Genomic DNA, 72,089 nt, shown 5'->3' with positions numbered 1-72,089 from the left:
ACAAATACAGGTACTCATTATCGTGGGATTTGCGCATTCTTATATATGAACCCATGTATGTTTTTTCCATAATGTATAGGTATTCGGGTAATTTGTTGTAAGAGTCTGATGGTTCACCCATTAAATCCTTCATAGCCTTTTCTTTAGCCCACCAAGTGACCATATATGAGACATCCATGCCAAGATCATTTTTGGCATCCTCCGCTATATCATTAGAGGTGTATTTCCTCTTATGGTTGGCCATTTTTGGTTAAACAATTCCACCTATCAACCAACTTGTTGCACGGCGTTGCAAATACGCCTTATCCTTTAGTGGACATGTAGGCTTGTCACAAAACTTTCTAGCTCTGAACATTTCAGATTTACCAACACTTGATGCCCTGAATTTCCAATCACATTCTCCGAATACGCATACATATGTATAGCTACAGATACAAACATGAATACAAATGCATTAAGTTAAAATACATCTGTTGAATACATTAAGTTAAAAGACATCATTTCAAAACCTTTAAAATTACCTTATGACATTAGACCTCTCGGTACGAAAATTGAACCTATTTGAAATTGCATAATTTGCCATCACAGCCTTAATGTATCTTTGTCCTTGTAGACTTGATCAACATCAGCCTCTTATTGATTCTTGTCTAAGATAACCAGATTGTTGTCGTTTTCAAATACAACAACAACCTTGCCACAACTTGATGACACCAGATCTACAGACCCGACTGTTTCCATGGCATTCATTTGATTTGTGTATCCAAGTTGCAAAACCTCTCCTTAAATACAACTTTCACCAGATACACAGTTATCATTGCTTTTATCAGTTGTAGTTATGCACAATGGATGCATCATTAACTGTTTTTTCTCTTTCTTTAATTCCACATACACTCTCATACCCATATCATTGTGGATTTCCATCGGCATATCATTACCTTCAACTATGTATTTGATCTATATGTTTTTCATTTGCGTGTGTAGATTCAAATGAGTTGCAATTGACTGTAGCAAATCTATATACGTCGAATACTCTTTGAAAAGCACAACATCAATTTTGAAATTCACATAACAGTTCTCATCGTTCCAAATACCAGAGTGTCTAAGAAATGATGATACAGTGGACATTTTTTGTATTCAAAAAAATGAATTCGATACGATTGATTAAAATCTGAAATACATTATCAAATAATATACAAAATCATTAATGGAAAACAGTTAACAATGGAGAAAGTCAACAAATGAAATGATAAGCAAATACTGAGAATCAAATATACACATACATTCAAATACATTCATACATATGATAAAAAACATATGAATCAGTGGTTCAAATACATAAATACATACAAACATATGCGTCACTGGTTCAAATACACAAATACATACAAACATTCATACACGAATTTGAATGTATGTGTATTTGATTCGCAGTTCATCACTTATTCAAATACATACAAACATATACAACACTGTTTCAAATACATACAACATTTGTTGACATCAAAATTTTACCTCATGAGATGCGTATTTTAATTTTTAAATTTTCCCAGTCAAGACGGAGTAAGGACACTTCCTTTCAATTTTAAAATCCCGAGAAAATTGCAAAAATGACTTTTAATTATTATTTCCTAAAAAAAAACTGACAAATATAAGAAATACGAGTTATTCACTTTCATCCCGCTCCGTCTAGTCCAGAAAAATTGTTAATTTAAACAACGTATTAATTACGGCTCATTTTGACCGCATTTTTTCGCATTTTTAAATATCCCCGGAACTATGTCAATATTGAGCTTGTTTTAAGATAATATTTTAAATTTGCTAGTTTTGAATTTTAATTTGTCTAAATAATTATTTCACTTAGTAAAATGAGTATTTTTAATATATGGTTTGATATGATTTAAATTAGGGAGGGGTTTTTTATTTATTATTTTAAACCAAGGGGAGTTAATGTTTTAAAAAAGAAAGGAACAAACCTCACACCCTCACATTTTCATTTCATTTAACCCAACCCCTCCTCCCCTCTTTCTCAGGCGATTTATTTTTGCTCTAGGTTCCGCCGTCGATGGCCAATTTAGGCCAATCCACGGCTGTTCTTCACCAGATTTTTGAGGGGCTTTGTTCCCTGTCACGAGTTCTCACCACTTTCAGGTTTAATTTCATATAATTTTCAATAGTTGGTCTCAAATTTGGATTATTTTGGGGATGTTGCTCGAGTTTCTCATGTGCATAGTAGCCATGGGTGGGGCCTTGAGCCCTTAACCAATTTGTGCGCTATGTACATTAAATGAGGAACTTAGGGTAATTTCCCAAAGAATTCGTTTGATTTGAGTACCATTTTTGGAGGATTCTATCTTGTTTGGTACGATTTGAGTACTATTGCACCATTATAATCTAATAAATTTGTTTTATTGATGACAAGGCATACTATCCTAGTATGTTCTGATTTTATTTGAATTTTTTCGGGTATAATTAGTTAGATTCTTAGTTGTATTACGTCATTTGTGTGAAATTTTGTTGGATAAGGTACAATTGATACAAATTTGTTGAAAATTTTGTTGTGCTTTACTGAAATTCGAATTTGTTTGTGGAATTAGGGGGAAATCTGATTTCGCTTTTGGTCATTTTTGTCTCTAGGGTTGAGATTATCATGTTATAAATAGAATAGGATTGTAACATTGAGGGGGTTCTGATTTTTGATCCAAAATTCTCTCATGAACAGGTAGGGTTCGATTGTCACATTGATCTTCCCATCCTACTATTATATTACTGCTATACTGCTTAAAAATCTACTATTATTACACTATTGCACTGATATTATACCAAAATACTATTACTATGAAAAATTCAAGAACAAGGGGGCTGTTTAAGGTTTTTTTTGGGTGTTGGTGTTTGAAGTTTGTGATTCAACTCCTCCTTTTGATCTTTTGGTTGCCCTACAAAAAGGTAACATCAATATTCTCTTATTTTATTTTATTTTATCACTAATATGAGCTTGAATAACTATCTTATTGTTTAAATATGTGCTTTGAGACTTTGGTTAGTTGATTTGATCACATTTTTGCCTTAGTCTAGTTGGTAATATAGTTTTGATAATGTTTAAGTTGCTATAATGTCACTGAGTTAATCTAAATCATGTTTGAGGTTCTCTTTGTTTTTTTATGGATTTCTGGAAACTAAAGGATAAGACATGGTTGATTGTATAGTGAATTTGGTCTTGTATAGTAGGTTGTTTAAGATTCTAGCTTTGTTATGTTGATTTTTGTCAGAACTTGGTACTGTTTCATTAGAAATTTAGGTACTTAGCTTTGTTTTCAATAATTTCTGCTCATTATGCTATGAAGATGATCTTGCCTTGTTTATTTCAGACTGAATCAGTTTTTTTTAGTTGCTTGTTTGGCATTGTTCTTGATCTAAATGATTTTCAAAAATCTAATACATGGCTTCCAACTTGGATTCATTATAAAGAACCTGAATTTTTCAGAAATTTGCCAAGCTTAAGTCTATAGAAATTGAAACTGATCCTATGTCTCTTATTGTTCATGAATCACCTTAAGCAGTCTAATATTTTTGGAAAAGCTAGTTTGAGTTCCCTAAAACTTTCTTGCTGAGTAGAGTTTTGAAATCTTGAAGCTTATTCCTAAACCTATGTACGTTGATTAATTGGAACTGTCTAAAAAGGAAGAGAAAAGAGTTGTTTTTCCTAAACTATGGAGTATAAGCATTAGCTTGTAATGGCATGTCTTCTCTTCTGTACGGGTCCCTCACCTAGTTTATTATGAAAACTGTTCATGTCTCTGCTTGAAATTTGATTGTAGATTTCACATGTTCTTGTTGTTAAGATAAGTAGGAGTACAAAAGGGCTAAAACTGAATATAGAGAGTTAAAAAAAATAGACTTAGTAGCAGCTTAAGTTCTTTTTCTTTCATCTGTGTGTTTGACTTCTTTAAGACTTGACCATTAGCTAAATTTCTCTTTCTGAAACTGTGCTATGAGTTGATTAGGATTTGAACTTTGTTGACCTAGCATCATTCTAAAAACTGAGACCAGAAGTTGTTTTATAAACTAATAATGTACTTATTTGCCTATACTTGCTCTTGTTTATAAGTTTTAGACCTATGTGTGTATTGATTCTACCCTTCTTGTGTAGATTAGTCCAAGTGTAATATCTCTGTGACCTAGGATAGAATCATGACCTTTTTATGGCCACAGTTTAGTTTCCTTTGGACTCATAAGTGTTTCTATGTGAGTTTTCCTATTATCTATGATTTACTGTGACTCTATTGACACATGTTTTCACCTAAGACAGACTTATATTCTCCCTGATTATTGTGAACTTGTTTGATTTTGTCTTAAATCACTTTTTGCAACCTAATAAGACCCTTGTGTGACTCCTACTCTTTGTTTTGGATTTCAGTGTGCAAATTCTGAATAAATCTTGGTATAAATCTTCATTTAGGGATCCTGTTAATGCTTTATGAGACTGGATACGTACTAAGACGATTTTAAGTGATTATTTGTGACCTTTGCAACTTAAGAATGGACTAAAATAAGAACTTAGAAGCCTGGAAAATAGCAACAAACCTGTGATATGACCTAGACTTGCTTAAATTAACATTGATTTAGAAGAAACAACTTTGGACCTGCTACTTGATTCTGTGCCACGTTGTTATGACATGAATGAAACTAAAAATGATTCTCTCTCATTTAGTTAACTTAAGAATGATGTAAAAATGAATTTCTGAAAACCATTTGACATTATTTGCTTTGATTGAGACTAGACTAGTCACTTGTTTGTTTGCCTATTTGCCTTGTCTTGTTATTTATGAACTTTGCTAGGCATATGAAGATAAAAGTGATCTTTCCTAAACCTGGTTGATAGATTTGAGACTGTCTAGGTGGAGAGTTGGTAAAAATAGGAAAAATGAAAAATTTGTAGTCAAATTTTGATCTTAGAAGAGTCTAAATGTCCTGGATTTTGTATGTATTTGTTGGTTTCATTCCCGGGAACTGGAAAAAGAATAAGGGTAAGAATTTTATAAAGAATTTGGCTTTTTGTATAAACTTTGAAATAGAAAAACTGGAGATAGGTCTATAAGTTGACTGCTTGGATTTTACCTCTGAATTTCTGAGATTTCCTTGTGTCTTACTCACTTGTTGTCCATGAAACTTACTATTTGTAACTTATGCTTTTTATACCAATATAGGGCCATAGTGTGTTTGAAATCCCCTGCTTCACACAGGTCATAAAAATCAATAAAAAAAAGAATAAGAATAAGGTCAAACTGTCCTTGGAAGGATTGATTGTGATACTTATTCTGAGATGTCACTTCCTTTACTGTTTACTTGTTGATTTGAATACTATTTTATGTGTCATTTGTTACTTGGTACTTGCCTTACTACTAAAGACTCATTTGTGCACCGAACTCACTCAGACTAAGTAGGATACCCAGAAAAAGGGCTTAAAACCAACTTGAGGAGTTAAGTGTGATGCCTACATTCTTCCTTTTGGTACCCATTTGTGAAACCTGAAGATAGTCCTGTCATATACCCCTCCTTATGTGCTTATTTGAGTTGAAACTATGCCTAATATGCTGAATTGGACCTAGGATAGTATCATGTCCCTATCTATGCTGTTTGAAACCTCTACTTGCTACCTGTGTAGTTTCTGTGCAAATTCTGCAAAATGGACTAAGTGTGAGCTATTTTGAGGCCCTGCTAATGCTTTAATGAACATGTAACTTGCCTATCTTGGACTACTGGGATTAAAACTAAGCTAAAATGATCATATACCTTCTAAATTTGCTTCTGTGACATCTTTGATTGATAACAAACAGACGTGAAAAAAAAATGGTTTTTTGGCATTTGAATTGGTTCATCACTGGACAGGTGTGGTTTCTAAGTCACTTGACCCCTAGTTCTACCCCTCTTTTGATTACCGACTCCTTAAAAATTGGAATATGATGGTGTGTTTGGTACTTTGTTTATGTATCCCTCCATCCCATGGTACTTGATTACCTGTTCACAGCCCATCCCCCTTAGCTACTGCCTTTTTTTTTTCCTTTCTTCCCTAAAAATAAATAAATTAGAAACTAAGACTATGAGTGTGTTGATTGTGGCCTTTGCCTTGTTTCTTTTCTTCCATATGACCTGCTACAACATTCATACACGAATTTGAATGTATGCGTATTTGACTCGCAGTTCATCACTGGTTCAAATACACAAATTACATCGAGATCATTAATGAAAACAAAATTAACAGTGTAGAAAATCAATGAATCAAATAAAAAGCAAATACTGAGAATCAAATATACACATACATTCAAAGATAAGTTCAAAAATAAATGCATCCATTTATTTGAATGTACCTGAAATTGATTAGCATCTCATCACTGGTTCAAATACATAAAAAATATACGAAACACTAATGAAAAACAAACAACATTGGAGAAAATAAACGAATCAACTGAAAAGGAAATAAAAAGCAACCTTTAATCACAAAAGTTCGACAATTAAGAAAAAAAAAACAACTACTACAATTGATTATGATCCAACAAAAACTTTGCGATTAGAGATAAGAAAACCAGAGAGGATAAACGAAAAAATAAAGAACAAATTGTCTGACCAAACGGCATCTAACTTTTAGGAGTGATAACAAAACAAAAAAAAAAAAAAAAAAAGGAGAAGATTTTGCGGTGAATTACCAGGGGAAGCAATACTTGTCGCTGTTGTGTTAGCAACTTTGCACCGGTGGTGGCTTTTCGGGTCGCTGCATAGTTTGGTTGGTATTACTCTACTCGGGCTTCGGCCCGTCTCTTCTTTTTGGATCGGCCCAAATTTCATACGGCCCATTTACGTGTTTTGAAGGGGCAATTCGCAGAATTGTCCTTCTTTTGGAGTGGTCTTTAAATTTTGTCCCTCAAATTGCTGGTCTTTAAGTTTTGCCCTTCGCCTAAAACTCATAGACTCCGGGGTGGAACTCTCGCTCAGTCAAAAATTTTAAAAAAAATTCGCAAGATAGAGTTTGAATTTCGCTCTACCTCCTTCGGCAGACTTTTAGTTATGAGGGGGCAGACTTTGCCTTGAGGCATATATGTTTTTTTTTTACTTTTCAACGTAAACTTTTAAATACGCCTTAAGGAAAAGTTCTGCCTTATAAGACATACTTTTAGTTATACCTTAACTAAATGCCTTAAGGAAAAGTTCTGCCTTATGGGGTATATTTTTAGTTATGTCTTATGGGGCACACTTTTAGTTAAGGTATAACTAAAAGTATGTCTTATAAGGCAGAACTTTTCCTTAAGGCATAATTAAAAGTTTACGTTGAAAAGTAAAAAAAAAACATATATGCCTCAAGGCAAAGTCTCCCGAAGGAGGTAGAGCGAAATTCAAACTCTATCTTGCGAATTTTTTTTTAAATTTTTGACTGAGCGAGAGTTCCACCCCGGAGTCTATGAGTTTTAGGCGAAGGGCAAAACTTAAAGACCAGCAATTTGAGGGACAAAATTTAAAGACCACTCCAAAAGGACAATTCTGCGAATTGCCCCTTCAAAACACGTAAATGGGCCGTATGAAATTTGGGCTGATCCAAAAAGAAGAGACGGGCCGAAGCCCGAGTAGAGTAATACCAACCAAACTATGCAGCGACCCGAAAAGCCACCACCGGTGCAAAGTTGCTAACACAACGGCGACAAGTATTGCTTCCCCTGGTAATTCACCGCAAAATCTTCTCCTTTTTTTTTTTGTTTTGTTATCACTCCTAAAAGTTAGATGCCGTTTGGTCAGACAATTTGTTCTTTATTTTTTCGTTTATCCTCTCTGGTTTTCTTATCTCTAGTGACGCCTTCTTAGAATCCATTACCTGTAGGATTAGTATTATTTTCGTCTTTTTATTATTTTATTATTCTTATTACTACTTGTTTTTTCTCCTGCTTCAGTTTTCTTACTATCCTGCTTTTATTATTGCTTATGTTTTCATACTCGTTGTGCTTCTGCTTTACTTGAGCCGAGAGTCTAACGGAAACAACCTCTCTATCTCCACGAGGTAGGAGTAAGGTTTGCGTACACTCTACGCTCGCCAGACCCTATTTTGTGGGATTACATTTGGGTATGTTGTTCTTGTTTGTTGTTTGCCTCCTTAGAATTCATATACACATAGGTAAAGTATCACTAAACTGGTTTACATATGTAGATTTGAGTCGTTTCTAATACTGAAAGTTTACTGACAACCCAGTTTGAAAGAACCTCTCTTTCAGGTCTTAAATTTGGAAATGATCTTGAAATGTGCTTCTTGTTAGTCTATGATACAAATAATAATACTCCATCCGTTTCAATTTGTTTGTCTGGTTTTGACTTGACACAGAGTATAAGAAAGTAAGAAAGACTTTCTGATATTGGAATCTTAAATTAAAGATTCTTGAATGTACCAAAATGCTCTTTAATCTTGTGATATTTAACATGCCATGTGAAAAGTTGGAATAAAAGAGTTGCCAAAAAAGGGAAGAGGCAGTCTTTTCGAAATGGACCAAAAAAGAAAGTAAGAAAAACAAATTGAAACAGAGGGAGTAGAAAATCTATCTTTCTCTCTCTTTTTTTTTTTTCTTTTTTTTCTCTCATGTTATTTGTGGTCTGAAATTTGTTTCTTTTCTGTTAAATTGCTGATTTCTTTTAAAATGTGTAAATGCAGGGACGAGAAATACTTTGCCGTGTTATCGGCCAACACCAATTTGGGATTGAGTCATAGTTCTCGTTGTTGTATTGTGTGGTACTGATACTAGTCTCATGAACTTCTATCTTAGAAAACTAACCACTAGACACTTATCTGTTTCTCTCCCGTTTGGCGTTTGTAACATTTCCAATGTAGCCTGTAGAAGTTGCTTTAGCTACTTTTCCACCCTGTCTAGTGATTTTCGTTTCGAAAGTCCCCAGAACTGCGTGAACGTGGCAGGAGATTCTGATATTAATGTTGTACTTGCTAGAATAAATCCTGGAAGCAGTGAGGCTGAGGTTGTCCAATCATTGCTTTCTGACCCGGATTGTGATTCCATAAAGATCACTGATAACTTTGTTGGTAGGGTGCTTTATCGGTTTAAAGATGACTGGAAATCTGCACTTGGTGTTTTTAGATGGGCACAATCACGTCCCGACTACAAGCCCTCACCGGAATTGTACGATAAGTTGGTGGATATACTGGGGAAGATGAAGAAAATGGAAAAGATGCATTCTTTGATAGACGAAATGCATGCAGGCCATCTTATTTCTCTTAATACAATAGCCAAAGTTATGAGAAGGTTTGCGGGTGCAGGAGAGTGGAAAGAAGCAGTGAGGACATTTGATGAGCTGGGAAAATTCGGTTTGGAGAAGAATACGGAATCAATGAATTTGTTACTTGATACTCTGTGCAAAGAAAATAGAGTCCAACAGGCGCGTGAAATCTTCTACGAGCTCAAGTTGCATATCCCACCAAATGCAAACACGTTTAACATTTTTATTCATGGTTGGTGCAAAGCTAATCGGGTAGAAGAAGCGTACTGGACAATTCAGGAGATGAAAGGCAGTGGTTGTTGTCCATGCGTCATCAGCTACTCAACCATTATCAAGTCCTACTGCCAGCAATTTAACTTCCAGAAAGTCTACGAGCTTCTCGATGAAATGCAAGGACAAGGATGTCTACCAAATGTTGTCACTTTCACCACCATCATGTGCTTCTTGAAAAAGTCAGGGGCATTTGAGGAAGCCCTTAAGATTGCTGAGAGGATGAAATCAGTTGGCTGTAAACCTGATACACTTTTTTACAATGCTCTGATTCATACATTAGGCGTGGCACACCGATTACAAGAAGCTACTCGTGTTTTGAAGGTTGAAATGCCCAGAAATGGTGTTCAACCCAATACATCGACTTACAATACTATCATTGCCATGTTTTGCCATCATTTGCAAGAGGAAAGAGCACTAGAATTTTTAAGGGATCTGGAAAGTTCACCAGTTTGTAAACCTGATGTTCAGTCATACTTTCCGCTGCTGAAGTTGTGGTTTAAAGTTGGAAAGTCAGATGAATTCCTGAAAATATTGGTGAATGACATTGTTAATAAGCATCATCTAAGTCTTGACCTATCAAGTTATGCACTTCTTATCCACGGTTTGTGCAGAGCAAATAAATGTGAATGGGCCTATCTTATTTTTGAAGATATGATCCGCCAAGAGATTACTCCTCGATACAAGACATGCAGTGTATTGCTGCAGGAAGTTAAAAAAAAGAATATGTATGATGCTGCTGATCGGATTGAATTGTTCATGAAGAAAATGAAGACTGCCTGAACATTTCCTGGAAACTAATTTGATGATTCATTTATCAAGTAGCAAGTTTCTGTTCTTGTGTGCCTGCAGCTTTCCGCAGATTGTTGAATTTGAAATGTTGATTTCTTGATCTGGCATAACACTTAAATCTGGGAATAGTTGCTGTAGCTGTTGCTCCGGTTTGGTACATAGTTATACCTTGATGATGTTATCTTACTATTTCTTGCGTATGGCTGCTTAATTAAGACAGATTAGTATACTGTTGCTTGGGTGCTGAATACAGATTATCTTGTGAATGTCAATATTGTAAAGCACATAACTTTGTTCTAACACCTTGTATGCGAGTATTGAATGTTGCTCAAAACTTATATTCATGGTTAATGAATTCGAAACATTCGTTTGATTGTGAAACATGATATGTAGAAGTATGTATAACAAAAAAACATACCGCTGTTTATTATAGAATGATAAAAGCCTAGGTTGTAGCTAGTGAGTATGTGATAACATGTAATACAAGGAAGGTAGGGAGAGAAATGAGGGGAAGCGCTGGAGCTTAAGAAAAATCCTTTTTTTAATTCCTTCAACAGTTCCCAATAACGGGGGAAATGTTATTTTGAGAGAGTTGTGGTTGGTCTTCCTTTAGAAAATGGATATGCATTAACTTTTTTTTTTTTTTTTAAAACTTTCAGGACAGCACCGCTCAAGCTCTTGGTATCATTCTTCATCTTCTGAAAACAATAGATCATCTGATAGTGTGCGAAAGTGAGTTTAATGGGTGAAAGTTCAATGCATTCAGTTTCTATGTCTTGTTTCATTTGGGTGCTCATACTTGGCAATTTCTTTCAGTACTGGTGCTGCTACGTTTAGGCAAGCTGTAGCATTGATATTGGATCGTGTGATTTCTACTGAGTCACTTCCAGCCGGGAAATTTTGTGTAACTATAATGCGCTCATGCCTCATGGTGATTCAGCAACTTAATAGATGCCTATTGGGTGGTCTGGCCTGTCTTTGCTCTTGAACATACCTACTATGTTAACTGTGTGTTATGCTCCCTCTGTCTATGCCTGTATATTTAGTCATTATTAGTATTGCACCTACGCCAATCCATGAGTGATCGATTCACAAGGCCAGTGTTGGAGCAACTCTCAGGAGTCCACTGATGCTTTCAAAGGCTAATTGCTTAGGCTAATGTTACAAAGCTCCATGCCAGGTTCTAGTTCATTGCTCATGTTCCAAGTTTGTTTTTTTCTTTCTGTAACTTGTGAAGTTAAGTGATATTGAGAACGTCTAGATATATACTTAAGTCCAAGTTGATGCTTGGCGGATCAACCTTTTTCCAGATGATATGGCTTTTGGTGGATTGTTCATGGTCTCTACGCTTGAGTTGCACTCGCTCACACTAAAGTTACTTTGCCAGCCTTTTGTGATGACCCGCCACATCATCATGCCACCTAGGCGCCACGTGGAACTATTTTTGTTATGTAGGAAGCTTATGTGGATGCTTACATGGAAAGGAGGCTAGCTTATGTGAGAAGGTTCTAGAGAAATATGGAGATTTCTCATGGAAGACCTTAGAACCTTATGGAATTGCATGGAAAGTCCTTGGAATAATCTAATTGTGTAGAGATTTCTACAATAGAGGCTTATTTGTAAATATGTAGGGACTTGTACAATAATTATTATTTACATACTAGTCCCTAGGTGAGTAGTATAAATAGGAGGGTCATTCATTTGTAAATCATCAAGCAAAAAAATCAATCAAGTCTTCTTTAATAAAAAGCTTCCTTCTAGCAAATTTTTCTTGTCTTATTCATCTACTATTCCCTTAGCGATCTTGAGTGTAGTAATCTAGGTTGACTTGGCATAGCAAGATTGTGAGCAAGTTGTGCAAGAACGTGAGCGAGTTGTCAAGTGTCGCACGTGCGCTTAGTTGAAGACTAAGGACGTGACAACGTGGTATCAGAGCGGGGTTACGATTAAGGGAATGGCGAACGACGGAGAAATCAACGCTGCTAACACCCAAGCCAACGCCATCCAGGATGCCGCTGGCAAGAAGGGCCATAACAAAAAGAGGAATGCCGCCAACAAGAGCCAGGTGGTGCTGCCAGAAGTTGTGCCAAACGAAGGGCTTACATCCTAAGAACCATCTACCACTGAGGCGAGCGAGGATGACGTGGAGGTACCGTCCGAGGACGTCTCGCTCAGTAAACAGTGGGTTATGAAGGTTAATGTGGGGATGGACGCCATCGACACATTTGGCCAATGTTTGGGAAAGATGGAGGGCACTCTTAGCGTTCTTGAGGGGCATACTTTTGAAGAGATTGAAAGCATCCGAAACGACTTGGAGGGGCGTATGCAGGCTGAGATTGAGGTAAAGCAAACCATCACTGCCTTAGAGTGCAGACTCATGGAGGCGTTGAGTACTATCGATGCCATGAAGGCAAAAATAGTGGCACTCGAAGAGCAGGTCAATGTTGGCATGACCGAGGCAGCCAACAATGTTGTCGTGACGAGGGAGGCTAAGATCGAGGCTCCCAAGCTACCAGTGTTCAAAGGGGTTCGTGATGCACAAAAGGTGGAGAACTTCCTTTGGCACTTGGAGAACTATTTCAGGCATGGCAAAGTGAGGGACGATGAGGTCAAGATCAACACCGCTGTATTGTACCTATCAGAGACTGCCATGCTATAGTGGAGAAGAAAGGTCGCCGATGCTGAGAGGGGTCTATGCACAATTAGCACGTGGAATCAGTTTAAGAACGACTTCAAGCGACAGTTCTTGCCAAGTAATGTCTTGTACGAGGCAAGGCGTAAACTTAGGGAGTTGAAACAAACGGGGAGCATACGAGACTATGTCAAGGAGTTCACCACCCTTACACTTCAGATTCCCAACCTCACCAATGATGACTTATTGTTTCACTTTATAGACGGGATGCAAATTAGGCTAAGTAGGAGTTGCAACGCCGTCAAGTTGCAGACATAAACCAAGCCATAGTGGAGGCCGAGTCTTTGATGTACTTCAGGCATGACAAGCACGTCAAAGACCAAGGAAATGAGTCAAGGGGTAGCGATGCCAAAGGTGGGGGAGATGGCGGCGAGAGCAAGGAGTCGCATCAACAATACTCTAAGACTCAAAATGAGAACAGGTTCGACGGTAAGATGTCAAGTGGTCGTCAGGGCTATGCCGAAAAGAAGGCACAGAACGAGAAGAAGGGATGCTACTTATGCGGAAGGCCGCACAACTTCAAAAATTGCCCTGACCTGAAGAGCCTTTGTTACACCTCGGAAAAGTCCCCGTACATGTATAAGGAATAGAACGACAAGGGTATGAGTGTGGGGTGTTTTACTAAGCAAGGGGTGATGATTCGTGAATTTTTAGAAATGGAAAAGTTGTAAAATTTCATGCAGCCCAGTGGTCGTATAGTGATTTACGGCCCGTAAAGTGATTTACGGCCCGTAAAGTGATTTACGGACCGTAAACCACCATCGTCCTCCAGCCTTTCAAATTCCAACTTTCTGTTAAAGTGTGGGAATGCTTAAATACGACTTGGAATACGGCCCGTAAACCTCGATCGTAAACTGCAATATTCTTCAGCCAACTTCTCTGTTTTGGACATGCTTAAATACGACCAGGGAGGACGGCTTGTAAACCAGTTTACGGCTCGTAAACTGTGGTTTACGACCACTGTTCACCCCGACTGGAATTCATTAAAGATCAAACTTTGAGTTATTAAAAGGGACCAAAGCCTCATTTTATTTCATTTTTCATCCATACAACCTTCAAGAACACTCTAGAAGCTCTCCAAATATTCATCCACAAAATTCAAGAGATCAAAGGGAAACCAAGATCATCAACATCTAATCCATGAAAGCAAGTACATGAGACTCTATTGGAAGTCATCTTCTTCAAGAAATCTCAAAAGGGTTGAAATAGGGTTTTGGTATAAAAAGAGTATTGTTGCTCAAGGCTTGTTCCACCATCATCCAAGGTATGTTTCATGACTATACCATATGGTTCAAGGTATTGGAAGTCTTAGATACTCGAAATGTATAAGAACATAGAAAATGGGCCTTGCATGGGTGAATAGTGGCACAATTGAATAGTAGTTGAATGGAGTCATGAATGTTGATAAGCTACGGTTGTGAATATGTTATAAATAACGTCTAGACCATGAAATAAGTATTATATACGAGAAAATGTGATAACGAGCTATAACCATGGATGTGGAGAAATTGGAGGAAAATGGTAGATTTTTCTCAAAGTGTATAAGTGATGATTGTTGAAAGTAATATTGTGAGTGTCGTTACGAATGTATGAGAGTTGAAATGAAACATGGGAAAAGTATTAGAAATGAAGGAAGTGCTATCCAATTTTCCTTAGAAATAGTAGTCCGTTCTTATAATTAATTAGCTAACGACGACATGAATTCTCTTGAAGGTATATACGAGTGCATTAAGGGGGAGCGAGCAAGCAATAAGAATTGTAAACGTCGAAGGTATGTGAGGCTATTCCCTTTCTTTCAAAGGCATGATCCCTAGCTTACGATTTCATAAATGCTCCCATCTTTCCCTTGCTATCAAAGGTTAAAAAGTCTAAGATTCCGAAGCATGATTTCCTTATTGATATTCCATAAATGTTTTCCAAGTACTCCTGTTTTCCAAAACCAAAGGTTGTGATTATGTGAGTTCTTATGATAACGACGAAGGATATTTTTTTCAATGACAACGATGATGTCAAAAGTGAGAATATCATTATGATGACCATGATGAGAACGATCTTATGTTTAAAAGTTTCAAGTTTACGATTTCAATGACTATATGAGGATGTCAAGCTATTTACTGATTTCTTAATTTATTCATGGATGGTGACTGTATTTCTAAATCTTCCAAAGTATATGAATGGATGCCTTATGAAGTTCATGATTTTATTCTATGTTTTCTTTTAATGCTATTCTTCATTGATAGTCTCGCCTTATAAAAATTGTTCCTTCAAGGTGAGACAAAGCGACGATGATTACTCCATAACATAATCGGAGGCTTTCGACCTTACGTCACTCCGACGTACTTACAGCTTTTCCTTGGGCTCTCAAGCATGCTATGTATATTATGCATGTATATATATGATATGAAAATGTTTTCAGGGGAAATGGGGAAAGGTGAGGCGCTATAGACGCATAGCCACCTGGTCAGCTGGCATATCATGTTCTCATCCCGGATGCGGGATGCCCGGACGCGGGATATATGGGTTATGGATCGGGCCGTACGTTCCTCGACACTAACTTATTATATTTATGGATCGGGCCGTACGTTCCTCGGCACTAACATATGATGACATATAGATCGGGTTGCGCGTTCCGCAGCAATTTACTATATGATGCTTTATGAGTATGCATGCATGGATCCGCCTTAAGAGGCAAGCAGTTATCGATTATCTCCTTGTACTTACTTTACTTTCTTATTCTTACTTTATTTCTTGATGTATGCCTTACATACTCAGTACAATGCTCGTACTGACACCCTTTTCTTTGGATGCTGTGTTCATGCCCACAGGTAGACGGGAAAGCGGTCCAGACTGATAGGAGTCACTAGCCGAGCTGAAGAGCACTCCATCTTCCGGAGGTGCTAATTGGTTGTTCCTTTTGTGTATATATTTGTATGTCACTCAATAGAGGCTCGTAGATGCTCGATGTGGGTTGTGTGGTTCCACAATGTGGGTAGTACGCATGTGTATAAGTATATTGAAATATGTTTTTGTATCCACGCGTTATATTTTTGTAATGAAAAGCAAATCCTCTTTTTAAAGTTAACCGGAAATAGATGAATGATTGTTAAATGGGTTAGGTAAATGATAGCACGAGCGGTGCTCGGTGGTTAGCCCCGGGTACCCGTCGCGGCCCCTAGCCGGGTCGTGACAGCCTTAGCGCTATGGTGCATGAAAGAAATGAGCAGACGTAAACACAGAGTACGGGATTCGCATTGTTGGGGATAATTAGACTATGTGGCGCTATCACGAAGCAAGATAGTCAAACCAATGATAATAAAAACCAGTACGTGGATCTCACCATCAATAACAAGCTCGCTCGTGCACTGGTAGACACTGGGGTGACTCACAATTTTGTGACTGAGGCTGCAGCGAAGAAACTAGAGTTGAAGCTTGCTCCAATTAACGCCCTCGTCAAGACCGTGAAGGCTAAGCCAAAAAATGCTCGTGGTGTAGCTAATGGCGTTAGTGTCAAATTGGGCGATTGGAAAGGTATGCCAAATTTTACCGCCACTACTATGGATATTTTTGACATTGTTTTGGGCAAGAATTCTTTACACATTGCCACGCGATGATCGATCCCTACCTCCAACGTCTCTTGGTCATGGAGCGAGAAGGCACTTGTATGGTGCCTACAATGACTATGTCTTATGGACAGGGCCATGCACAACTTTCAGCTATGCAGCTTGTCAAGGGGCTCAAGAAAGAGGAGCCAACATTCATGGCAACCATTACAAGTTTGGAGGAAGATAATGGTACTCAAGAGACACCACCGCCTTGGATAGATAATTTGCTCGAAGAAAAAAAAGATGGTATTTCCGAAGAGCTAACTAAGCACTTGCCTCTTAGGCGTGAGCTGGATCATAAGATTGAGTTGGAGCATCAACCGGGAAAGGGTCAAGCCATACACCGATTACCATCACCGCCTCACACGATAGGGAGATTGAAGCTATCATTGACTACCAGGCCAGGCGGAAACAAGGGCAAGAAGCCACTGCCATTTTCCTCGTGCATTGGAAAGGGCAATCACCGGAAGAGGTCACATGTGAATGATACGAAGACTTGTGGCAGTTTAAAAACAAGAGTCGAGAGTTTAAGTAGCAGCAGTGCGCCGCGGTCATCGCAACATCAGGTAGGGGAGAGTGTGATGACCCGCCACATCATCATGCCACCTAGGCGCCACGTGAAACTATTTTTGCTATGTAGGGAGCTTGTGTGGATGCTTACATGGAAAGGAGGCTAGCTTATGTGAGAAGGTTCTAGAGAAATATGGAGATTTCTCATGGAAGACCTTAGAACCTTATGGAATTGCATGGAAAGTCCTTGGAATAATCTAATTGTGTAGAGATTTCTACAATAGAGGCTTATTTGTAAATATGTAGGGACTTGTACAATAATTATTATTTACATACTAGTCCCTAGGTGAGTAGTATAAATAGGAGGGTCATTCATTTGTAAATCATCAAGCAAAAAAATCAATCAAGTCTTCTTTAATAAAAAGCTTCCTTCTAGCAAATTTCTCGTCTTATTCATCTACTATTCCCTTAGCGATCTTGAGTGTAGTAATCTAGGCTGACTTGGCATAGCAAGATCGTGAGCAAGTTGTGCAAGAACGTGAGCGAGTTGTCAAGTGCCGCACGTGCGCTTAGTTGAAGACTAAGGACGTGACACTTTGCTCTTCTTCATGCTGCAATAAAGAACTGGAATACTTGCTAATTTGTGCATTCCTTGAGAAGGATAAAATTGCTTCAAATATGTGCAGATGGTGTATGTGCACAAAAATATACGACCTTTTCACTGGAGAATTCCAAAATACTTGGATGATGATCTTGGAATTCTTGAAATTGCTCTCTTTTTTGGATAATAGTGGTGTTTGGGCCAATTTGGGAGCACCTTGGCTATTCCATCGAGTACTTTGTTACCTTCTACTAGTACAAACACCGAGCAACTCTACCCACTAAGGCTTTGGTCTCCCGTGATTTTTACCCACTTCATCTACTGCTATGCTGTACCCATAGTGTAGACCTAGAAGCCATGAAGTTTACAATTGATGATGAAGGGCTTTGAGTAAAAGAAGTAGAATGCTTTGGTTTCGACAAATTTTTAAGAGTTACGGACTTTCTTTTTGATAGATAACATAGAGAAATGAACTACTTTTAAGTCTAATATCTTGTAGGTGACTTAGAAATGAATGCTTTATCTGTCCAATATTTTGTACTAGGTGACTTACTGTTTAAAGTATGATGCTGCAGCATAATAGGCAAAATACATCGAATTACAACTCAGAACGTGGAATTCACACTCAAACTATATAGGTGATCTATAAAATGAATTTAATACCACCTTGATGCGCGCAGAACCACTTGCACAAGGGGAGGTGTTACACACTCGCCGCCATATCATCGCCACCTTGGAAATCTTCTAAATTTCAATTTTATTTTCTTTTCCTTTAATTTATTCATTTGATTTTGTTTTGTTAATTATATTTACACTAATAAATCCCTAATTAACTATTAAAATCCTCTTATAATTATATTTTCTCCACCACTAAACCATCCCATCACCCCATTTCACTTGAACCACAATATCCGCCACCACCACCAATTTCACCAAATCACGGTATTAATGCCAAATAATTCAGAAAAAAGAAGAAGCTTTAAAGCACTAAAATTAAGAAAAGGTCTGTTTCTATTTCTATTGTTTCTCGCTTCTTCTTCATTGTTGGCTGGTCATGGGTTTCAACGCTGCCGGCGTTTTATTTCCGACGAAGATGATGTAGAGGTAATTAAAAGTGAAAAGAGAGATGGTCACTGTCAACCACCATTTTTTCCGGCAACTAACAGATGGAAGAGTAGTGGTAGTTAGCCATGGTGACGTCAACCGAGTGGTGGAGAAAGATTTCTTGGTAGATTTTTTGCCCATAGATGTATTTATATAATATTCACAGTGACAATAGCACAAAATGATTACCATTTTCCTAAAATTCACAATGACACCCATTTTTGTTTGGTGAAGAAGGTTAGGAAAGGGGAGAAGTAGGTGTGGATGAAATGAAGAAGAAGAAGGTTTTTTTTTTGGGGGGTGTGGGGGTGTGAAATGGAGGAGGAGGAGTGAAAGAATAAGAGGTACTAGTTTTTATCAAAATTTAATTTTTTATTATAATTTTTTTTATGCCACATCAGCTTCTAGGGTGATATTAAATTCACTTTTAAGATGTTCAAGTGTATAATAGGTCGTATATATAGTTTAAGCGTGAATTCGATATTTTGAATATAGTTCAAGTGTGATTTGATGAATTTTGCCTACTTTTTATTGAAACTTCTAACTTTGCGGATGTTGTCATCTCTATGGTTCTTTGTTATTGTCACTGCTTGTAGATCTGCAGTTTATGGCTCATGTGTTTGTTGGAATGCAGTGCCACGTGATAGAAAGATGTTTAGTGAAGTAAGTGTCAGTAAACTGTTCCTACTTCCCGTGATCCAAAACAAAGTTTTGGGACCCTCCCATAACTATGTAGGGCTATTTACACGACAGTAGTTCAAGTGGCATATATATTTTACAATGAATAATAATGTCCGTTCCTTGTTCAGAATTCAGATTAACCATTTGTATGATATTAAAGTCGAAGTGGCTAGATGCACATTTTGGAGAATCTTTCCCTAACGTCAAGCCTTTAAGTTTTAAGATATCTTAAAGATGAGTGCTGCAAACATGTGAATTCTAAGATGGATATGAGATCACACACGATTAAAAATGATTACATTTAACCCAGGGCATAAATGACACACATAGAGGATAAAATGAGATAAGATTGCCAGATATTGATTTGGTCATATCCTATTTTGACTTCCAGATAAAGTGAAACCATGATAGGAGCAAGATCAATGGAAAAAAAATGTAAGATCATATATAAGGAAGTTGTCTCAAAAGATTTACAAAGAAAAAATATCTCTCTATATATAAGCGACAATAATTAGAATGGTTAAGTTTTAGCCATGTTTGTATATCAACTTTAAGCTCAATGTTTGTCTAGGAGTTTTTTAATCGTGTGAAAATTTTATATGCCAATGGAAAGATGTGGAGAACTTTTAGGGTTAGATAAATTAATTTTTACCTTTTTTTAGTAATATTGAACTGAGACAAGCTTAACTCGAATAAAGTCACAGTGAATCAGTGAAGACTCATGCAATCGATCTTTATTTATTTATTTTTATTTATTTTTTTGACATTGAGGCATAATCGGTGTTGTATCCTTATCTAGTGTTCTTGTCTCTCAGTTGAAGAAATTACATGCCTTTATATTGCATCCTTTAGGATATTAAGCAAAATATTCTCTATCTGTCCTATTCTATCTGGTATCTTATACTTCCCACCACCTATATATCTTCATCCAAGGAATACTTGTGTCGCATTCTGGAGCACTCTTCTTTTCATTGGGATCCAACGGTAGTTCTCCTCACATTTTCAGATATCTACTTTATTTCATTCCTACCTTTACCTTCCTTTTTTCCCTACCTTTATATCAACTTCAAACAAATATGGTGGAGTTCCCCCACTAAGAAAAATGAGTTTCTATAAGTACTACTAATTATGCTTTGATGCATAACATATTGGCACCAGATTTGAATGCGTTTAGCTCAAGTTTGAGGAGTGCATGCGTTCAACAATCAACATTCATGAGTAATAATTTGGCAACAAATTGCTTAAGAATCTTACAATGCCTATAACTAGTCCGGGGCACAGATACAATTGGAGACAAGGAGATTTAGAAAACGTTGAAATGTCAAATCTGGGAGTCTGAACACATAATCTAAAACATTTTTTGAACTCCTTTATCACCCTGCTAGAAGATTTTCTTCATGGGATATAACGATCAACATATACAGTTAAGCCTCTCTATAACTGTGTCATTTGTCCGGATATTTTTTTGACTATTGTAGAAAACATATACTCCCTCCATTTCAATTTATGTAAACTCATTTGACTGGACACGAAGTTTAATAAATAAGAGAAGACTTTTAAACTTGTGGTGTTAAATGAGCCACATATATTTTGTGTGGCTATAAATCATTGCATAAAGGTAAATTGTTTCCAAATATATAAAAAGGTCATTATTTTTGACACGGACTAATGGAAAAATAGGTTTACATAAATTGAAACAGAGAGAGTAATATACATAAAGTTAACAATCAGATCTAAAGAATTTGCACATTATAATAAAATGTTATTATGGTGGATGACTGTTATAGAAAAGCTTGACTATAGACATAAAAGATTCATCTACGCACATCGTAAATTTCAGACAAATGGGATTTAATTGACCACAATTGGCCAAGTGACTCCACCATTGCCTATAACCATATAAATCTACAAATTCTGGACTTCTTTTGTGTTTCAATCAATACGATATTTTTTTAGATTAGAAAACGTACAGTTTCCTACTAAACCCAACAACTATGAGGGTAATATTATAGTTGGTCTTCTGTTATAGGCTCAACTAAAACAAGAAACCGTCGGCCAATGAAATTGACCTGGTAAAATGATGTACCAATAAAAAGTCAGGTTAATTAGCATAGGAAATATAACGTTATATGGCAAAACCAAAAATCTAAAATATGTTTACTTGGATTATTTGAAAATTAACGAAAAAACGCCGGCAGCAATTCATTGAACAAATAAAAATGTCTAGTTTAAATTGAGATCTAAGACCAGTGAGATCTCCGGTCTACGTACTAAGATTTTTTTGTTTGTTAAATACGTACTAAGATGTTACTTCTGATATTTTGATATTTTTCATCTTGTCTAGCTGGCAAAATCAGGTTACGTTATTTAATTTAAAACACGTCTCTTGTTTAATTTTGTAACAAAAACCGTGTAGCGAGATAATTGAATAGTAGCAGTTAGATAGTTGAACTACTACTTACATCTTAATTAGACGTACAAGAATGTGATTCTTACCTTTTTTTTTTTTTTTTGTACAACCACAGTATTGCAATGATTATAGCAAGTTGTTAGTCTATTTTCATTATTTTATTCAATATTATGTTTGATACGAAGAGTTACATGTGTTATGTAATGCTTTTGCTAATATTGTATTTGAAAGCGTATACATAATTCTTATGTCTATTAATTACAGCATGTATTCCTCGATGATCAATTTAACCTAATATTCCCCTCATTCTCTTTTACTTTTCCATTTGTGTTTTACACTTTTCTTAAGAAAATTTTAATTACATATTTATTTTACTACGTTATTCTTATTAATGATACTTTGAAATCTAAATTTAACTACTAATACTTCAATTAGCGTGAGAAATAGTTACTTAATGATAAAAGCTATAATGATATAACTGACAAAAAATACTTGATTTACTAAAATGATATATATATATATATATATATATATATATATAAAACTAAATGGAGGGAATAGTAGACGTGCATTTATATTGGTCAATTGACGGAAAGTAAGTTGTCCTTGTTTCTCCGGTTAAAACAACCAATCTCTGTGTCCTAATTTATGTGACACATTTTTTTTAGTCTGTTAAAAAATAATGTCATTTTTTATATTTAAAAACAATTGAACTTTGAAATTCCCATTTTACCACAAATGTTTAAGACTTATAATTATAAATTTCAAAAGTCTTCATCTCTTTCTTGAATTTCGTATCTAGTCAAATAGTGCGAGACAAATTGGGATGGGAGAGTAATAGAAGAGGGGGGGGGGGGGGGGGGGGGGGCGCTAAGGGTGGTTTGTATAGGCGATTTTTTTATGGCAATTGATGGTGGACTGAGGAGGAATCACAACGTCACATTTGAAGAATAAATGCATTCAGAAAGCGCATGTAATCGAAGATTTTATCACATTAATTAACAAATTCCAACATTTTGTTTGGTTGGGCCATACGTTCATATGGATATTAACTATGGCCATTTGCCATGTTCTGCTGTACTTTCTCAATAATAATAAAGAGATAAAAACTTAAAATAGATAAAAGAAATGCTGAGTAGAAATGCTGTACTCCATTATTTGGAAGTTGAAAAAAAAAAAAAGATCAAAGAAATGCTGAGTAGAAATGACGTTAGATCAAACAGAATGTTGCAAGTACATATTAGCAGAATAGTTCTTGGATTTATCTCCAGTAATTTCACTCATCAAGTATATTGTCCTGGTTGTGATTTGATAATTTATAATCTAATTAGATGCAGTAAAATCCGTCTAAATGAGTTTTTTCTTTAGTTTTGCAGATACCTGACACGGGTACAAGATTAAAAAAAAAAAAAATCTAGGTTAAAGAGTAATTGTCGGTGGGCATTCATTACATTATTATTTGTCTACTATGTTCTGACTTTAGTCTAAAATAAATATTCCCCAGTGTAACAAGAAATAAAACTATGTATGAAAATGTCCCAATAAAGATACCCTTTTAAGAAATGATGGCTCTCAAGTCTCAACATAAATTTGGACAGGACAGCTTTTTCATGCTTCTTTAAAATGAAAAAATGATTATGTAAATGATTGTAATTAAGTATGGGTGTGGGGAGTTTGGGTGCGGTGGGGGGGGGGGGGGGGGCGGTGAGGGGAGAACTAAAACACAGTATTTTTTTATTAATTAAGCCAAAGGGAAAAAGCAAAAGCAAGAGAGAAATGTATTGGGAACTTTTAATATTTATATATATTTTGGATTTAATTTACTATTAAAAAAATTATATTATCAGCATATTTAATATATTGTGAAAGACAACTTATTTTATTTTTGAAGTTTCTAATCTCACCTTTTATGAAAGTTCATATTATATGTATCTGTTCTATGGCTAATAGCACAATTTTTTATTATTTTTTATTTTTTATAATTGGTATATGAAAATAGATTCTTTTACTTTTCGTATGAGATAGGTTCGTAAATAACAAGACGTAAATAATTAGACGAGAAGAGAAAGGAGTGGAGAAACTTATGATAAGATTGAACTTTATGAAGTTACCACCACTACTTGTTGACCATTTCGTATTGGATAACTATTATAAACCACCAAAAATTGGACAAATCATAAAGAAGAAAGAAACAAGGAAAATATATGTGAAATAAGTTGAATTGGGAAGCGACTAGTGAAGTGAAAATGATAAAGTACTTCCAGAATTATGTTCGACACAAACTTGATTATAGATTTTGATTTTCTATATGATTAAAACATATCTAAGTATATTTGTGCTGTTTAGAGAGTGCAATGATTCAATTATTTAGCTTTCAACTTCAAAATTAGGTTGCAAGAAAGCTGTATCACACAAGTCTTATCATTATGCAACTTCATTATCCATCATTTCTACGTGGTTTTTCATGAAATTACTGAATTTGCTTAAATGTCACATAATATCATTAAATTAATCAAAAAGTCATTCAATTTTGTCTAGGTAATCATAAGAAATGCCTCATTTATTTCCTCCTAATAACAGTTTGCAATAATTAGGCAAAGTAGCTTTAAAGTTACAAAAAATAGTTAAACAATCTTTTTTTATAATAATTAAGTGAAATTGAATGACTTTTTTGTACTAAAAAATATTTAAACAACTTTGATGCAATAAAATACAAATTAAATGATCATTCATAAATTAACTTTCAACGCAAACTTCTTTTTCATTCTTATGTTAGTGTTGCGTGTCTTTTTTTTTTTTTTTTTTTTTTTTTTTTTTTTGGTTAACTAATCATTTGTATTAATCACCGGTATGAACTTTGAAGCACCACAACACAACTACATCCCAACTTGTTGTTCATGTAAATACTAGCACTACTACTTCTATACTCCTTTAGCAATTTACAATACCAGATGATAAAGAAAACAAAAGATTTAAAATGATAGCTGCTGTAAGACTACTTTAAGTTTCTTTGATGCTCTAACATAGCAAATGATGCTCTTCACTTTTTCGTTACTCTAAGTTTCTCTGGTGCTCTAACATAGCAAATGATGCTCTTCACTTTTTCGTTTTCCTTTTCTTTTTGGCGTGTGTATGTGTGTGTGGAGGGGGAATAGGGGCGGGGGGAATTGTTTCTCATGGATAAATTTACTAACATCTATATATATAAAAAAGGAGAGGTACAAGTAATGTGATTAAGTCAAGTGGCAAGCTAATAACAAGCCACTTGGCAATTTTAAGACAAAGCTAATGAGAATTAGGACAAAGAAAATTTAAAACATAATTTTTAAAATTGACAAAATAAAGTTATTAAATTTGAATTGAAAAATAAGCACTGACAACATCAAATTCAAAATCAACAAATTTCCATTTCGTGCTTTTACTTATTGAACTTGCAATTATTTTAAAGTTTTAAAATTTGAGTTAAAGTTATCCAAATCCGATTAATAAGTGATAAGATTCCATATATATTTGAACAGTTATCTTCAATATATAATTATATACTATGCCTAAATTTAAAAATTATTACTCAACATGGTAATCGAATAATAGATATATATTAATATTTACAACAATTGGTATTTTTTTCAGTCAAAAGAATATATCTATATTTATATATTCTATATATATAAAATAGGAGAGGTGCAAGTAATATGATTAAGCTAAATTGCAAGCTAATAATTAGCCACTTGAAAATTTTAAGACTATATTAATTATATATTATTTGTTGTAATAACTAATAATTTTAAATTGAACTTAAAAGATTTTAAAACTTGAATTGGATGATAAACCCTCTGAAATTTAAATTAAAGGATAAAGCAGAATCCATATGTACATTAGATTTGAATTTGATATTTTTTGGTGTAGTAGTTATCCATCATAGCTTCACTAATATATATATATATATATATTTTAAATTAAGCTTATCATTGAAAGATAAACTTTTTGAATTTGTAAAGGTATCATTTTTAGATTTGAAAGATAACACGATCAATTCAAATTTAAAATTATTGAATAAATATTAGAGAATTAATTTTACTACAAAAGTTGCTGATAAGTGTACAGTTTATGTCATTCAAGAAGAGGCATAGGAGTTGCAAAGTAGTTAAATTTCACTTTGCATTACTTGAAATCCCATTAAAAAAATTACTCACTCCATTATTTTGAATTCATAAATAAAACTTAATAATAATACTAAAAAACTAGCTAATTGATAACTTAATGCAAAGAAAGAATTTTCACGAGAAAATATAAGTTGAAAAACAAAAAGGAAATATTTTTATGAAGTAAGAAATATATTATTTGATAATATAGTATTGAATAATAATAAACTTCGGAGCAATAGACTAGAACTTAAAACAAACAAACAAAAAGTTCATTTAGATAATTTTAGCAATAGCAATTAAAAAATAAAGAAGTCCTTAGTGGCATTATATTTTATAGTAGTCATATTTAGGAGTAAAAGATAAGGATTAAGGATCTTGGAGTCTATCTTTTAAGTATACGTTGTGTTTTTTTAAAAAGGAAAAAAAAAAAAAAACAGATCCTGTACCTATTAGCTTATTATTTGGTATGGTTTTTAAATTTGAATTTAGATGAATTTGAGTTGGAGTGAAGTTCCAACTTCTAACCTCTTATATTTACTTCATCAACAACACAATCTTTTTAGAGTTGTTTCTTTTCTCTCTTTTTGTTGTTGATTATTAGTTTTTAGTAATTATGCTTATCAAGTTTTAGAGGGAAGAGCTATTATTATCATTGGCTCTGTGCACTATCTTAAGAACACTTATCAAATAATCCTTATTTCCTTTTATGTCTCACTTTCTTAACTATTACTATTGGTGAAATTGTTTTCTTTTGAGAAATGAAATGCAGGTCTTCTATTGGTTCGTGAAATGCTCAAGTTCAACTATATATACGGAAGTCAATGGCAAAGGAAATGTACCTCGAAGAGGTGATGAATCAAGAAACTTCAAACTGAAAATATCTCCCTTCTATTACCTTTTATTTGAAATGGCTTTGAAATTTTATGAAAATGTCAAAATATTTTCCACCTCACGTATTGTTTCTGTCCTAATACTTACAAAGAGTAGAAAAAATCTAAGCTTTTTGTTCGTATACCTTTTATTTTTATTTTTATCATTGAGCTTAGATTTTTATGGTGTTTTCAAGTAAAAAGGTAATTTTTTCGAGTTGTGGTTTGTTTTCTTGGACTAACAGTGAAAATTTTCTTAGTATATACATTTTGCAGTGTTACAAGTAAGTTGAATGGATAATTTTCTTTATAGCTTGAAAATTTTAGTATTAAATTATAATTAAGTGTGCTACAAAAAATGAGGGTAGATAAACGAAATAATTCTTTTGTAGTAATAATAGCTAATTGTTTCAAACCAACTCAAAAGGAACATAACTATGTGTTACCACAAGAATGAATAAAAATGCACTTCTTCTTATAATGCATTAAGAAGGCATTTAAGAAATTGAAAATTTTGTCGTAGGTAATTGTTTTAGATCTAATAGATTTTTTTTTTTTGACATGACTATCCAATTTAATTTAGTGAAATCCTTTATTCACATTTTTTTATTTTATTACCAAGAAATTTACGAGGTTAGGTGTTCTTTTCTTAATTCACCATTATATTTTAAAGCTTGCTTTATACAATGTATTTACTGTATATCATTTTTCTTTTTAATCAGACTTCTTTATTTTTGAATTCTTGCTTTTCTTTTTTCTTTTCAGGTTTCCAAAAATCTGTTGGATAAAAATAGTTGAGAAAATGTTCTCGATCTATTAGCTACTTGAGGCCAATCCGTACAGTTCGTGCATTGACCTTTTATCATCTTTAACGCTCTTCACAAGTTTAGCACTGAATTCGTCATTTTAAGCAGGAAAAAACAACAAAGAAGAGTTTCAAGAACAAGTAAATCTTAGATTTTTGACAAAAAAAATGCAAGGATATCATCATAAAGAAGGAACATATACTTCCGCTCAAAGATATGCAGGCAACGAATCAGAGAACAAGTGTTGTATAGTGAATTTTATAGGAGTTGAAGAGAAATCATATGTGTAGTATATAAGGAAAGAATATTACCATATTTAATGATGAATATGTATAGTATCCGTTATACTTTTTCTCACTGCAAGTTCGTTCATTTGAGTTTCATAATTATAGTCCATCTTTGATGGAGAGAAACACAAGAGTCTTTGAGCACAAGGAGGTTCCTGGGGATACTATTCCCAAAACAAATGCATGTTTGTGTAGTATGAGCCCCTACAGCAAGTAGGTCATTTTTAGATAAATACATCTTCTAATTTTGTAGTTACTGTGAGAAGGCAGTGCCTTAGTAATTTTGATCAATCTAGCTTTGTTTTGTAATTATTATTTTGGTGATTAATGAAATGCCTAATTATCAAAAAAAAAAAAAAAAAAAAAGGGACCAGCATTATTTGAACTTCAAAAAAAGAAATTAAAGTAATGATAGAGGAATTTTGTTTTTTGGTGAATATGTATGATAACGGATTTCAACATAATTTCTGTGTACAAACACATAAATAATATTACTAAAGTTAATCAATATATCTTATCTAAGTAATTTGTGTTTTGTTTCTTTGCTGCAGTTAGAAGAATGTAGGTTCAATTTTTTCTAATTAATTAGCTTAAAAATATTTATTTTCTAATCAATGGAATATAATTTTTTTTTCCTGCTTTTCTATGTCAAGAAATATGTGATAAACATATTGGTTAATTCTAAGGAGATCTAATAAAGCTTATATATAGGGGAAAGTGATATTTAACTAGCGATAAATTATTAAAAATCACATGACAATTTTTGGACAATATTGATGAACACGATAATAAAACGAGTGTAGTTTATTTTTGAATTAAATGTGTTTTTACCCAAAATTTAATTTGAAATATAAACTTTCTAAATACAACATATTGTATTTTTTGTTTAATTGAAAGATAAAAAATTATTTCTACTATAAAGTGGATTAAGTTAGGAATAATAATTTGGAAAGCCTTATATATTTGTATATATCCTTTTCAAAGAATATGAATATGAACTGGAACGGGTAATTAATCAAAATGCAATTATCTCTAGAACAAAAAGGTTGATATGCTTAATACCTTTAGTTTGATCGGTATCTGTCCTAATTCGACCCTCATTAAAAATAATATTTCTGAAAAAAAGTAGCTAAAAAACTAGGTTTCACACTTCTCTTTTGAACTTAAAAGCCGGATCACTTTAAAAAACAAATGTGCCCATCCATGGTGGATGAGCTTAGGAGGAGTATTACTTGACCAAGCCAAAAAAAAAAGGGAGAACTAGAAATTGACTTATCAAGATGAAATAAATGATCTCCATAAAATTTTATTTTAAATATTGAAGTACTTAGAAGCATATTTAGAATAAATTTGAGTAATAATTTATCACGATTAATTTCATTTGACATCGACCGCGCATCGCACGGGTACGAATACTAGTAAGATAAAAAGAGTGAGTATAATTGTAGAAGATAGTGGTGGGACCACTAGCGGGGTCTACTGTAACTAACTTAAAGTTGTTAGTAGAGTAGTTAGTTACATAATGATGAGTTAGTTAGTTGATTAGTCAAAGTAGTCAATACTAGATATCTATATATGTAACCAATGATTTAATTACTTAGATGAGTAGAAATGAGATATTTTCCTTTCCTTTCTTTCTTCTAACCGACCCCCTCTATAACTGCTTCCTCTATTGTTATCTTCCTCTCAAGCTATCAAATCTCCATGACTGGATACCTTAGATTGGTATCAGAGCTTTACGGCTAGATCACTAATTCTGCAAATATCTAGTTAGGTTTAGATAGAAGAGGAAATAAAAAAAAAACTCAATTCGCATATGCTTTCATTTTGTTTTTCGAAACACAAAAATAGGACAAATCTAGTCTCAAATTGTGATTTGAGACGGTAAACACTATCAGAATTTTATAATTTGTAGAGTATTTTGTAGATTCAAAGCTAGTAGTAACTAAATTGAAGCAACAATGGTGTTGAACAATGATAATAGCACAAGGAACAATGCTATTAGAGCTGTTGATGCTCAGAGCACTGCAAGTAATGCAAATTAGTCTGAAGATTAGGTTCTTCAAAATCGTCCATTATACATTCATCCATCCGATACTCAAGGTTTAGTTCATATTTCTATTTAACTCCAGGGATCTGAGAATTATTCCTTATGGAGTAAATGTATGAAATTAGTCTTACGAGGTAATTTTTTTTTTAGGAATTGTGCCTGGTACTTGTAAGAAGGAAATGTATGATTTTAGTCTTCATGAATTATGGTATAGACGTGATGCTATTGCGCTAGCTTGGATTATGAACACAGTATCTAAGGATTTAGTCAGTACTGTACTCTATGCTTCTAATGCTCACAAAGTTTGGGAGGACCTTAGGGAAAGGTTTAACAAAGTGAATGCATCTAGGGATTTTTATCTTCACGAGGAAATAGCTACCTTAACTCAAGGAGTTAATTTTATATCTGTATATTTTTCAAAGTTGAAGGCACTGAGAGATGAGTCTGAAGCACTAGTGCCTCCTCCTTCTTGTGCTTGTCCTGAATCAAAACAACATGCTGAAAATTTTCACCAACAGAAACTGTGGCAATTTCTGATGGGACTAAATAAGTCATATGCTCAAGCTAGGAGCCAAATTTTGATGATTGAACCAACACCTACTATTACTCAAGCCTATGCTATGATCTTAAATGCAGAGAGTCAAAGAATGCACCAAAATGGAGCAAGTTCTAGTGGTCCCACTAGCAGTAGTGATCTAACTGCATTACTAAGCAACAAAATGCAACATAAAGGATTTAGGCCTAGAAATTAATTTGAAGGTTTTAGACCAAAAAATCAGTTTAAGCATAAGCAACAATTTGACAATAGGGGTCAATTTGACAAAAACAAACTGGACAAGTCTAATCAACAATATGATTTCTGTCATCTAAAGGTATATGTGGCAGATGACTGTTATAGACTCCATGGTTATCCACCAGACTATAAGTCCAAGAAGAAGGGTAATATGCATGACAACAATGTTTCAGCTGGTGATTTCCAGCCTACAACCGCTCAGATTTATACTCAGTCCACTAGTGTTAATCAACCAATTCAGAACTCTCCACAACTGGGTCATAACTATCCTTAGCCTATTTAACAATATTCACAAAATTATGTCACACCAACACAAACTTATCCACAAGGTTACTCTCATGGCTATAGTCTAGCTCATGGATATCCTCAAGCAGCATTCTTTCAATTGTCAACGACTCCTCCTATATTTGCACCTGATCAGTACTCTCAAATCTGTTCCATGCTAGACAAGGAAAAATGAGCAGTTCATGCTACAGGTATCATTGCTGCCTTGTTAACTAGTCTAGCTGACTATAACTGATAGTTGACATAGGTGCAACAAATCACATGGTTCATAATGAACATCTTATTGGAAGACTAAAGATCTACCTGAACTACTTAAAAGCAAAGTGAACCTACCTACTGGTGAACAAGGATCCATCAGTAAAACAAGTGACTCATCAATGTTCAAGGATAGGGTTGTGCAAGATGTCTTGTATATCCCTGAATTTAAGTACAACCTACTTTTAGTATCTAAGATCACTAAGGAACTCAAATGCTTGGCTGCATTCTATCATGATTTCTATCTATTTCAGGACTCTTCACTGGGAAGATGATAGGCATTGGCAGAGAAGATGAAGGTTTGTACATTCTAAAAGGAAAACAATATAAAGACACTGAGGTCACTCCTTCTTGTGGACAGTCAGGGAATAAAGTTGGAGCACCTACAACTTTTGTAAATAATTTTATGTTTCCAGTACCAATAATATGTTTAATCATGACTACAGGTCCTTATTTGTATCTAGCATTGTGACTTTATATCTTTGTGGCATATAAGGTTAGGTTATGCACCATTGAAAGTGTTAAAGAAAGTGTGTGGCTTGAATCATGAACTGTTAAAGGAACATGTTTGTCCTGTTTGTCCTATTGCTAAACAAACAAGATTACCGTTTCCACTAAGTACTACATGTTCTACTTCTGCTTTTGATCTTATTCATGTTGATGTGTGAGGTCCTTACAGGGTTCCTTCCCATGGTGGGAAGAAATACTTTATGATTGTTATGGATAATTACTCCAGTTTCACCTGGATTTTCTTAATGCACACTAAATCAGATGTTACTGGTTTATTTAGAGATTTTCTAATAGTGGTTAAGACTCAGTTCAGTTGTACAGTTAAGTGTCTCGGATCAAATAATGCATCCGAATTCTTTAATGTTTTTGATTTTATTGAATAGACTTCCTAATGTTTTTTTACATGGTAAGTCTCCTTTTGAGAAACTGTATTATAGAGTTCCTTCCTTGCATCACTTGAGAGTCTTTGGATGTTTAGGCTATGTCACTATAGTTAAAGGGTCTGACAAATTCAGTTATCATCGGTCCTTCTAGGCTACTCTTCCTCTCACAAAAGTTATCTCTTGTATGAGTTGAGTTCAAAATCATTTCCTTTAAGCAGAGATGTTCAGTTTAGAGAAGATGTAGTTCCTTTCCACAACCTTCATGAGCCTATCTCCCCTTTATTTCTTGTCTTGAATCATTCCTTTCATTATGATACTACTCCTGATATTGCTGCTATGACTTCATCTCCTTTGCCTCATTCCTCTCCTACTCTTAATAGTCCTCCTCTTCCATCTCCTATTATTCCAAGTCCCTTTTCTGTTTCTACTAGTGATATCTCTAGTTCTTCCATGACACTCCCTCCTTCTTCCACTCTTGCTATTATTTCTCATCTTGTTAAACCTAGAAGAACCTCCAGACCCTCTAAACCACCTGTATGGATGGGTGATTATATAGGTTCTAAAAATTCCTGCCTTTATCCTGTCTCAAATTATGTGTGCTATGATCACCTCTCTCCTCAATATCAGGCTTCCCTTTATGCTTTTAGAACCTAAGTCTTTTCCTGAAACTAGCAAGGATCATTTGTAGGTTGATGCTATGAAATCTAAGATTGCTGCTCTTGAAGACAATCACAGTTGGTCAATTGTTGATCTGCCACCTGATAAAACTCCCATTGTGTGCAAATAGGTGTTCAAGGTTAAGTACAAATCCTCAGGTGAAGTAGAGAGATATAAATCTAGATTAGTTACCAAGGGCTTCAATCAACAAAAGGGTCTAGACTACACTGAGACCTTTTCTCTTGTTGCTACAATGGTTACAGTCAGATCAGTAGTTGCTCTTGCTGCATCTGCTAAGTGGTTCATTTTCCAGATGGATGTTCACAATGCTTTTTTGCAAGTTGATCTCTTTGAAGAGGTGTACATGCAGATCCCTGATGGCTTTTCAAGGTGGGGTGAGTATTAGAAAAAAGCTTGTAGGTTGCACAAGTCCTTATATGGCTTGAAGCAAGAACATATATAGTGGAATATTAAACTTACTGAATCACTAATCAGTATGGGGTTCAGTCAGTATCACTATGACTACTCTTTGTTCACTCAGAAGGTTGGAGAAGAGTTAGTGGTAGTTCTAGTATATGTTGATAACTTATTAATTACTGGAAGCTCTCTAATTCTAATTCAACAAGTCAGGAAAGATCTTTAAGAGAAGTTCAAGATGAAAGATCTTGGTAAATTGAAGTATTTTTTGGGTATAGAATTCTCCAGGCCTGAGAAAGGGATACATATGTGTCAAAAGAAGTATGCCCTTGAGTTAGTGTTAGAACTTGGTTTATCAGGTGGTAAACCTATATACACACCTTTGGAGTTCAATCATAACCTAACATCAATTGAGTATGACAATGTAGTGAAGGAAGATGAGAAAGATAAAGGTTTTAATGACAAACAACTTGAGGATAGAAGCAGCTATCAGAGACTTGTAAGAAGATTACTGTACTTAACCATGACAAGACCAGACTTGGCTTTTGTGGTTCAAATTTTGAGCCAACATATGCATGCACCTAAGCAAAGTCACATGGATGTAGCATTGAGAGTTGCAAGGCATATCAAATGAAGTATAGATTTGGGACTGTTCATGCCTGCAGATGGAAAACTTAGTTTGACAACTTTTTGTGATTCTAATTGGGCCTCTTGTGTTGAGATTGGGAAATCTGTGATTGGTTATGTGATAAAATTAGATGGTGCACTCATTTCTTGGAAATCAAAGAAGCAAAGTACTGTTTCCAGGAGTTCAGCAAAAGCAGAATTTAGAAGTATGGCCATGACAGTTGCTGAAATAACTTGATTAGTTGGTTTGTTTAAGGAGTTGGGAGTTACTATTGAACAACCAGTTCAGCTATTCTGTGATAGTAAAGCTGCTATACAAATTGCAGTTCATCCTATATTCCATGAGAGGACTAAACATATAGAATTAATTATCACTTTGTTAGAGAAAAATTGCAAGGACTAACTTAGACAAGCCACTTTGGCACAAGAGAACAACCTGCGGGTCTTCTTACAAAGAGTTTATGCACACCAGAACATGAGTATCTAGTTGCCAAGCTGGGAATGAAAAATCTGTTTTCATCCATCAGCTTGAGGGGGAGTGAAGAAGATAGTGGTGGGATCAGTAGTGGAGTCCACTGTAACTAACTTAAAGTTATTAGTAGAGTAGTTAGTTACATAATGATGAGTTAGTTAGTTGATTAGTCAAAGTAGTCAATACTAGATATCTATATATGTAACCAATGATGTAATTACTTAGTTGAGTTGAAATGAGATATTTTCCTTTCCTTTCTCTCTCATAACCGACTCTCTCCATAATTGCTTCCTCCATTGTTATCTTCCTCTCTAGCTATCAAATCTCCATGACTGGATACGTTAACATTAATGTTCTCCACATATTGTTTTTTTCTTTTTCTTTTTTTCTTGGACGAGGGAGGTGGAGTGTCAGAAACTCAGATACAGACCTTAAGATTTCTAAAATTTTGATCCTCAGATTTGTGATATTTTTCTTTTATTAGGTAACTCGTTCCTCTAAGGATGACACATTCCACATACTGTGAGATCATGAATAAGTAGACGATTTTTTTTTAATATATATTTTTGGTTAAATCTAGATTTAACAATCTTGAATAAGTCTAGACATGACACTCCACATACGTATGAGATCATGAGTAAGTGGATATCCTTTTCTTTTCTTCTTCTTCTTTTTTCATATAGTTAATAGGAGGATGTGGCAAAAAACTGGTTGGATTCAAATTTGTAAACTTTATAAATCAATATTGAATTGTTTCGTTGAAGACGAATGAGCGAATGTCAACTTAGTTAATATCGGATCATGCAATATTGTATTAGAATTGTACACAACACTTATATAGCTATGACATGAAACAAGAAAAAAATAATCTCCTGTCCATATTATCTACTACTAGTATTTATTAAGGTTTCTGAACAAATCGTCAAGAAAATATTTAATAGTAATATCCTTATCTGTCTTGTAAAATCAAATTTAATTAACACTCAACGAATTGGAACAACAATAAATAAATAAATACATGAGTATTATTTTCCTAAAGTATTAGATATTTTGAAACAACATTTATTTGTCCAACGAATGATAATTGACAGGGAAAATGATTTATAATATAGAGAAGAACAACAAGCTGTGACTTGTTTCGATGGTGGCACTCAATTAAAGAGAATTTCTAACCACAAAAAGAAACATTACTCTCTCCATTTGACGCCCATTAAGAAAACAATAAATACAAGGTGTAGTTTACTAAGTTATCCCTATTTATTTGATGTCTTTTGAGAATTGAACACTATTAAGAAGAAGTGATTACGTGATATAAGGGTATAGTTGGAAACAATTTACTAATTTTTATGTTGAATTTTCCTAAAGCGACTGTTATTTTGGGACAATTATTATTTTTTTTGGGGCCAAAACGACACTTAATTTGAAACGGAGGGAGTAATTAGGAGGAGTTTTTGCCTGTTTTACCCTCATTTATGTCTTTAGATATCTTCATTATTGCTGCCGGTAAAATGAAAAAAACATACTTTTATCTTGAACTTCTAAAATAATGAATAATTTGAGATAATTATTTTTAAAATCAGGACAAAAATTTGAGATTGAGGGAGTAGAAAACAAACATTAAACAAATCCATTAACGTTGCACATAGCATTATCAATGCTTGTCATATTCTCTCTCACACACAATTTCCCTACGTTATAAATGATCTTATTACAATTAATTAAGTATGCATTTGACATAAGAATTATTCACTTTATTCCGGATTTTTTTTCACTTTTCAGCGTTTGGCTATAAGAATTCCGAATACAACTTCCGGAATTCCAAAAACTTATTTTTCAAAAATTTTCACTTTTTTAAAATTACATTTTACCAAAAACTACAATTTCAAAAACTATGCACAAACACAACTTCAACTCCAACTCCAAAATTCCAAAAAAAGTGTTTTTTTTTTTTTTTTTGGTTTCTATGGACAAAAGGGGCCTAAGGCTCATAATAATAACCGAAAAATAAGTGCTTTGAAATCTTCTTTGCCTTATTGTCATTCACAGACTGAATCTTTAATAAAATATTGAAACTTCATATGCCTTTCCCTTGTCCAAAATTTAATCTTTTTAATTCTTGTTTCAACCACTGACCATACAGAAGACCCCATCAAAAATCTCCTAAACATGTGGCTTTGTTCCTTTTGTTATTATCTGAACAAAAAAAGCATCAAGTTGGCACATTTTTCCTTCTCTTTTTCTGTTCCTGAGCTTTCTTTTTTCTTTAGTAGTAATTAGTTTCCCAATTTCTTGAAAATGCAAAACTTTACTAGATCCCAATAGTCATATCTTTTTGTGCATGAATATTATTCACTTAACTTTATACTTTCTGTAAGATGCCCCTTTAATCTTTTATCAACCTTTCTGTTTTGTTTTGTTATAGTTTATACAATTATCTAGAAGAAATATGACCCCAAGTGTGTGATTTGTGATGTATTGGTCTTTTTAGTGATTTTCTTGTATTTTCAAGATAGCCTGAAAATGGGTTGTGCTTAATTGTCTCAAAAATTGTTTTTTTTTGGTTTTCTTGGTTGGTTAAGAGTTGAAAGTTCAGTACTTTTTTGTTGTTGTTACAATGCCTCCAAATTATTTTCCTTTGAGATGGGAGAGTACAGGTGATCAATGGTGGTTTGCTTCACCTATTGATTGGGCTGCAGCAAATGGCCATTATGATATAGTGAGAGAGTTACTTCATTTAGACACTAATTTACTCATAAAGCTTACATCTTTACGTAGAATAAGAAGACTTGAGAGTGTTTGGGATGATGAAGAACAATTTGATGATGTTGCAAAATGTAGGTGTGAAGTTGCTAAGAAACTTTTACTTGAAGGTGAAACAAAGAAAGGTCATAATTCTTTGATTAGAGCTGGTTATGGTGGTTGGCTTCTTTATACTGCTGCTTCAGCTGGGGATGTTGAATTTGTGAAAAAATTATTGGAAAGAGACCCTTTTTTGGTGTTTGGTGAAGGAGAATATGGTGTTACTGATATGTTTTATGCAGCTGCTAGGAGTAAAAAAACTCAAGTTTTTAGGCTGTTGCTTGAGAGTAGTAAAGGGGAATTAAAAGAGGAGGTTTCTTCTACTTTTAGGTTGGAAATGATGAATAGGGCAGTTCATGCTGCTGCTAGAGGAGGAAATGTGGAGATGTTGAATGAGATACTGGGAAATTGCTCTGATGTTTTGGTTTATAGAGATGCTCAAGGATCTACTCTCTTGCATTCTGCTTCTGGTAGAGGACAGGTTGAGGTGAGTTCTACACTTTGCTTCTTTTACCTTTCTATTTTGTTTTATCTTGCTACTCCCCTGGTTCAGGCTATGTTTGGTATGAAGGAAAATGTTTCTCATGGAAAATGTTTTCTTGGAAAACAAGTGGATTTCTTTCTTAATTTTTAGTGTATGGTAAGTAAGAAAAAAATATTGTCCCAAGAGCATTTATATGTAACATAGCAACACACTAAGGGCGTGGGTATGGGGGTGGGAGGGGGGTTAAGGAGTGGCGGGGTTTGGGGTATTGGATGGGTGGAGGGGAGACAATAAACTTGGAATTTCACTTATGGAACTTGTTTTTCCTACTTCCATGAGGGAAGTCATTTTCCTCATTTTTAAGGAACTTGTTTTCCTAAACATTTTGACCAACCAAACATGAGAAAATTAGAAAACATTTTCCGAAAAATCTTTTCCTCCATACCAAACACACCCTTTAGAGAATACCTAATTTCTCTTCAATGAAAAAATTACTGACTATTGGAATGATAAAAACTGATATGAACTTAAATGGAGTGACATGGATAATGAGGATTCATATAGCTGACACCAACTTGCTTGGATTTGAGGCGTAGTCGATGTTGTTGTTCTTGGAATGAGAGTGACTCAAATAGAGCTGAATGGATGTAGACGTTTCATATAGCTGACCTTAGAGTGTCGTTCTTATTGGAAATGGAGATTGAGTCTTGCTTGCTTATTAAAATCTATTTCTTGATTTGTTATTTCTTCTTGGTTATTGTTCACCCTCCATTGTTTATGTCTTTGTATAGAAGAATCCTCTAATTCCTGTGCCCTTCTAGCTTGTACCAGTTCTAGAAGATAGCTTTATTAATTAAGTCAAGTCTTTTATAGTCAAAACTGGTTCAAATTGCACTTAGTGTAATGTTCCAACCACCACAAGCTTAATTTGGCCATTGTGATTTATCAGTTTGATGTGCAATAGATCATATTCACAGAGAAAGGAACTGTTCATTTCACAAGTTTGATGAGTAGTAGATTATTTTGTGTAATTTTCTTTGAAAACCTTTTTCTGTTGTATCCCAAGTACTGAAGAAATTAAATAGAAGAATGTGTCAGATCTAAAGCATGGAGTGTGCCTTTCAAATGAAGCTGGTTCCATGTAGCCCTTTCTTCTGATCATCTTACTATAAAATGAACACACTGTCTATAGCTATAGTTTGCTTAGTTCAATGCGTAATGTTTTAAGAAAGTAAAACTTTGAAGGAGTGAAAAAGAAACTCATCATTGGCATGTTCCAATCTTAAGGCCTCTCTAAAAATGTTTTGGATCTCAGGTAATCATTGTTCACCTTTGATTTTTCAAGCAGTTGGTATATAGTGTACAGTCTCAGCAATGTCCCATTCCGAAAATGAGTTTCGAACTGATAGTTATTTTTCCAAAAGAAGAAAATGTGATATAGTTACTTCACACATACTTTTCATCCAATAAGGTTGGACTACAAATTGCTCCTTTTCAGTTTGTCTAGAAAGATGGAACATTTTTTAAAACTTCCAATATTGTCAACCATATTTGTGCCTCTATTTGCTGCTGCTGTGATGAGCCTGCTCTGTGATTGAAACAGGGTCCTTTACATCCCCTGTCTGCACTTTCTTAAAGATAAGCAGCCAAACAAGTTTGCAAGAGTTCTTCGGTTCAAGATAATCTCTTTTTAATACTCAACACCTGTTTGGTATGACAAAGCACTTGCATTATTTATTTCGTTTAAGTTATTTTGAAGGAGTAATTGATGTTTCACTGAAATGAACTGTTCTGAACTATTAGCTGTCTAGTTTGAGCAGTGCTTTCTCGTTATGGTTAGCTTTAATTGATGATTTCTAGAACTGTCAGAGATTTGTTAATATTGATGGTTGAATTTGATTGAAGTTATATCTTTGCAGGTTGTTAAGAGTTTACTGGAAAGGTATGACCTTATCAACTCCAGAGACAACCAAGGAAACACTGCACTGCATGTCGCTGCTTATAGGGGTTACTTAGCAGTGGTGAAAGTTCTTATATCTGCCTCTCCTTCATCTACCACATTAAGAAACAATTATGGAGACACGTTCCTTCACATGGCTGTAGCTGGCTTTCGGACACCAAGTTTCCACAGGCTGGATCGACAGATGGAGTTAATGAAGCAGTTAGTGCGTGGAAAAATTATAGAGATTGAAGATATTATTAACATCAAGAACAATGATGGTCGAACTGCTCTTCACTTGGCTGTAATCGAGAACATTCAGACAGATGTAGTGGAACTCCTCATGACTGCATTTTCAATAAATTTAAATATCCGTGATGCTGGTGGAAATACCCCACTGGATCTCCTCAAGCAACGCCCACAATCTGCATCTTCTGAGATATTGATTAAGCGTCTCATTTCAGCTGGAGGAATTTCCAATTGCCAAGACCATATGACAAGAACTGTCCTAGCTTCCCACCTGAAAATGCACGGTATTGGAGGCAGTCCCGGTGCCTCTTTTAGAATTCCTGACGCTGAAATATTTTTGTATGCTGGCATTGATAATGCGTCTGATGCCAATAGTGATTCTGCAAGCACAGAAATTGCTTCATGCTGGGATGAACCAAGCCCTTGCCATTCTGCTGCGGGGTCGAACTCATCACACAAGCTGGGCTCAGTTAACAGTGCTGCCAGACGTTTGAAGTTTCTTCTACGATGGAAAAGGAAGAAAGAACCAACAGCGGAGACCAGTGGCTTTGAAGACAATATGTCTGTAGAATCTTACAGATTGTATGACCAGCCAATTCCTCTACGACAAAGATTCTCGAGGATGTCATCGCTTCCAAACAGCAAAAGAGTGCTCCCTGTCCAAAATTGTCTTCCAAGTCCATCTACCAAAAAGAAATTTGCAGCCGGGCTGATGCACGGCGTTATCCACATGACACCACAGTCGTCTTGTGGATCACCATCGAGCGCTTATTCTGAATCTTCCTGGTCATCTCCAGTGGTTGTCAACAAAGAGAAGAGGATGGATTTTGGCAATGTGAGTGGAGGATCCTCCAGCTTAAATATGTCGAGCAGTAGGGAAAAATTGAAATTGACACGTAAACATGGCTCCTTCAACATCAAGTTAATGAATCAGTACTTCTGCTTCGGCGCTCAAGGTCTCGCTGTGGAAAATTCTGTTAATTGTGCACAACAAGATCAACATCACAGGCATTCAGTGGTAGCATAAGTTCCATTGCTACATCTATACTATACTAGTAACAAGTCATTGGACATATCCATCCTGTAAATAGCTTGGGATTATGGCCTTAAGTATTACCAGCTTTTTGGCACAACATATTGAATATATGTATCTGGTGTTTGTAGTACACTTTTTTTTTTGCTGCAGTATTGGATGGTCCAATCCTTTTTGTCTTGTTGTCTTTCTGTGTTTTAGGCTTGATCTGAAATGAGAATTTAAAGCAAATATTTGTAATTCTACTCAAACAAAAGAGCAATGGAAATGAAAAAGCATGTAATTTCTTTTGAGATAACTTAACCGAAAACTAGTTTGAAAAGAATGTGAGTAGGAGTCATTCTTCTATTTCATTTCTAAATTCGTCTGTCAGTAGGAGTTTTTGATGTACTGTTTTCAATACTGGAGAGTCAAAAGCTTTCGTATAATTTTCCACTTTTGTAAATCAAAAGAATGCGGGTAAATTTTTCTCACTATCCTGGGTAGAGACGGATCCATGATTTTAACATATGTATACAATATCTAATAGAATGAAAGTTCGTTGATTTGGCTTGAACCCACTGTGAAGGGCCATATCTGCATCTGCTCTCAAAGACGATTTGGGTTAAAAAAATAAAAAGGGCAAGTTACACATTTGGCCGGTCGGTAAGAAATAATTACATTCGTTAGCTAAATATACAAAATATAAACACTATTATGTATAAATAATATACAAAAACTATACGTTTGGTAGCTATTATTTTGGTGGGCGGCTATTTATGTCAACTTCTCTAAAAAATAAAGAGCTGGTTGCAGATTAGCAGCTGGTGGCTTTATTTTCAACAAAACAAATTAATTTATCTATTCATACTAATGAAATGAAAGTTGCAGTAAGTTAATTCCAAATATAAATGAAACTATATTAGCAGAAAATGACTAATAACTTTAGGGGGAAAAAGTTCGACTAATAGCTTGCCTATTTTGCATGAGATGATGCTTCTGAAAATACCACCCGCAAAATTTTCTCACTATCACCAGCATGAGTCCTGTGAAAGGAATCGGGACTGCAAATACATCCAAAGCCGGAAGGCAAAGAGAAATACAAAACAATGCAAGATTCTTCCTAAAGTTCAATGACTTCCTTCTTCTCTTAATGTACGTAAAAGTGTTATTTAAACAACATCAAAGACCATAACGATCACAGAATGTTCAGTGATTCAATTGTTAGATCTGAACCAATTAGATAAATTTCTCCACGCATACTTATGAAGCACTTCTAGTACTTTTTGTTGTTGTATAATACGGGTCCTAAGGTGATCTTAATTATAGCAGCATGGTCAGAAATGATTCATATCGCCTACCCAGACTTGCTTGCCATTGCGGCATAGTTGTTATCTGCCAGGAATACATAATAAGGAAACGATAACACCAAACTAATAAAAAAAGAGGACCATTACATTTACTGGATAAAAGCTATAAAACAGAAGACATCTAGAAGCCAGTCAGAGAAAATAGAGTTGAGTGAGAATCAAACACATCTTGTCACGATCAAATGGGGGCCACATTCTTGAACAACTGCCCAAATTAAGCTTGTCTACAATAAAACAAGATACAAAAGTTCAACCAAACAACAATGTTGAACCCAAAAGTTAATTTCTAAATCCAGAGACATGATTCAGACTCAAATCCAAGTGCCAATTCTGAGATTCAAAGACATGATTGTGGCTCAAACCCAAATGTAAATTTCCTGTTAAAAGTTGCTTTAAGGAATGCACGTGTTTATTTTAATTTTCTCCATTTTTTGTACATAAGACTCCTAGTCAAAGTTGTATTCCTATTCTATAGGGAACTGTTAGTTGTTCAGGATAGCAAATAGAGCTGCTTTACCTATTTTCGGTTGTATATCGACTATTTAAATTAGGAGGTGCCGATTCAATAAAAAATGAAAATTTTCCACTAGTTCATAAATTCTTCTGCTTCTATATTTTCTTAATCCTTTTTCCGCTGCTTTATTTTGATTTTCCTTTCACCTCTTTATTCTTCTTAATAGTTGTAAAACCTACAATTGGTATCAAGAGTTTTAAATCTTGAGGGACCAGTGTGTGCGTGCATCTATCAGCTTCAGTGGATTCATGGACGGAGAAGTAAGTTTTTCTTCAATGGCACCACCAGCTTTCGATGGAGAAAATTATCAGATCTGGGCCGTTAGAATGCAAACATATCTGGAAGCGGGAGGCTGTAGAAGATGAATACAAAATCACTCCCTTTCCAAACAATCCACGATGGCGCAGATTAAAAATCACAAGGAGAGAAAATCAGGAAATCAAAGGCAAAGGCATGCTTGTTTACTGCAGTTTCACCACCATCTTCACTCGTATCATGTCTCTAAAATCAACAAAAGAGGTATGGGATTATCTCAAGACTGAGTATGAAGGAGATGAAAGGATTCGAGGGATGCAAGTGCTAAATTTAGTATGTGATTTTGAGCTGCAAAGGATGAAGGAAAGTGAAACCATAAAGGAGCATTCTGACCGACTTCTTACCATAGCAAATTGCATCAGATTGTTGGGTTCCACTTTTACTGATTCAAGGATCGTTGAAAGAATTCTTGTAACAGTACCTGAAAGATTTGAGGCTATCATTACAGCCTTAGAAAATACTAAGGACTTGCTACCTTCCTTGTAAGCATTGTGGCAAGAACGGACACACACCTTTCAAGTGTTGGAAAAGGCCTGATGCTAAGTGCAGTAAGTACAATCAGTTAGGGCACGAAGCAATCCTTTGCAAGAATAAAACTAAGCAGCATGAAACAGATGCTCGAGTTGTTAATGAACAAGACGAGGACCAACTTTTTGTTGCATTATGTTTGCAAGCAATGTTTCAAGCGAGTCGTGGCTGATCGATAGCGGATGCACAAATCACATGACTTATGATAAAGAACTCTTCAAAATATTGAAGCCTACTCGAGTTGCAAAGGTTAGAATAGGTCATGGTGGTCACATTCCAGCAAAAAGAATGAGAGCCATTGTAGTTGAGACACAATCAGGTACTAAAGCAATATCTGATGTTCTTTATGTACCTAACTTGGACCAGAACTTGTTGAGCATTGGTCAGTTATTAGAAAATGGTTTCAAACTTAATTTTGAAGACAACTATTGCTTGATCAAGGATCCCTTGAGACAAGACTTGTTTAAAGTCAAAATGAGAGGCAGAAGTTTCTCATTAGATCCATTTGAGGAAGAGCGGATGGTGTATTCAGCAAAAGAAAATGTTGCTGAGTTATGACACAAGAGACTCGAACATTATCACTATTAAGGGCTTGTCAAAATGCAAAAAATGAAGATGGTGGAGAACCTATCGCATCTGGAATAAAATTCTACGGAATGTCGTGTTTGTCAATTTGGTAAACAACACCGAAAGTCGTTTCCTAAATCAAGCTGGAGAGCCTCACAAAAGCTGCAACTAGTTCACATGCTTCACAAAAGCTGCAACTAGTTAAAAACTGACGTAGCAGGACCTCAAAGAATTCCATCATTACAAGCTAGCATCTATTACTTTCTTTTCATTGATGATTTTACAAAAATGTGCTAGATTGTTTTCTTGAAATTCAAGTCAGAAGTTGCTGGTGTGTTCTGGAAATTCAAGAAATTGGTGGAAAATCAAAATGGCTGTAAGATTCAAGCTTTGAGGTCTGATAATGGAAAGGAATACACCTCAGCTGAATTTAATTTAGTTTGCGAGGAAGCTATCATTATGCATCAGCTTACAACCCTATACACTTCGGAACAAAATGGAGTTAGGGAAAGAAGAAATAGATCGATAATGGAGATGGACAGATGTATGTTACATGAAAAGAAGTTGCCTAAAACATTTTGGGCAGAGGCAGCTAACATAACAGTTTTTCTGCAAAATCGAGTTTCAACGAAGGCTTTGGAACACAAAACTCCATTTGAAGCTTCGTATGAGTATAAACCTTCACTAAGCTTTGTTAAAGTATTTGGTTGCGTATGCTTTGTGCATGTTCCACAAGTTAAGCGTATCAAACTCGACAAGAAGGCGATTCCAGGCATTTTTGTGAGTTATAGTTCAGTTTCTAAAGTCTACAAGGTATATCATCCACAAACTGGAAAAATGTTGATCAGTGGAGACGTGCATTTCAATGAGGATGACCAGTGGGATTGGAATAATTTAAAGAAAGAAGAAGGTCTTTTACAAGAACCAGAACATAATTCTGTCAGAGAGAAAACAACAGATCAATAGCTAGATGAGTTGGTAGATGATCCTCCAGTTAAAGGTAAAAGGCTACTTTAAGACATTTATCAAAGATGTAATGTAGCAATTTGCGAACCTGCTAGCGATGAAGAAGTGCTAAGAGACCCAAAGTGGAAGAAATCAATGGAGGAGAAGATCTCCATGATTAAGAGAAAAAAAACTTGGGTGGTAGTCGACAAGCCTGAAGGTAGAAAAGTCATTGAGGTGAAATGGGTCTTTAGAACAAAGTTAAATGCAGATAGTTCCATCAACAAATATAAGGCCAGGCTTGTAGTTAAAGGGTATGCACAAATTTATGGTGTTGATTATTCTGACAAATTTTCTCCTGTTGCAAGATTAGACACAATTAGATTGTTGCTCGCAGTAGCAGCACAAAAGGAATGGAAGGTGTTCCAACTTGATATCAAATCAGCTTTCTTAAATGGCATACTGGAGGAGGAAATATATGTCGAGCAGCCATCGGGATTTATGAAACAAGGTGATGAAGATATAGTCTATCTGCTAAAAACGGCTCTTTATGGCCTAAAACAAGTACCAAGAGCTTGGTACAGCATGATAGATGATCATATGTTAAGCCTGGGATTTGAAAAGAGCTTATCTGAATCCACCCTTTATGTAAAACATAAAGAGAATGATATTCTTATTGTGTCTCTTTATGTTGATGATCTTCTGGTGACAGGAAATACTACAAGGCTGGTTGAGGAGTTCAAAGAAGAAATTATACGAGTTTTTGAAATGACAGATCTTGGTCTTATGGGCTATTTTCTTGGGATGAAGATCAAGCAAAGCAAAAATGAAGTGTTCATTTGCTAGAAGAAATATCCTAAGGATATTCTGAAGAAATTTCAAATGTAGGAAGGCAAGCCGATAAGCACACCGATGAATCAAAAAGAGAAACTCTGTTAAAGAAGATGGAGCCGACAAAGTTGATGAAGGTTATTACAGAAGCTTGATCAGATGCTTAATATATCTCACTGCAACAAGGCAAGATATTCTATATGCTATAAGTCGCTTATCTCATTTTATGCATTGTGCAAGTGAAATGCATTTAAGAGTAGCGAAAAGACTATTAAGATATATCAAAGGTACTATTGACTATGGTGTAAAGTTTGAGAAATGTCAAAGCTTTAAGTTGTTTGGATTCTCGGATAGTGATTGGGCTGTATCTGTTGATTAGGGCTGTTCACGGTTTTGGTTAAAACCAAAACCAAACCGAAAATTTAACCAAACCGAATCGACATTTGATTTGGTTTGGTTTGATTTGGTTTTAAATTTTAAAAACCGATAATATTTGGTTTGGTTATGGTTATATTAAAAAATAACTGAATAAATAACCGAACCAAACCGATAAATTATATACATGAATAATTATTTATATGTATAATATTAGTTTTTCATAAATAATTATAAATATTTTATACCTTTTAATCATTAATTTGATTTTTGGTCTACTTATTTCATATGATTGTTTAAGGCCCATGTTTTTAAGAATATGTCCAAGCCCATGTCTTTAAGTCTTTTAACTCTTTAAGTATTAAGTGTAAACCTACTAACAGAAGCTCACATTAGAGTCTAATGTCTTTAACTTAAATTTTTAGCCTTTCTTTGTCAGCCATTTGATTTTAGGTTGTTTTTTTTTTTTTCCCCGAATTTATACCTTTCTTTTTTCTTGTCTGAATGGGTCCTAAACTTCTAATATTTTTCATATGAAAAGGACAGAGGTTGTAGATTTGGAGGTTTCTATAGAAGATACTTCAGTAACATCAGCATTTGCTGCAACTCAAGCACATGGTAATGCCCTAATACTTCTTCCGTGGGTAATCCTCCTAAAAGGCAGAAAAGAACAACTCTTTGTAGTCGAGACCGTAGCCCGGGGGATAATGATAGAAAAACATCTGAAGTTTGGGATCATTACACAAAGTGTTTTTAATAAAATGGGAGAATTGAGGACAAAATGCAAGTATTGCCCTAAAGTTTGGGATCCTTACACAATTTTTTTTTTTTTATTTCATATATTTTCATTTTAATTTTAGGTAGTCTTTATGTTTAATTAATATGTATGTTTGTAACAACAACTAAAAGCTCCTATGCTCTACTTTATTTCCAGGTATGTGTATTAAGATGACAAAAATGGTGCAACCACTACTTAGTTAGTTTTTTTAGCTCTATATGTAATAGTTTAGCAACTTTGGGTAACTTGAGTATGACACTATCACTAATAGTGAAAATATTTATATGATGTATGTTCCACCTTAAACGATAAATAAAAGTTATCGTTTGAACAAAAAAAAAAAGATATGTCTTTTTCAACTTTTTAATGTTTTATTGATAAGTTTCATGGCTGCTAGTCATAAACCGAAAAATCCAACCAAACCGAACCAAACCGACAATAACCAAACCGGTGGTTATTATTTTATTTGGTTTGGTTATGGTTTTAGACATTTAAAAACCGACTAAATTGGTTTGGTTATGGTTTTAATCAATAATCGACCCAAACCGAACCATGAACACCCCTACTGTTGATGATCTAAGAAGTACTTCCGGACATTGTTTCAGCTTAGGTTCAGGAATCTTCTCATGGTCATCTAAGAAACAGGAGATTGGTGCACAGTCCACTGCAGAAGCAGAATTCATAGCAGCAACATCAGTAGTAAACTAAGTCTTATGGCTTAGAAAAATCTTGTGCGATTTACATATGCAACAGAAGGAAAGTACTGAGATTTTTTTCGACAACCAAGCAGCAATTGCAATCTCAAACAATCCACTGTTTCATGGGAAGACCAAGAATTTCAACATCAAGCTCTATTTCTTGAGATGTGTGCGGTAAAAGGGAGAAGTGATTCTAGTCTACTGTAAGTCTGAAAACCAGCAAGCCGGCCTGTTTACTACGTGACTTCCAGTCAGCAAGTTCGAGCTTCTAAGGCAGAGAACTGGAGTTTGCATTTCCTAAAGCAAGGAGGAGTGTTAAAGCTTTAAGGAATGCATGTGTTTCTTTTAATTTTCTCCAGATTTTTTAGATAAGGCTACTAGTCAAAGTTGTATTCCTATTCTACCGGGAACTATTAGTCGTTGCTGATTTTTAGGATAGCAAATAGGGCTGCTTTACCTATTTTCAGTTGTATATGGACTATTTAAATAAGGAGATGCTGATTCAATAAAAAATGAAAATTTTCCATTGGTTCATAAACTCTTCTGTTCTATATTTTCTTAATCCTTTTTCTGCGGCTTTATTTTGGTTTTCCCTTCACTACTTTATACTTCTTAACGGTTGTAAAACTTACATTTCCAAATTCAAAAGTCATTTCAAAACCAAAAAGTAAAATTTAAATTAAAAAAAGACATAATTTTGGCTCAAACCCAGATCAAGAATAGACATGTATAGTACCTAGCCAGTTCCATGAGGTCCATATGGCAACAAACCACGTGGCCACTAGGGAAAAAATAAGCAAAAGCAATGAGAGTTGTTAACGAAAGATCATAAGGTGAATATCAAACTTCAATTCTTTAATTTTGGAGCTTATTTCAGAATAGTTCCTAATATATAAAGTGAAGACTGTTAATGCTGCAAGTTGTCAAAAGTTTGATGCATATTTAGTCGAGTACAGTTAGAACAGTATAAACAGAATCTGCCTATAACTTGTGAAATAAACTACACACAAATAGAAGCTATGGAAAACTTTCTTCCACACTCCATTATTCAACAAGCACTAAGATTCAAGAAAGTACCCAACATATAATTAGTGGTAACAAATTTATAGAAGCAAAAGAATAAATATTAATGTCTCATCACCAAAGATAATAGTTTTGGGCATTCCAGAAAGTACCCAACAATATAATTAGTGATAACAAGGAAGAGTGCATAGAAGAATTAGGGTTCTAATAAAAATTCTAACCTTGTGGAGAAAAAAATAACCTTAAGGGCAGTTTCTTCTTTTAGAATTTTTTTGATATTTCATTGTAAACCTTTTCATCTTTGTATTTCCAATATGTGTAGGATTTAAGGAAGCTGCACCTAAAGAAATGATTGTGTGTTGCATTAGGATAATTTTATCAAGTTTAAACTCCAATGTTATCTCTATTGGAACAATAGGTACTATACTGTCTCACTTAACTACCATTGGTACAAGAACAACAGAACTGCAGCGTTATTAGTCCTACTTCTGATTTCATATTAACTATCTTTGTACCTGTATGATAAATGATTTATGAAGTTTCTGTTATTATTTTTCTTTTAATGAATCAAAAACAACATAAATATTGTCTGCAACTGAAAAGGGAAATTAAAGAAAGCTAACTTGGATAGAAGAAATTAAATAAAGGAGCTACCTTTGAACCTTAATGAGCAAAGATTAATGTGAACACTCCTTTCTGTATGAATCCGTTTTGCTACAACACCGAAATTAAGTAAAGAAACAACAATTAGAAGGAGCTATCTTAGTACCTTAGGAATGATGTATGAAGTTCTTGTTGTTGTTTTCTTTTAATATCTTTCTGAATTATCTGCCCATTTTTTATACAACTCCCAAATGAAGCAAAAAAAAAAAAAAAAAAAAAAAAAGCATAAAAACTGCCTGCAACTTAAAAAAAGGGAAATTAAAGAAAGCTAGATTTGATAAAGAATTAAAAGAAAGGAGCTATTTTGCACCTTAATGTGGAAAGATTGATGTAAAGTGTCTAAAGTTGTTATGTTTTTCATCACTCATTTCCAAATCGTTAGATGAACCCCTTTTGCTACATCATCTAAATTAGGTAGAAGTACAACTAAAGGACTATTCGTTTAGCTTTATGAGGAAGATTTGATGTTTGTTATTGTTTTTCCTTAAAATCTTTTTGATTGATCAGCCCATTTTTATTTTCATGTTTGATAACTATGCTGTCTGGGCCAGCTTGCGCGTTGATCAGCCCATTTTTATACAACTCTCAAATGAAGCAAAAATAGCATAAGAATTGCCTGCAACTGAAAAGGAAAATTAAAGAAAGCTAGCTTTGATAAAAGAATTAAAAGAAAAAAATTAATTAATAACATTCTCTTTGTCTCGGGTCCAAATCCTAGCGGAGGAAAACTTAGGTGATTTCTTCACATATGACCTTGGTGGATAGATTTACATAGTACCTATGTTGAGATGTACGCAAGCTGGTTCAGATACCACCACTACCACAACAACAACAACATGCCTAGTATAATCCCATCAGGTGGGGTCTGAGGAGGGTAGAGTGTACACAGACCTTATCCCTACCTGGTAAAGGTGGAGGCTGGTTCGAACACCACAACATTAAAAAAAAAAAGAATTAAAGAAAGGAGCTAACTTTTCACCTTAATGAGGAAAGATTGGTGTGAAGTTTCTAAAGTTGTTTATCTTTTTTCATCACTCCTTTTTGAATCCTTAGATGAATAGGTTTTTCTACAATATCTAAATTAAGTAGAAGAACAACAATTAAAATTAAGGAGGAATGATTTATGAAGTTCTGTTATTGTTTTGCTTTAGAATCTTTTTGATTGATCTAACCATTTTACACAAGTCTCAAATGAAGCAAACACAGCATAAGAACTGCCTGCAACTGAAAAAGGAAACTTAAAAAAAAACTAGATTTGATAAAAAATTAGAAGAAAAGAAGAAATATTGATACGAAGTTTCTAAAGTTTTAATCTTTTATGTCACTCCTTTCCGCATCGTTAGATGAACCTCTTTTGCTACAACCTCTAAATTAAGTAGAAGAACAGTGACTAAAAGGAACCATCTTTGTAGCTTTATGAGGAATGCTTCATGAAGTTTCTGCTAGTGTTTTTCTTTAGAATCTTTTTGATTCATCTGCCCATTTTTACAAGTCTCGCATGAAGCAAAAACAGCATAAAAACTGCCTGCAACTTAAAAGGGAAAATTTAGAAAGCTAGCTTTGATAAAAGAATTTAAAGAAAAAAGTTACCTTTGCACCTTAGTGAGGAAAGATTGATGTGAAGATTCTAAAGTTTTTATCTTTTTTATTTTTAAGAATGATCTTGAAGAGGCTAACAATGTTTTATTGTCATTATACTTTGTTTTCAGTGGATGACATAAAAGCTGTGTTAAAAAGACGGGGTTCTGATAGTTTGAGATGCAAGAAAGTTTTACTTCGTTCTGGAGTTTCGTCTTTGTGCTTGAGGAGCAAGATGTTGTTGCCTTTGTGGAGGATGAAGATTCCAGTGACGGAGAGGCTTGTCATAGGGGGTGGTGGTAAAGACTTCATTAGAGAGCTGCAAGGTGCCACATTGCAGCTTAGAGGCATAAATCCTATTGTTCAACCATTGGAGGACGTGTCAGGGAACATCCTTGTTCATAATGGTAATACATGGCATTTCAGCCATTACCAACATGATAGACTGAAGTGTCTCTTGAATTTCTTGGTTCTTGACTTTCTTATGTTTGATATATTTTCTTTTCAACATAATTGATGCTTAACTTCGGGGAGTCAAACAATGTACGCAATTATGTAGTATCTGTTTCGCTGCTCTTTCAAGTGATTGACCAATTGCAGATTCCACATTTTAATTTTCTTGTTTTTGAAAACAATTCTGATCTTCTTACTCAACCAAGTTGCTTGCTTCCGCATTTTTTGTGTCTTATACATTCATCGTTTCTATCAAAGTTAATCACTTTCTTTTATAAGTAATGAAAATGTTGAAACCTATTTTTTGATTTTTTATCAAAATATTACCCCATTTTTGATAAGAGTCTTTTACCGACTCTTGTTTACCCCATTTGCTTAGAATATTTTATTGACACTTGTTTGTTTTACTGTAACTATTATTTAGGTGAAATATTTGGAGGCATCCAAATGAGTAGTGATAGCCATGACACTGATATTCTTATGCAACAACTAGGAGTATGTTGTTCTCATGTTTCCTCTACACATAATAAAACTCATACTTCTGGATAAATGCAAAGTTCTGTTCCAGAACTTCTTTCCAGAATCAAGGGACCCTGGGCTTTGATTTATTGGCAGGTAACTTTTGGTGACAATTTTCTATTGGCTTATTCTAAGCAGGAAAGGTTGTATCATTTGAAACAAATGCTTCTCTTTCTCTGATGCTCCGCTTACTCTTTGCTATAAAGTAGTTCAAAATATTATGGTTTGATCGAGATGCATTTGGAAGGCGAAGCCTTCTTGTTCACTGGCCAACAAAGGAGGACCCTCGATTTTTGTTATCTTCCGTATCACCACTTGCCTCTGTAAATGAAAGCTCTGGTAAAACTTCTTCAACATCTTACCCACTTACTAATTTCTTTTAATGTAACAAAGATTTCTTGGAGAAGCTTCAACTTATTCAAAACATAAGCGAATCGGTTGTCATTAATTATTGTGTTACTGTATTAAATTATCAATATATCAGATTGAGGATGTACAGCCAGGAATGTTTAACAATCAAACATATTGTTTTAAGCTAAGAATTTTGGTGATTTAGCCATCCTCTATTTGTGATGTTTCTTCATGGAAATGTTAATTGAAATTCAGCTCTCTCAATCCTAACTTGTTCCGTTTGAGTTTTCAAGCTGTCTATTAGTTGGATAGAATAGTTGATGTTGGAAGAAAGTCGACATCACTTGTTTGGTCATAGTTCAATGCTTAAAAATTAGAATCACTAATGTGAAAATGTTTGACATTGTGTGCTACCAAACCATGAAAAGGGGAAAAAGGCGAAATAAGGAAGCAGTTGGTAGTATAGTCTATATCTCGTCTGTTCTTCCTCTGTGAATGATTGAAATCTTCTTATGCATGCTTGTAGAATGTACAGATAGAGGTGGAATAACCAAAATGGACTTCTGGGAAGAACTTCCATGTGGTGTGTACAGTTTGTCTATTGGTGCTTCAGCAACGAGTGAATATTTAATTGGTGAAGTTTTGAATCATGACTAGACAGATCCAAAGCTTAAGGATTTAATCACTTGGGAGAGAACTTCTATCCAAAAAAAAAAAAACCCAAGGACTTGTACGCTTCTGCCAAAAGGTTTATAGCAAGAAAGAGGAGTCCCCTTTAGTTCGTTCCATTCTGATGAAATCTAAGTTATGTAAATATCTTTTTTTTTAAAAAGGCATTATGGGCATGCTAGAGACTTTCAATAAGGAACAAACAATGTAAAAAGAAATACTTATAGTGATCCTAATAAGTCTACAAGTTGATCCATATCTTCTAAGCCTATCTCTTTACACCAAAAATAAAAAGATACTATACAATTCCATTTGACCTTTTGAATGTAATTGGATATATCTTCAAAACATCTCCCATTTCTTTCTATCCAAATAGTCCACCAAATGCATTGGGGGTATTATCCTTCACCATTTCTTCTGGCCTTTGCAACGTCCTTTTCTGATCTAACAAAACTAGCAAGTCTGCAGTGTGCTCAGAAATGGTTCACACCAAACTGTAAGAGACTAAATGAAAACCACCTCGGGAGTAGGATACGTTTATACAACAATGTTTTGATATTAAAAGAATGAGTTGAAAGATATGCAAGTAATACAAAGGTCGATCGTATGAGAAATTTCAGTGGTTGTACATAAATCCAGAAATACATGAAGCTGTGGAAAAGTTTTATGTTACCGAGTATACGAACGAGACTATATGAAAGGCAAAGGTGAAAGGAGGGGTCAATGTTCAAGAATAATTGTAGCATTCATGTATGAAAGCAACGAGACGATAGCATGATCTATCCAAGCGTAATGATTTAAAGGTTTCAAGAATTTCAAGGATCAGAAGTTACCCCGATATGAAGGATGTTACACCTCATAAATTTTCATGTCGTTTGTGTCATAAGTAAAATAATGTAAGCCCAGAGAGGCCATGAAACTCCTATAAAGTTAAGAAAGACTTTTAACAAATGTTAAGCATGTGCCATAAGGTTTCGCGGTTAAACGAATCAAATGTGTTATAACCCTTACTTTTGGGGTTAAACTAGGAGTGTTTAATATGCTAAGGAGGTCGTGTTTTAAGGTTCTTGAATCATATAATATTCTTATGTTAAAGATTTGAACTCAAGCAAGTTGTAAAGTAAAAGTCGGCGAAAAGTATCACAAGTTACGTTCATAAATTTTGCTGAAATTTGGGTCTAATGTCACCGAGCTTTTCTCCCAATATAATTAGAGTTAAGGGGTATTCCATCCACAAAACTGAAGGTCTACGAGTCTAGTTTTCAACTCGTTAAACCGTTCGTCAATGAAACCAAATTTGTCATGACCCAAACAATATAACTATCTTTGTACGGATCTTGCAATTTCATATCATATCGTCATGGACATTAAGCACCGCAATCCTTATAACTCACACTCCTTTCATATTCCATCATTTGTGTTTTACCTTGTTGGCTTGTAGACCATTCGTATAAATGCAACTTAAGTATCATACTAAAACATATACGTATCCTTCCCATACCTTCCATATAAGGAAATACAACTTCCATCTAGTCACACCGTCGCCTTATCAATCAAGCATCTCTAAGGTTGCTAACCAATCCAAACATAAACGCGGTCTTTTACTATTATCCAATTGAGAAGGCCACCTAAGTTTCTCTTTCTAGCTTTACTCTTTTCCCTCTTTTGGGCCTCATCTACAATGCTTTAAAACTTACCTTTATAATGTAACATATGATAAATCAAGATCACACTCATGTAAATATAGATATTTTATCAAGACAGTAAATATACCTTCCATCATAAGTCACGCTAATCCTACGATCCCGATGCATGTGAATCTTGCCATGGCCCTAATCTAGAGCCCTGATCTGGCACAAATCGATTTAATATGGGATACGGAAGTCCTCCAACCTATTGTCCTTCTACTTTCTATCTATCGCGGCTCGAGAATTCTACGAAAGTACCCACTATTTCGACTCTCATAGTCTGACCACCACCCTCATCTGGTTCTTGTTCTGTAGATGCTAGCGAGTCTCCCAAGATCGTATACTTTTCAATTCCTCAGAAGACCTTTGTTACACCTTTCACTTTCAGAGCATGAGCAAACCACGTATTTTATCGTATTAATGGAGTATCAGAGACGTCCCATGAAGTTTTATGTTACATCCCGTATTTTTGAACGTCGGATTATTTGTAAGCTGAGGTGGGGCCCACACGTCAAGATTTTTTTTTTTTGGGACATGTGACAAATTATATGAATCACATATGTGAAGTTAAACACAACTCAAGAAGGACCCTTGGGCCAAATCAAAGTGGAAATCCTCCAAACGAATATTTTTAAGAAAACGTTTTCGGGTGACCTGACTTTGGGGGGCAAAAACGGTATTATATGTTTGGAATTTGGAAAAATACCAAGAATTAGAAGTTGTAGATAATTGAATTATCTTTCCAACCATAGGTCGTGGGTTCCCAGGTGACGTCGGTACAAGGAGATATGGACGTTTTAAGGTCGAAAGGTCAGTGGGCTAGGCCCAACTCGTGACCAACCGGGTTGGCCCAAAAAAAAAGATAAAAGGGGAGAAAATTTAGGCCCAAAAGAGGGGTGGCCGGCCATATGGCCCAAGCCCATGGTAATTCATTAATCCATGTATTAAATGAGACATTAGACCACAATTCTTTCATTTTCAAGAATCTTCAAGAACAAAATTGAGAGAAAAAGAAGAGCAAAAACTTGAAGGACCACACGGCCAAGACCTTGGAAAATTAGCTCCTCAAAATCTTCCTCCAAAAATTATTAGCTTGTGGTTTTCCTACTCAATTAAGGGTCCTTTACAACTTGGTGTAGTTGTTTTGGAAGAAGGAGCACTTATTTCTTCAAGTTGACAACTTGTTCAAGTGAAGAAATTTGTAGAAAAAGGTAAGAATCAATTCCTTTTTCTTATGTTATGAAGGTTTGTTTATGTTGTAGTATGTAGAAATGAGTGGAAATTATGGAAATATGGAAGTTTGCAAAGTGGGTATGTATGTGTGTAGAAGGATGAACCAATTTTATTTGTTATGTTAATTGTGTTGTTGAAGCCTTGTAATGGAAATGGAAGGAAATGGTTCAAGTTGGTATGGAAAATTGTTGAAAATGGTTATAGGAAATTATGTGATTTTAATGTAGTTTTTATGAAATTATGGAAGTTGAATGAAAATTGGATGAAATTGGAAAGAAGCCATGTTGGCCGTGTGGTATATGTTGTTGAGATAATGTTGGATTTATTTTGTTTAACATGTTAGTTGTGTTATTGTGATCTTCACAATGCAAAGGAAGATTATATGAGTGAAGTTGACATGAAAATGGAATGTAGAGAATTATGACACATTAATGTGATTTTATGATATTAAGATAATGAAGTTGTTAAAGTGTAGATTGTTGTTGGAGATGAATTAGTAAGTAGAAAATGTGTTGGAATGGTTTTGTTGCATATATAAGAATTTTGGATTGAATATGGAAGTTGATGGAATTGTTGAATATTGAATATATAGCTTGGAATACTTTTGGTTTATGTTTGAATGGTCTTATATTAGTATGTGAATATGAAAATATTGATATCGGGTTGTAAGTGCAAAGTTGGATTTGGAATTGTCGCATTATTTGGAAAATAAGACTATTTACGCTAGAATGCGTTCCTAGTCGATTATTGATGTTGTATATATTGTTGTTGGTATGGTTGTTGTTGTTTTAGCCGAGTTTTAACCTCGGGGATGATATATATATAGGGGAGATGCTGCTCAAATTTTTATAGACAAGAATTGGTTAAGGTTGAAATTTTAAGTCTTATGAATAGTAAATTGGTAAATGTGACCATTTGTAGGTTTTGGACGAAACGGGATTTGAGTTTTGGCAAGCGTAAAGGGCAAGAAAGGTATGTAAAGCTATCCCGATTCTTCTCTTGGCATGTCCTAGATGTACTAGGCTTGGATTTACGCCTCGGGGAATATTCTGTCCATCGGAATCCGCGTTTGAAATCGTCGCTTTTTCATTCAATAGAATTGAATTCCTTAAGTATGCTTTGATGAAAAATTATGAAATTTTTTCCCAAATTGCTTACGAAGTTATGGAATGTCCTAGAACCTTTGTAGGTGACCCCATAAGCTTAAAAATACGTAATTTGAGCCCACCGCTTCATTGGTTCCGAGGTGGGCCCACTATTTCCAATTTTACCCTTTATGTGTCTATGACTTGTCTTCGAGCGTTTTCGTTAGAGATACTCTAACTACTCCTTTATCTACTAAATAAAAATTATTTTAAATATTTCATTAAGTCTTATAAATTGTTTTGAATCTTGAAAACGATCTCGGATAGATTATGCCTCCGTAACCCGTTATGACATCTAAATTTACTTACTATGTTTCCGTCCGATTTCATTGATTTGATTTGACATTCGATATGCCTCATTGAGTCTCTGGAAATATATATATGGTATTTTTAGTGCATTTAGTTTCTCACTACTCCGTTCGTGGATGCCTCAATGTTTCCCCCACTGAGCCCGGGCCAGGATATGTTGTCAAGCGTGATCCTTTGCATTGTTCGCCGTGCCTCGATGTGAGGGGGCAGGTATACGCGTACATGGGTTTGTGGAGTATGCTGTGCCATGTACGCTTGTTCTGATATGATTTGCTATAGCCATCTGATATGACATATTATGTTACGGGGTTATGCCCCTGTTCTGATTCTTCTGTGTTGTGGCACCAGCGTCGGGAGGGTGGCCACATTCTGTCTGCCGAGTCCCTTGGCAGGGGCCGGATTTGATGTGACATATGTTTCTGTACACACTCTGCATGTTTTGAAAATATGTATCTGATACTTTGGGTTTTCTATTTACTTTCTGTACGTTCTGTACCAGTTATGATTTTGTTTCTGTAATTCAGGCTTTGCATATTCAGTACATATTTCGTACTGACCCCCTTTCTTCGGGGGCTGCGTTTTCATGCCGCGCAGGTACCGACGACAGGTTTGCTGATCCGTCCGCTTAGGATCTTATTCTCCTATTTTGGAGCGCCCTCTTATCCAGAGCCCATCTTTTGGTATAGTCTGTCACTACTGTATATATATATTCTCGTTCATGGGTACGGCGGGGCCCTGTCCCGTCATATGATTCTGTCGGTCTGTTTAGAGGTCTGTGGACATGTTTGTGGGTTGGGGTCTTTCTGTACAGATGCGTGTATATGTTATGTTTGGGCGATCTCATTCGCCGCGGCGGCCGGTCCGCATATGTTTAAATGTTGCTTCGTTGGCCCGGTGTGGTCTTTTGTTGGTATTTTCTGTGCGCAGGGTTATTTTGGATAGCCTGTAAAACAAAGGAAACTCTGCCGAAATTTTTCTGGAAATTATCTAACTTTGAAATATAGCCTTGTCGGCTTCCGCTATATACTTGAATGCGTTTCATAAAATTTGAGATAGCATTTGATAGATGTGTTCGGGTGCTCAGATCGGGCACTAGTCACGGCCTATGGGGGTTGGGTCGTGACATTTTAGAAGGTACAAGCCATGGGAAGTACGTAACAATGAAGTAAAGGATGAATTACGATCTCATAAGTCGTAACCGGGAAGTACAACCTTGGAACCAAAGGACATGACCAATATCAAGTATAATTAATGATAAATATCATGTATGGAGAGTTTCGGAAGATTCCGGAACCAAGCAAATTGAAGAAAATAAGTTTGTCGAAAATTTGGAAAAAGTTGGCAGAATTTTAGATAGAAATTTTGGGTCAACTTTAGAGGGGTGTATCTCCTAGTATATCAAGAGTTTTGAAGTGAAACAAAAGCCTAAATATAAGCTCAGGAAGTCTAGTTTCCAACGCAACAAACCGTTCGTCAAAAAGACATTAGAGTGGGGAGTTATGGGCGTTTTAAGATAGACTACCAGAAGCCTGTGAATCTGCGTGAATTCTCTAGAAACTCACTTAAGGCCCACTAATTCGGCCCCATGGAGCCTAATCCGACCCACACACTTATAAAACCCCTCTAACTCATCATTTTTCATCAATTTTTCACCATCTCTCGCCTCCACACCTCTCTAGAATTTTCCTCAACATTCATCCAATATCCAAACCTCTCTAAACATATCCTAAATCCTCTAGAACATTCTTCCAACTTCTACAACATGCACATATATTCCTACAAGTCTATATGACAATTTTGGTCATTTTATTTAATTTTTAGCATAGCCCCAAGTCCTAGGAAGTTCTAGAAACTTCTCCAAACATATTTCAACATATTTTCAAGCCTAAACCAACGATCAAAGTGAAGATTAAAGTGATTAAGGGTTTCCAAGTGAGGTCTACATTTGTCTTCTCTTCTTAAAGATGATGGGTGAGCATTTTTAAGGTAGAGAAACCATGGAATTGAAGTGTTCTTGAATTTTGAGGTAAGATTTCATATTAGTTTCATGTTTATGAGTTTGTTTGGTAATAATGTTAAGATTTGAGGAGAAGAAAATTGGAGGAAAAGTTCAAATATGAATTTGATGATATCTTGAGTTGTGAATTGACTTGAGTTATAATTATTAGTATGTTTTGAGCATAATCTTGTTATGAGGTATAATAATAATGTTAAGGAATTCTCGTATATGAGTGTATAAGGGGTTGTATGAAGTTGTTGTTATGGATTTATTATGAATAGAAGTTTTGGGATTGAATTGAGTATAGTTTGAATGTAATCTTTTGATTATGGAATTGTTGGTGTTTTATTGTGCTTTGGGAGTTGTTTTAAAGATTGGAGGGAGTAGAAGATATAGGAGAGATGTTGTATGAATTTCGGCAGATTCTAAAGGGGTTTAATTTGAAAGCTTAAGATAAGCATATGACGATAAGACTAACAATAGCATGAATTCTCTTGCATATAGATTTACGAGCTTGGGAGGAAAAGTGTTGAGTAATTAAAGTTAAGGCGACCAAAAAGGTATGTTAAGGCTATCCTTTCTTTCATTTTGGCATGATCTATGACAAGTACGAACGTGACGATACTCATAATGAATCCACTCCTAAATGTAGGAGCCCATGTCCCTATGTTTATATTGGTGTTGTTCATATCCCGAGTTCCTTGATTTCTTAAGTCCTGAAAGGGACATTCATAAGGCTTCTTTATTCATATACATTTCATATTTGAATTTTATGTCTCGAAGGAGACAAATGAAAAGGGGAAGAAGTTTCCATTTTGAACTAAAAGTTGCTCCGAAGGGAGTCTTTTGATGTTTTACATATGTAGGACATTATTTTATGGGGAAGGGAAAAGGGATATAGCGTTATATACGCAACCCACCGGATCAACTGGTATATGATGACTAAGATGCCCGATGGGGCCATTATTATATGATGCCCGACGGGGCGAAGCTCAAAGGAGAGAATGGGCAAAGGTTCATATACATAGATACATGTTTTCAAAAGTACATTAGGCATATTCATGGTCCTTAGCGACAACCACAGGTACATGTTGACTCTTACGTTCTTCTTATCCTTTGAATCTTGATAGGTTGTTTCATTTCATCCTTACATACTCGGTACATTATTAGTACTGACGTCCCTTTACCCGAGGGCGTTGTGTTTCATGCCACACTGGTGCAGACAGATGAGTAGAGGACACTCGCTATAGGATGTTCCCGGGCTATCAGCTGGTTTGGTGAACTCCATTTCTATTCGGAGTATTGCCGAGTCAGAGTACATATGTATATATATGTGTCATATGCATTATGGGTATTTGGGGCCCTATTCCGACCTATGTTATGGTATCTTGGTTCATGTTAGAGACGTTGAAGACAGTGTCCTGTGGATAGTGCGTCGAGATGTCTAAAGTTGTGTAAGGCGGCCACATAGGTCGATGTGTTCATATGCATTAATTTGTGTTTCATGCCAAACTGGTGCAGACAGATGAGTAGAGGACACTCGCTATAGGATGTTCCCGGGCTATCAGCTGGTTTGGTGAACTCCATTTCTATTCGGAGTATTGCCGAGTCAGAGTACATATGTATTTATATGTGTCATATGCATTATGGGTACGTTGGGGCCCTGTTCCGACCTATGTTATGGTATCTTGGTTCATGTTAGAGACTTTGAAGACAGTGTCCTGTGGATAGTGCGTCGAGATGTCTAAAGTTGTGTAAGGCGGCCACATAGGTCGATGTGTTCATATGCATTGATTTAAATATTTTATTGTGACTAAAGGTTTTCTTTGACTAAACGATAAGGGAGAAGTCCCTGACATGATGGAAGAGTTCTATTAAAAAGTTTTCATGTTTTACTTGACGGAAGCGTCATTTCATAATTTAAAGGTTCACAAAAAGGTGTGACTTATGAATAGAATGGTAGTATGGCACTCAACCAAGTAGAGTCATGGGTGTCAGTCGCGGCCCTCCGGTTTGGGCCGTGGCAACCTTACACCCTCTGGTGCCCTATTCCAATACGGAGTCTGAGGATTAACTGATCTAGTCAATGCTTGTGTTGCCCCCCTTTCGGTCCACTGGGTCTACAGAAGAAACTGGTGATACTGGAGCTCTTTCTTCTCCTGGCTCCTCTAATACCACCAGGGTCGGAATCTCCCATCGTGGTGACTCATCTCGCATATCAGACGGATCTATCTCGACATAAGACATCATCTCAGATGGGTCCGTCTCAATAGAAGACATAACCCTAGATAGGTTTGGCTCAATAAAGTAATTTGCTCCCTCTCTCGGATCTTCTGTAATCTTTTCCGCAAAGGTCATCTCCTGACTATAAAACAAACAAATGACAGGATTAGGAATTTCATTTCCTATGACTTGGCTCTATAGCACGATCTAGGACAAGAAAGAAGATAACCATCCTAAATGCCCCGTAGCCTCCTGTCTATAAGTGTGGAGCACAACACACTTATAAATAATACTCTACTAGACATGGCTTGTAGACATCCGTAGGACAGACCTGCTCTAATAACAAATTTGTCACAACCCAAACTCGAGGGCTGCAATGGGCACCCGGGCCTTACTTGCCAAGCACCACCATGACATATATCCATAAGTGTACTAACATGTATAAGTGGGCTAAGAGGTCCGCCATAAGACATCTGAATAAACATATAGAATACTCAACAAGGAACAACCCCAATGTGATATACATGAAATATACTAGCCTACAAGGCCGACATGATCATCCGTACAAAATATCTACATACATGACATCTGTCTACAATCCTCTAAGGAATACATAATCATCACAAGGTCGGGACGGGGCCCCACCATAATCGTAAATATTTATACATATCCATACTGACTAAACAAGGCAACTCCGGGACAAGTGGAATGCAATGACACTGTCTGCTGAGCTGGTATCCTACTGGGAGGGCCGTCAGCCTGTATATCAAGACTTGTGGGCATGAAACGTAATGTCACCAGGCAAAGGAACGTCAGTACAAATAAAGTACCGAGTATGTAAGGCATGAAAATAACATAAAGAGACATAAGAGTAACATGAGACAAGAAGGAGTCAACATGTATGTCTGAATGCCTCTGAGGGCCATGATATGTATAAGTATCATAGTGCGTATATAATGCCTGGCCATACATATATATGCGTATATAATGCAATAAAGCCTTTGTGGGCATCCCATCGTATTATATCGGCCTCTGTGGACAGAGTTAACATAATATAGCCAGTTGATTAGGTGGTAATGCATATATAACGACATAACCTTTCCCATAACCCATATAGATATCACATAGTATATGCGTAGATAACGCCTGTGTGAACTTAGTGAAGCAGGTGTGTGAGTCCTGGTTTGTTGAGATAGATATGAGGAATAATTAATAAATTGATAGTAGTGGAGATTTGTCTAAGAGTTGATATACTGTTGTGACTTCTTGATAAATAGTAAAATTGTCATAATGTGCGAAATATAGGGATGTTAAACAGTTCCAATAGGACAAGATGTTGTGAAGAGTGTCCCAATGAATTAGTCTCGAGGAAAAAGGGTAAAAGAGTTAGTGGAATAGATAAGGTTGTTGGGTTTCACATGGTCCTTTTGTAGGATTAAGTAAGTGATAGAAACAAAGAGGTTCGGGAAAGTCTGTGATAAACTATTACTTGGCTTGAATGATTGATAGGTAAAATGCTGACATAGTTGGCTTTAATCAAAGCATGTTGAGATAGGAAATCTTAGTTTACTGATCTAAGAATGATTTGCTGATCGCATTGGTGATTATAAGAGTCTAGTGAAGTTGTAATCATTAGAGGAATAAGTTGGGATTAGTATGATCAAACTTCGGTATATTAGATGATGCATATGTTTTGTAGGAATTCCTATGGTAGATTCGAGTCCATAAATATGGAAATTGGGTCATTGAGCTAAAGTTAGAAATAAGCTTTGACTGATAAGATGAATGGATAGTGCTTAGGGCGCACTTAGTGCCGTGGAGGCTTCCGTGTGGTTATTATGCAGGTCCTTGGGTTATCGTCAGCCTTCGTACTCCCCTTCTTCATTCGAGGACGAACGATTGGTAAATTGGTATCTAATGTAACGATCCATTTAGTCGTTATAGTGTTTTGACCCATTTAACCTTGTTGACCCTTTCCCCAATTCCCGTTAGTATGATCTATGACTTAATGAAGTCATTGGGTTGGTTTCCGCAAGGTTCGACGGTAATTGAGTCAGTGATAGAGAAACTAGTTAAGTTGACGAGTTAGAGTTGACCACGGTCAACGCCGGGTTAGGATGATCCCGTGTCAATAATTTGGAAGTTCCAACATGTTTTTATGATGATTTTGAACTTGTCCACAAGTTTTCGTGAGGTTCCAAAGAGTTTCAGATGCGTTTGGGTTTTGTTGCGCTCGTATTCGATGTTTTTGCTAGAGGTTTGTGGATAGAAATGGCTCAATATTGAGCATACGACCTTTTTTTTTCAGTGAGGTCTAAACCATTAGATCCGTATCGAAATTATGAAGCTATAGGAAAAATAATCGACATGTTTGGCCTCCGGATGAGGGAGTTATGACCATTTTAGTGCGGACTTATCCAACAGAACTACTATAGCGACCAAGAGGCCGCTGTAGCAGGACCGCTGCAGCGGTCTGGAGACCGCCACAGCGGCCAGCGCGGCTAGAAACCTTTATTTTAATTCCCCAACCTCTAACCCTTAACCCCAAGACCCCAAAGTCAGTTTTCAAGAGAGAAACTGGCAAAATTCATCCCATTCATTGATGAAAGCATCTTGGAGGGTAGGTTCCCATCTTTATTTGTTCCTTTTCCTTTCTTCTTTAAGTTCCATGATTATTTTAAGGTCCATCAATGGTGGGTGAAAATCCTAGAACTCTAGAATTAGTAAGCCCTTAAATAATTGGTGGGTTGTTGATTTTACTGTTGATTAATCATCTAAGAGTATAGATTATCACTTTCTAGGAAGAGAATGTGATTTCTTATGGTTGAAATTGCTTGTTGAGACTTAGGGTTCTAATAAAAATGGATGCTTTGTCCTAAAATCTGTTTTAAGGGGAAAATTGATTAAAAACCCATGAATTGAAGTTTAATGATTGTAGTGATAGAAGTTGTGATCAATTCACCATTGAAGTACGGTTTCATCCAATTGAAAGGGTAGAAGTAAGTTGGGGAATCTTCCACAAATTGTTGTTCTTGTTTAAATACATGGTTTGTTGCTTACTTAGCATCATATTGTTAGACTTTGATCGTTATGAGGCGCTTCGGAAATAGAAGGCTCGTGTGGAGTAGTTTGTGGCTCCTGTTCTGCACTCGAGGTAGGCTATGACTTACTTTAGTTAGACTTTGATTAGCAAAACGTATGTATTGTATAGAATTGACGGGAGAAAGCATGATTAGGTCTTCGTACATGGTGTTTTGGTTGGATATTAGCTTGTTTGGTATGACTTCTGATTTTGTGGGCTGGTCGCCGTTACTTTATGTACGGAAACATGAGATGTAGTTGTATTCATACTGTTGCGATTTAGGATGGATTCCTATTCAGTTGATTGTTGTTGATGGTGGCTTGTTGTCCTATTATTGTGATTAGACTTATTGCCTAAATTATCGTGTGGTATCCAGTTCTCTTTTATTGTGAAGTATATTATGAGAGAAAGGAAGGATAATGAGTTTAGGCTTGAATTGTGATATAAACTTATGACAGTACGTAGATGAAAAACCTGATGTATGATTGTTGTTGATGATAATATACAGAAAAGTGGAGTTTATTGGTGATACAAAACTTAGTTGTGAGGCGTACTTGCTACATGTGGAAGTAAAGAGGGACATAGACTATTATGTTGGTTGAGATGATTGTATGATTCATTTCATGGCTGAGTTGATCCAAGTCTTAATATGACTTGTGGCTTTGTGACGTGCACCTTCACTGTTGCTTTATTGGCTTGTATTGATTTACCACGTTTACACTCACTTATGCATGATGGAAATGGTTTGGAAGACATGTGGCATGATGCCTTGTGTTTGACATTGATATTGTTGATTGTTCATAGTCCATACATGCTAATGAACTGAAATACATTGAGACATACATTGTGATGTGAAATTGTGCAGAAGTTAATATGATCTTCTTGATGAACTTGTGATAAAAATTGATGACAATTGTGGTGGGAAGCTAATATGATCTTCTCAATGAAAATAATATACTACTTGATAATTGCTCATTAAGAGGGATGTAACAGTGTTTCTTGTATAATCGAGTGGCTCCTGGTCCGAGGCTCTTTCCGGAACGGAGGGTGTATAAGCTTGAGTTCGAGGTAAATTTCGGGCGGAGGGCAATAAGTGACTCGGGTTCGAGGAGTGCTCCAGAACGAGTGATACATGATGTGGATCCGTGACTGAGGTTCTTTTCGGGGCGGAGCATTTATAACTCAGGTCCGAGGACTATTCCAGAACGAGTGGTACATGAACACCATGAGTCCCTACAGGTCATGACTACTGAGCTATGACATCAGTAGCATGTGTGTACAGTGTGTATTTGGCCAGGGCATTGCACATCATCATATTTTCCATTGCACATCATTATATTTTATTCCACATTATTATATGGCTCGTTGTTTCTGATTTTGGTATGTTTGCTGAAACGGCTGTTGTAGTATTGATATGATCATTGACGGAGTTAAATTGTGGATTAGTGACTCTACCTAGGAAAGGAACATGGACTTGTGATTATCAGGTGAGGCTATTGAAATTTGGCAGACTTGTGGATTAGAAGCTTCAACTTAGGTTGTGACTCTGTTATGGGATATTATGTGACTTGGATTTGAGTATTAAGTGCCTATCTGTTTATCTTGTTGATTTTATACTTATATGCGTGAACTAATCTTAGTCGGCCTATGATGCTTATCGGTATGTAGTGTTTGTACTGATACTACCTTGCTGCACCCTTTTTGAGTGCAGATTGTGTTCCAGAGATTTCATCCAGATTATATCTCTGGCTTGAAGCTAGGTTGCTCGATCAGATCCGTGGGTGAGCTTCTATCCATGTCATGCCACCTGAAGATCTCTCTGTCTAGATGTCTATTTTTATTCCAGACATTCTTTGTTGTTATATTTGCGATATACTTCATTCTTTAGACATTGTTATTTAGAGTCCTTGAACGATGACTTTCAGATTTTTTGGGGTGTAATAGTTAAGACTTCCGCACTTATATTATCTATTAATTATGAACTGTTTATTTATTTATTCATTCACATGATCATTGATTGTTTTAGTATAAATGATTAAAGAAGTTAAAATTGGCTAATGATTAAAATTGGCTAATGATTAATGGGTTAACGGATAAGGGTTCGCCTACTAGTGATAATAAGGTAGGTGCCCGCACGATCGGTAATTAAGGTCGTGACATATATTTAGGTCCTTAATTCTTCTGTGCCCTTAAAAGTGAAACTGGGAATCCTGGGGCTGTTTTTGAACCTGTAACTTCCATCATTTGATAATTTGGTCATGTTTTGAGTTGAATTGGTGTCATGTATTCATATTCTCATTTCTATAACCTTTTATTTGGAAATTTGAAGCTGAAATAAACTGAACATTAGATTACTTTGAGAACACATTTTGGACTAGTCTAATTCATTCTCTTGGCTCATTAGATCCTGATTTCTAGAACTGGAATATTAGTGTATGGCCTATCCTTTGTCTTAATCATGTATTTGGTTTAAACTGGAGACTTTCCTCATTCCTTTTCCTTGTCTCTCTACTATATCACTGGTTGTTTGCTTGGGTCACCTTAAATTCCCACCTTGTCTTTACTTATGGTGTTACTGTATCTGTGTATTTGATTCTAAAAGCCTTGTTTGTCTTATATGCTGACTAGTAAACCTAGGTAATAATGGTAATATGTCCGTCAATGGTAATATGTCCGTCAACTCTGTGACTAGTGTATACGTTATATATCGAATGATAACTCGCTTTTATATAAAAACAATCGGGCAGCACTTCCACTACTTGCACACATCCACAACTCACACACAAGGTCAACAACATCAATAACAAGACACAACTCAAGGACATAACAAAATCAGTCCCATATACCCTATATACACCATTGTTATACATTCTTTCTCTTTACATCCATGGAAGACAACAACAAAAGTGATTAATACACCTACTTCTCATGTTAATCCAGCCCCTTTAACAATATTAGAAAAGCCATCATGAACAGTCCATACTCCAGCAATAACTAGAGTGCAATAGACGGTATATCGAGCGGCAAGCTCATCTTATAGTTTGCAACATAAAACTTCTCTACACCTTTCTTCCTTTAGGACATATATCAGCAACTACAACAACATATAAACATAACCATAACTATAATTCTAGCATTTCAACTCAACAAGAACAACCCCCAAATACAATACAACAATGCCCAACATCCTCATGAACATCTAATCCACAAGAACATAGTACCATAACTCTCCTCATAATTCCACAAAATCCAATTCATATCTCAACAATTTCATATAAACAACTACAACTTTAAATATCAAGATTCCTTCACTTTTAACACATAATCAATGACAACAATAACGACAACAACAATCAAACCCAATTTAATTGAAACAACTCCAATTCAGCCCAATTACTACACCAATACAATCATATGCATTTTCTTACTTCCAATTTCGCTTAATACGAGTTAATCTCTCAATTAAAACATCATTTAACTCCAATTACACTATAAGAAGAGGAAATCTTACCTTAACTTAGCTAGAACAGATCCTACTACCATCTGCACCAATTGCACCACTTCCTCAACTCAACCCAAGGATGAAAAGAAGGATTATGCCATGAATAAGAGCTTCAAAGAGGTCAATAATGTATTTAGCTTGCCATGTTGTTGCTGGTTCGTAGGAGCAATGGCTGCTGGTATGTTTTTGCTCTTCAAGAGGGCTTTATCTCAAGGTGTAAAATGTTATAATGACTTGTAAATGCTTATTTAATAGGGTTATGCCTTGGTAAAATGAAGTGGCAACAATCTGATGCATATGGGGTATGCAAAGGACACGTAAGGAGCCCCCCCCCCCCCCCTTTTCCACTTAATTAATCACACTTTATAATTGAGTGACTAGTTAGGTGTGTATATTATACACGTGCATTGGGGACAAAATATTATTCTCAATCACCGTCGTCCGACTTGTTAAGTCCTAAATTATTTCGGGATTGTTGACACCCAATTTTGTCCCTCCTTTATTTAATTTTATTTACTCGGGCTTCTAAATTTATTGACGAGCTAAATATTTTATTTCCAGTTTTTATCGCTACTACTATTAATATCGCTACTTTTATTTTTTCAACATTACGAGTATTACTTTATCACAAATTTTAAATGGTTCGTCATCGTTTCATTTTAGGATTTGTACTCGTTAAATAAATTTTACTTTGTTAAATCCTTACTTTCTATATACTAATTACTATTTATCTTCACATAATAAATACTGTACTAGTTGTCAAATTAGAAGCCCACAAATAATTGAAACATAAAAAGAAGAACTCATTTTCGGACCAACAAACGGACCATCCCACATTATCCCCCTACCCAAAACAATTCAGCCCACACTTAAAATTCAACTCAGCCCATGTTAATTTCGGACCAGCCCACTATTTTATACCTGACCCGGCCCACTACCTAAATTAAAACCCTAAACACTTTAATCCCTAACCCTTTTTTTCCGCCTCCTCCTCACCCTTTCCTCTCTTCCTTCTCTCCTCTCACCATCCCCGCCGCCTCATCTCCCTCGTCTCACTCCCCACTACCGCCGCTCCTCTTCCCTTTTCCCCACGCACGCTCCCCTCCACTCACCCGACATCACTCCTCTCTTTCCTCTTCCTCTCCACTCACCTCTGTCTCCCGCTTCGTCTCTCTCCCACGCTCCTCTCTTTACCAACGAAACCCTATAAATATAATGCAAGTTGAATCGTTGAAAGGGAGGAAAAACAGGAGAAAACGGAGAGAATCTGAAACGAAAAACAGATTGGAAACCCCCTAAAAAATGAGATCTTTTTTACTACCAACTTTATCATATTCAACATTTTGATCTTTCCACTACTCTAGGTTTTGGATTTGTACAACTTCCATTCTCTTTCGAACCATTTTTTACGTTTAGGATTATTTGAAAAAATCAAACCAGATCCCTCTTTTAAAAAAAAAAGTGTTCGGTTCTATTGAAATCTGGGATTCGAAAGATTTTTTGTCGAATTCGAGTTCGTCGTGTTCGAACGTAGATTCGACGTCGTCAACACCCAATTCACTGCACCCATAAAAGGTTCGTTTGAGTTTGAGTAGAAATCCGAGATTCATACCCCACTTCACTGCACCTACAAAAGGTCAGTAAACTTTTCTTCTTCTTTTTATTTTTGGTATTCTGTTTGTTTAGTCTAATTTCTGTTCATGTATTAGTTAACAACTATGTTGATGTTTGTTTAGTCCAGCTGAATTTGGTCTTAGTTGATATAACGTAGTATGAATTTAAATAATGTTTACGTGTTGATGTTTCTGATTCATAGTGATCAAGAATTGTGTTCATTGGGTCTGAATTATTGTTGTTATATTGTCAGCTCTGAACCTCCTGTGTATGACCTGAACTTGATTAGTGCTTATCTTCTATGGCTTTGTACTTTGACATAATGAGTGGTGTATAAAGTGATGTATATCCCTGAAACATTGCCCATATTTGTCTAATGTATAAGTTTGGCAACCTGTCTAGAAATGTCGATCTAATTTTGTGTTTCTCAAAATTGGTGTGTGGTCTGATACATACTTACACTTAGAGAATCTGGGGATTGCTTTCTCTATGTTGGTCCATGTATATTTAGTTGTTAATCAAATTGTTTGTCTGGCTACCCCTGTTATCTTTGAAAGAAATTGATGCTATCTTTGTTTAAGTATTTCCTCTCCCACAGACCACCTACACAGCTGCTGTTTGCCATGAGTTTGTTATCGCTATTTGTTGTTGTTGTTTGATCATATGGCTGCTATCGCAAATGGTATCATTGATGAATGTTGAACCAAATAAATCATGTGCCATTTTACTGCATTAATAGTTGCGTATGCACTTTATAGGAAACTGTCTTTCTATAAATATTTTAGAGCATGCTTCCTTTAGTCTCCAATGTGTATAAAATTAGAACAGTTTCATCCAGCTGAAGGCAAGCCAATTTATTTTGTCTTAATTGTTAAGAAACAGAAATGCTAGTATAGCTCACTTTTAGTTTAGTTATGTGTTTTCACTTGGTTTATTTCCTGCTCATTGTTAGTTAATGGTGGCTAGTATGATCTCTTTATTCCCTGTATATGCTGCATATCACGATTACTGCCTCTAAAGACAAGCTCAGTTATGCTTGAACTGTTGTCACATGTTGATGCTACGCTTAACATACATCTGGTTGACTGATCCGTTCGGGGAGTCATCCATATCTAAATGAATGTTAAATCGTTTCCTTTGAATACATTTGAGTGCTTGACAGTTTCAACAATGTATGTTGCCTTATTCAGTGTTAAGCAGAATATTATGTTTGTTGCTGTTTGGTCTTCTTTAGGATCATTTCCTTTTTTTTTTAATCAAATGAACAATGCTTTTGGTGACATCAACCTACCCTTATTTAGCCCCAAAACTGGGAAAGAGAATAATGTGTACCTCCTTGCCTTACTTTCAGTTAGTATTTGTTGTGTGTAACTAGTTTCCATATGGTGTGACCTTAAGTATGATGGTGCTAAGCTTATGCGATCAGTATGTTTTGCTTTGATCCATGCCTCATTCTCTAATCTTCTAGGTTGCTAGACACTATAAACATGTGACAAAACAGTTAGCTTCACATTTGATCTGACCTTTACTAAAACTGATAATTAGACTAAAGAGAATCTACTTGCATAATGTGCTTCTTAAAACCTGCCTGCATACTTTGCTCACAGGGGTGTATTCTCTTAAATAATTCAGCTGTGTTTGCTTAATTAAGGCTATATGACATGTAGGTCTAAACCTGTTTGGCCCCATTTGAATCAAATCTGGAGTTTTTGAGTAACTATCCTCAAACGAATCAGTCTCCAATTTGAACATTTTGGAAATAGTTGGTCGTATTAGCATATACAATACCTGGAAAACGAATTAAAAGCAATTAGGAAACTGTCGCTGCACTCAACCATTTTGATTCTTTGCCCTACTATGTTCCTGTCCATTGGAAGACTGTAAATACTCCACATTTTTATTATACATTGTGAAATAAGAAGGTGCAGTGCTGGACTTAATCATTTATCTTCTTGGGCCTATAACCGGGCCTGGTTGAGTTGAAATGGGAGTTGGAGTAACAGACTTGACCATTTATCTTAGCGAGTCTATCCATGTTTTCATCTTTTTTAGTTATAATTTATTCATTGTTTGCAGATTGTAATTAATTTCCAATATCAATCCTCTCCCCTTTCAGTTGTCCATAATGGACTTAGATTTATGAATGTCGTACGCA

General features: G+C 35.5%; 4 protein-coding genes across 6 annotated transcripts; all 4 read left to right on the top strand.

The window, feature by feature from the left end:
* The first annotated feature begins 1,976 nt into the window (after positions 1 to 1,976).
* On the top strand, positions 1,977 to 11,398 carry LOC132641233 (pentatricopeptide repeat-containing protein At3g04130, mitochondrial). 3 transcript variants are annotated; one of them, XR_009582759.1, is made up of 4 exons: positions 2,008 to 2,148; positions 8,684 to 10,477; positions 10,983 to 11,055; positions 11,140 to 11,398. XR_009582759.1 is itself a non-coding variant. In XM_060358148.1 (2 exons), the coding sequence occupies exons 1-2, from the start codon at positions 2,063 to 2,065 to the stop codon at positions 10,312 to 10,314; spliced, it is 1,425 nt and encodes a 474-aa protein (XP_060214131.1). In that variant the 5' UTR covers positions 1,977 to 2,062; the 3' UTR covers positions 10,315 to 10,704. The 3 variants fall into 3 exon arrangements, 2 of the variants coding, with proteins under 2 accessions (XP_060214131.1, XP_060214130.1); XM_060358148.1 differs by lacking the exons at positions 10,983 to 11,055; positions 11,140 to 11,398 and having other exon boundaries at positions 1,977 to 2,148; positions 8,976 to 10,704; XM_060358147.1 differs by lacking the exons at positions 10,983 to 11,055; positions 11,140 to 11,398 and having other exon boundaries at positions 8,684 to 10,704.
* An 18,593-nt stretch (positions 11,399 to 29,991) lies between these two features.
* LOC132639668 (uncharacterized) lies at positions 29,992 to 30,832 on the top strand. The gene is made up of 2 exons (XM_060356106.1): positions 29,992 to 30,061; positions 30,231 to 30,832. The coding sequence occupies exons 1-2, from the start codon at positions 29,992 to 29,994 to the stop codon at positions 30,830 to 30,832; spliced, it is 672 nt and encodes a 223-aa protein (XP_060212089.1).
* Positions 30,833 to 33,618: 2,786 nt separating this feature from the next.
* LOC132639667 (uncharacterized mitochondrial protein AtMg00810-like) lies at positions 33,619 to 34,014 on the top strand. The gene has a single exon (XM_060356105.1). The coding sequence runs from the start codon at positions 33,619 to 33,621 to the stop codon at positions 34,012 to 34,014; it is 396 nt and encodes a 131-aa protein (XP_060212088.1).
* A 2,502-nt stretch (positions 34,015 to 36,516) lies between these two features.
* LOC132641232 (uncharacterized) lies at positions 36,517 to 41,223 on the top strand. The gene is made up of 2 exons (XM_060358146.1): positions 36,517 to 37,765; positions 39,682 to 41,223. The coding sequence occupies exons 1-2, from the start codon at positions 37,094 to 37,096 to the stop codon at positions 40,975 to 40,977; spliced, it is 1,968 nt and encodes a 655-aa protein (XP_060214129.1). The 5' UTR covers positions 36,517 to 37,093; the 3' UTR covers positions 40,978 to 41,223.
* Positions 41,224 to 72,089: the final 30,866 nt, after the last annotated feature.

The sequence above is a fragment of the Lycium barbarum genome, chromosome 5 (genome assembly GCF_019175385.1).
Source record: "Lycium barbarum isolate Lr01 chromosome 5, ASM1917538v2, whole genome shotgun sequence".
NCBI classification, from domain to species: Eukaryota; Viridiplantae; Streptophyta; class Magnoliopsida; order Solanales; family Solanaceae; genus Lycium; species Lycium barbarum.
Note: the sequence above shows the minus strand (reverse complement) of the source record. Positions and strands in the feature narration are given on the sequence as shown.

Excerpts from the sequence above, each read along its gene's own strand:
- LOC132641233 (XM_060358147.1), top strand. The coding sequence starts at position 8,779 with ATGAACTTCTATCTTAGAAAACTAACCACTAGACACTTATCTGTTTCT.
- LOC132639668 (XM_060356106.1), top strand. The coding sequence starts at position 29,992 with ATGGTGTTGAACAATGATAATAGCACAAGGAACAATGCTATTAGAGCT. Across the intron at positions 30,062-30,230 it reads TGATGCTCAGAGCACTGCAA|GAATTGTGCCTGGTACTTGT; the intron begins GTAATGCAAATT and ends TTTTTTTTTTAG.
- LOC132639667 (XM_060356105.1), top strand. The coding sequence starts at position 33,619 with ATGAAAGATCTTGGTAAATTGAAGTATTTTTTGGGTATAGAATTCTCC.
- LOC132641232 (XM_060358146.1), top strand. The coding sequence starts at position 37,094 with ATGCCTCCAAATTATTTTCCTTTGAGATGGGAGAGTACAGGTGATCAA. Across the intron at positions 37,766-39,681 it reads CTGGTAGAGGACAGGTTGAG|GTTGTTAAGAGTTTACTGGA; the intron begins GTGAGTTCTACA and ends ATATCTTTGCAG.